This window comes from Pleurodeles waltl, chromosome 4_2, assembly GCF_031143425.1.
Source record: "Pleurodeles waltl isolate 20211129_DDA chromosome 4_2, aPleWal1.hap1.20221129, whole genome shotgun sequence".
Taxonomy (NCBI): domain Eukaryota; kingdom Metazoa; phylum Chordata; class Amphibia; order Caudata; family Salamandridae; genus Pleurodeles; species Pleurodeles waltl.
This window is the reverse complement of record NC_090443.1, coordinates 66,961,726-67,033,814: the sequence shown is the minus strand read 5'-3', so window position 1 is coordinate 67,033,814 and position 72,089 is coordinate 66,961,726. Positions and strand designations below refer to the sequence as shown.

General features: G+C 46.3%; 1 protein-coding gene across 1 annotated transcript; it reads right to left on the bottom strand.

Moving 5' to 3' along the window:
- Nucleotides 1-14,217: 14,217 nt before the first annotated feature.
- On the bottom strand, nucleotides 14,218-54,471 carry LOC138292229 (uncharacterized). The gene is made up of 5 exons (XM_069230672.1): nucleotides 54,261-54,471; nucleotides 18,321-18,426; nucleotides 17,318-17,424; nucleotides 17,021-17,193; nucleotides 14,218-16,055 (listed from the first exon to the last, which is right to left on the bottom strand). Exons 1-5 carry the CDS (start codon nucleotides 54,364-54,366, stop codon nucleotides 15,777-15,779), a joined length of 771 nt encoding a protein of 256 aa, XP_069086773.1. The 5' UTR covers nucleotides 54,367-54,471; the 3' UTR covers nucleotides 14,218-15,776.
- Between the last annotated feature and the right edge of the window lie 17,618 nt (nucleotides 54,472-72,089).

The window sequence follows — 72,089 nt, the reverse complement described above, 5'->3', positions numbered from 1 at the left end:
AAGGCCTCAACACCATTTATTGAAACTGTCTGCCTGTACTTATCCATTTTAAGGGGACAAGCAGCCAGTGTGGCAAGGCTAATGCCACTAGGTGTGACAGAAACTGTCTTGGGACTGACTACCCCAGTTTCTATGATGGACCCATAAGTGAACCCAACTACACCCTTTGCTTGACTGTTGCCAGCAGTCCCACCACTAGTACCACTACTGCTAGGGGCACTAGAGCTTGATGTATTAGTGGTGGTAGGCTCAGGGGGTTTACCTGGACAGGACTTATCCCCTGGCCTATGGCCTCTGTTTTTACACACAAAGCACCAAGGCTTTTTAAATTGTGTAGGTTGAGAAGAAGAGGAAGAATTTGTTTTATCCCCACCCCCTGAAGAGTGTTTAAGATTTGAAGTGGGATCTTTGGTTTTACCCTTGTCCCCATGCTTATCTTGAGATTTTTCACCATCTTTCTTCTTATTGTTCTCCTTGTCACCACCTGTATGAACTTTTCTGTTCACCCTTGTTCTGACCCATTTGTCTGCCTTCTTTCCCAATTCTTGGGGAGAGGTCAGATCAGAGTCCACCAAGTACTGGTGCAACAAATCAGACACACAATTATTAAGAATATGCTCTCTCAGGATCAAGTTATACAGGCTATCATAATCAGTAACTTTACTGCCATGTAACCACCCCTCCAAGGCCTTCACTGAATGGTCAATGAAATCAACCCAGTCTTGTGAAGACTCCTTTTTGGTCTCTCTGAACTTTATCCTGTATTGTTCAGTGGTTAAGCCATAACCATCCAGGAGTGCATTCTTAAGAACTTTGTAATCATTGGCTTCACTTTCTTTCACAGTAAGGAGCCTATCCCTACCTTTTCCACTAAATGATAGCCATTGGATAGCAGCCCACTGCCTTTGAGGGACATCCTGTACAACACAGGCCCTCTCAAGTGCAGCAAACCACTTGTTAATGTCATCCCCCTCCTTATAAGGGAGAACTATCTTGTGCAGATTCCTGGAATCATGCTCTTTTGCAGGATGACTATGGGGAATACTGCTGCTGCCACCATGGGTTTCTAAACCCAACTTCTGTCTTTCCTTCTCTAATTCTAAAGACTGTCTATCCAAATCCAGCTGTTGCTTTTTAAGCTTCAGTCTGGTTTGTTCCACCCTCAACTTATTGAGTTCCCTTTCTAACAATCTGTCATCAGGGTTGGTGGGAGGGACATTTCTAGATACAGAGGTATGATGGGAATGAACAGAAGGAGACCTGTCCCTTACAGAGGGCACCCTAACAGCTTGGCTGACAGTGTAATGTGAGAGCACATCATCTGGATGATGTGACTCCACCTCAGTACCAACTATGCTAGACTGTCTTGTAATGGGAAGGCTAAGAAGTTTCTTTCCTGAACCTTTACCTGGGGGAGTCCCTGGATCAGATTGAGAACCATTAGCTACTTTTTCAACAGATGGGGCACTTTTAGCCTTATCCTGTTCTCTAAGCATATTAAGTAACAGTTCCAAGGAGGGATTCTTCCCTACACTCAAAACTCTCTCTATGCAGAGACTCCTTGCTCCTTTCCAGCTAAGGTGATCATATGCAATCTTAGACAGGTCAACATTTTGGCCTGTGCCAGACATTTTTAGAGAGAGTTAAAGTGATAGAAAAAGTGAAAAAAGTTTGTCAGAGCTTTTAGAAAGACAGAGAAAAAAACTTTAAAAACTTTTTCAAACTTTTTAGAAAGTTAGAAGTACTTTTCAGCACTTAGAAAAGAGTGAAAAGAGGAAATGCTAAACTTTTTGGCTATGTGTATATACACTGACCTTGTTTTCTATATTTTTCTCTTATGAAAAGTACAATGACAAGAGTGGTAAGTAGTCTCAAAGCACTTATCCCACCGCTGCACAACCAATGTAGGAGGCTGGACTGGCTTGTAGTGAGTACCAAGGGGTACTTGCACCTTGCACCAGGCCCAGTTATCCCTTATTAGTGTATAGGGTGTCTAGCAGCTTAGGCTGATAGATAATGGTAGCTTAGCAGAGCAGCTCAGGCTGAACTAGGAGACGTGTGAAGCTACTACAGTACCACTTAGTGTCATATGCACAATATCATAAGAAAACACAATACACAGTTATACTAAAAATAAAGGTACTTTATTTTTATGACAATATGCCAAAGTATCTTAGAGTGTACCCTCAGTGAGAGGATAGGAAATATACACAAGATATATATACACAATAGCAAAAATATGCAGTATAGTCTTAGAAAACAGTGCAAACAATGTATAGTTACAATAGGATGCAATGGGGAAACATAGGGATAGGGGCAACACAAACCATATACTCCAAAAGTGGAATGCGAACCACGAATGGACCCCAAACCTATGTGACCTTGTAGAGGGTCGCTGGGACTATTAGAAAATAGTGAGAGTTAGAAAAATAACCCTCCCCAAGACCCTGAAAAGTGAGTGCAAAGTGCACTAAAGTTCCCCTAAGGACAAAGAAGTCGTGTTAGAGGAATAATGCAGGAAAGACACAAACCAACAATGCAACAACTGTGGATTTCCAATCTAGGGTACCTGTGGAACAAGGGGACCAAGTCCAAAAGTCACAAGCAAGTCGGAGATGGGCAGATGCCCAGGAAATGCCAGCTGCGGGTGCAAAGAAGCTTCTACTGGACAGAAGAAGCTGAGGTTTCTGCAGGAACGAAAAGGGCTAGAGACTTCCCCTTTGGTGGACGGATCCCTCTCGCCGTGGAGAGTCGTGCAGAAGTGTTTTCCCGCCGAAAGAACGCCAACAAGCCTTGCTAGCTGCAAATCGTGCGGTTAGCGTTTTTGGACGCTGCTGTGGCCCTGGAGGGACCAGGAGGTCGCAAATTGGACCAGGGGAGAGAGGGGACGTCGAGCAAGACAAGGAGCCCTCTCAGCAGCAGGTAGCACCCGGAGAAGTGCCAGAAACAGGCACTACGAGGATGCGTGAAACGGTGCTCACCCGAAGTCGCACAAAGAAGTCCCACGTCGCCGGAGAACAACTTAGGAGGTCGTGCAATGCAGGTTAGAGTGCCGTGGACCCAGGCTGGACTGTGCACAAAGGATTTCCGCCGGAAGTGCACGGAGGCCGGAGTAGCTGCAAAAGTCGCGGTTCCCAGCAATGCAGTCTAGCGAGGTGAGGCAAGGACTTACCTCCACCAAACTTGGACTGAAGAGTCACTGGACTGTGGGGGCCACTTGGACAGAGTTGCTGGATTCGAGGGACCTCGCTCGTCGTGCTGAGAGGAGACCCAAGGGACCGGTAATGCAGCTTTTTGGTGCCTGCGGTTGCAGGGGGAAGATTCCGTCGACCCACGGGAGATTTCTTCAGAGCTTCTACTGCAGAGAGGAGGCAGACTACCCCCACAGCATGCACCACCAGGAAAACAGTCGAGAAGGCGGCAGGATCAGAGTTACAGAGTTGCAGTAGTCGTCTTTGCTACTATGTTGCAGGTTTGCAGGCTTCCAGCGCGGTCAGCAGTCGATTCCTTGGCAGAAGGTGAAGAGAGAGATGCAGAGGAACTCGGCTGAGCTCTTGCATTCGTTATCTAAAGTTTCCCCAGAGACAGAGACCCTAAATAGCCAGAAAAGAGGGTTTGGCTACTTAGGAGAGAGGATAGGCTAGCAACACCTGAAGGAGCCTATCACAAGGAGTCTCTGACGTCACCTGGTGGCACTGGCCACTCAGAGCAGTCCAGTGTGCCAGCAGCACCTCTGTTTCCAAGATGGCAGAGGTCTGGAGCACACTGGAGGAGCTCTGGACACCTCCCAGGGGAGGTGCAGGTCAGGGGAGTGGTCATTCCCCTTTCCTTTGTCCAGTTTCGCACCAGAGCAGGGCTAAGGGGTCCCCTGAACCGGTGTAGACTGGCTTATGCAGAATTGGGCACATCTGTGCCCAAGAAAGCATTTCCAGAGGCTGGGGGAGGCTACTCCTCCCCTGCCTTCACACCATTTTCCAAAGGGAGAGGGTGTAACACCCTCTCTCAGAGGAAGTCCTTTGTTCTGCCATCCTGGGACAAGCCTGGCTTGACCCCAGGGGGGCAGAAACCTGTCTGAGGGGTTGGCAGCAGCTGCAGTGAAACCCCAGGAAAGGCAGTTTGGCAGTACCAGGGTCTGTGCTACAGACCACTGGGATCATGGGATTGTGCCAACTATGCCAGGATGGCATAGAGGGGGCAATTCCATGATCATAGACATGTTACATGGCCATATTCGGAGTTACCATTGTGAAGCTACATATAGGTAGTGACCTATATGTAGTGCACGCGTGTAATGGTGTCCCCGCACTCACAAAGTCCGGGGAATTGGCCCTGAACAATGTGGGGGCACCTTGGCTAGTGCCAGGGTGCCCTCACACTAAGTAACTTTGCACCTAACCTTTACCAGGTAAAGGTTAGACATATAGGTGACTTATAAGTTACTTAAGTGCAGTGTAAAATGGCTGTGAAATAACGTGGACGTTATTTCACTCAGGCTGCAGTGGCAGGCCTGTGTAAGAATTGTCAGAGCTCCCTATGGGTGGCAAAAGAAATGCTGCAGCCCATAGGGATCTCCTGGAACCCCCAATACCCTGGGTACCTCAGTACCATATACTAGGGAATTATAAGGGTGTTCCAGTAAGCCAATGTAAATTGGTAAAATTGGTCACTAGCCTGTTAGTGACAATTTGAAAGAGATGAGAGAGCATAACCACTGAGGTTCTGGTTAGCAGAGCCTCAGTGAGACAGTTAGGCACCACACAGGGAACACATACATATAGGCCACAAACTTATGAGCACTGGGGTCCTGACTAGCAGGGTGCCAGTGACACATAACAAACATACTGAAAACATAGGGTTTTCACTATGAGCACTGGGCCCTGGCTAGCAGGATCCCAGTGAGACAGTGAAAACACCCTGACATATACTCACAAACAGGCCAAAAGTGGGGGTAACAAGGCTAGAAAGAGGCTACTTTCTCACACAACCCCCCACCCCAAGCGAAGGACATTAAGGCTAACCTTGGCCAGTTGAGACTTTATTGTCTAAGTGGTGATAAGTAGAGAGTAGCTCTGCAATAGACTGGTTACTCCCTTTATCATCCACTATATGGTTACTTCCCTGTGGGGATGTAAACCACCCTGTTTGAAGTTTTTTAGCTAAGCAACAATGTGAAGATGTATTTTCAGAGTTTCTATCAGTAAGTTTTAGTTTAGAGCAGTGGGAATTGTCCACTGAACCTATTTGTAGTGATGGAAATGCCAGACAGGGATGCTGTCTCAGAAAAGCCATAGCTGGGCAAAAACTTTGTCCATATGGCTGGAAGAGAGAACAGGGATGCTGTTTCTCTTGGGTTGGAGCAGGGCAGGGATGCCGTCCTATCAGCTCCACACTAGGGCAGGGATGCTGTCCTAAGGGTTGTGAGGCAGTGCAGAGTTTCTGCACTAAAGTTTCTCTGGGAGGGTTGGAGGGATGCTCCATGTTAACTAAAATGGTGCTCTTTTTGTCACCAATGTTAGTTATCCCACAGAGAGGTACTTCTACCTCAGGGAGTGCAGCTTTGCCAGCTGATGCTTCCCTTGGAACAGGTGCCACCCCAGGAGAGGTTTCTCCCACCACAGGAATGGTATCCTGAATGGCAGGGTGGTTAGGGGATACTGTGATACCCTTTTTACCTGTTGATGGAGAGGGATCCTGAGTTTTCAGGCCTTCTCTCCTTTGCTTTTTCATTTCAGTAGAAATGAGAGGGAACAATTCCTCTGGGATGCCCAGCATGGCTGCATGGGCATAAAACTCTACATCAGCCCAACCTGAGGCCTCTAGGTCATTACCTAAGAGACAGTCTACAGGTAAGCTAGGTGATACCACCACCTGCTTAGGGCCAGTAACTCCACCCCAACTAAACTGAATTATAGCTAAGGGAAGAAACTTAGTGGAGTTATGGACATCAATAATTTTATACTGTTGTCCAATGATGTGTTGTTCAGGAGGCACTAGGTTTTCAGTCACCAAAGTGATACTGGCACCTGTGTCCCTGTAGGCCAAGGCCTCATCACCATTTATTGAAACTGTCTGCCTGTACTTATCCATTGTAAGGGGACACGCAGCCAGTGTGGCAAGGCCAATGCCACTAGGTGTGACAGAAACTGTCTTGGGACTGACTACCCCAGTTTCTATGATGGACCCATAAGTGAACCCAACTACACCCTTTGCTTGACTGTTGCCAGCAGTCCCACCACTAGTACCACTACTGCTAGGGGCACTAGAGCTTGATGTATTAGTGGTGGTAGGCTCAGGGGGTTTACCTGGACAGGACTTATCCCCTGGCCTATGGCCTCTGTTTTTACACACAAAGCACCAAGGCTTTTTAAATTGTGTAGGTTGAGAAGAAGAGGAAGAATTTGTTTTATCCCCACCCCCTGAAGAGTATTTAAGATTTGAAGTGGGATCTTTGGTTTTACCCTTGTCCCCATGCTTATCTTGAGATTTTTCACCATCTTTCTTCTTATTGTTCTCCTTGTCACCACCTGTATGAACTTTTCTGTTCACCCTTGTTCTGACCCATTTGTCTGCCTTCTTTCCCAATTCTTGGGGAGAGGTCAGATCAGAGTCCACCAAGGACTGGTGCAACAAATCAGACACACAATTATTAAGAATATGCTCTCTCAGGATCAAGTTATACAGGCTATCATAATCAGTAACTTTACTGCCATGTAACCACCCCTCCAAGGCCTTCACTGAATGGTCAATGAAATCAACCCAGTCTTGTGAAGACTCCTTTTTGGTCTCTCTGAACTTTATCCTGTATTGTTCAGTGGTTAAGCCATAACCATCCAGGAGTGCATTCTTAAGAACTTTGTAATCATTGGCTTCACTTTCTTTCACAGTAAGGAGCCTATCCCTACCTTTTCCACTAAATGATAGCCATTGGATAGCAGCCCACTGCCTTTGAGGGACATCCTGTACAACACAGGCCCTCTCAAGTGCAGCAAACCACTTGTTAATGTCATCCCCCTCCTTATAAGGGAGAACTATCTTGTGCAGATTCCTGGAATCATGCTCTTTTGCAGGATGACTATGGGGAATACTGCTGCTGCCACCATGGGTTTCTAAACCCAACTTCTGTCTTTCCTTCTCTAATTCTAAAGACTGTCTATCCAAATCCAGCTGTTGCTTTTTAAGCTTCAGACTGGTTTGTTCCACCCTCAACTTATTGAGTTCCCTTTCTAACAATCTGTCATCAGGGTTGGTGGGAGGGACATTTCTAGATACAGAGGTATGATGGGAATGAACAGAAGGAGACCTGTCCCTTACAGAGGGCACCCTAACAGCTTGGCTGACAGTGTAATGTGAGAGCACATCATCTGGATGATGTGACTCCACCTCAGTACCAACTATGCTAGACTGTCTTGTAATGGGAAGGCTAAGAAGTTTCTTTCCTGAACCTTTACCTGGGGGAGTCCCTGGATCAGATTGAGAACCATTAGCTACTTTTTCAACAGATGGGGCACTTTTAGCCTTATCCTGTTCTCTAAGCATATTAAGTAACAGTTCCAAGGAGGGATTCTTCCCTACACTCAAAACTCTCTCTATGCAGAGACTCCTTGCTCCTTTCCAGCTAAGGTGATCATATGCAATCTTAGACAGGTCAACATTTTGGCCTGTGCCAGACATTTTTAGAGAGAGTTAAAGTGATAGAAAAAGTGAAAAAAGTTTGTCAGAGCTTTTAGAAAGACAGAGAAAAAAACTTTAAAAACTTTTTCAAACTTTTTAGAAAGTTAGAAGTACTTTTCAGCACTTAGAAAAGAGTGAAAAGAGGAAATGCAAAACTTTTTGGCTATGTGTATATACACTGACCTTGTTTTGTATATTTTTCTCTTATGAAAAGTACAATGACAAGAGTGGTAAGTAGTCTCAAAGCACTTATCCCACCGCTGCACAACCAATGTAGGAGGCTGGACTGGCTTGTAGTGAGTACCAAGGGGTACTTGCACCTTGCACCAGGCCCAGTTATCCCTTATTAGTGTATAGGGTGTCTAGCAGCTTAGGCTGATAGATAATGGTAGCTTAGCAGAGCAGCTCAGGCTGAACTAGGAGACGTGTGAAGCTACTACAGTACCACTTAGTGTCATATGCACAATATCATAAGAAAACACAATACACAGTTATACTAAAAATAAAGGTACTTTATTTTTATGACAATATGCCAAAGTATCTTAGAGTGTACCCTCAGTGAGAGGATAGGAAATATACACAAGATATATATACACAATAGCAAAAATATACAGTATAGTCTTAGAAAACAGTGCAAACAATGTATAGTTACAATAGGATGCAATGGGGAAACATAGGGATAGGGGCAACACAAACCATATACTACAAAAGTGGAATGCGAACCACGAATGGACCCCAAACCTATGTGACCTTGTAGAGGGTCGCTGGGACTATTAGAAAATAGTGAGAGTTAGAAAAATAACCCTCCCCAAGACCCTGAAAAGTGAGTGCAAAGTGCACTAAAGTTCCCCTAAGGACAAAGAAGTTGTGTTAGAGGAATAATGCAGGAAAGACACAAACCAACAATGCAACAACTGTGGATTTCCAATCTAGGGTACCTGTGGAACAAGGGGAGCAAGTCCAAAAGTCACAAGCAAGTCGGAGATGGGCAGATGCCCAGGAAATGCCAGCTGCGGGTGCAAAGAAGCTTCTACTGGACAGAAGAAGCTGAGGTTTCTGCAGGAACGAAAAGGGCTAGAGACTTCCCCTTTGGTGGACAGATCCCTCTCGCCGTGGAGAGTCGTGCAGAAGTGTTTTCCCGCCGAAAGAACGCCAACAAGCCTTGCTAGCTGCAAATCGTGCGGTTAGCGTTTTTGGACGCTGCTGTGGCCCTGGAGGGACCAGGAGGTCGCAAATTGGACCAGGGGAGAGAGGGGACGTCGAGCAAGACAAGGAGCCCTCTCAGCAGCAGGTAGCACCCGGAGAAGTGCCAGAAACAGGCACTACGAGGATGCGTGAAACGGTGCTCACCCGAAGTCGCACAAAGAAGTCGCCGGAGAACAACTTAGGAGGTCGTGCAATGCAGGTTAGAGTGCTGTGGACCAAGGCTGGACTGTGCACAAAGGATTTCCGCCGGAAGTGCACGGAGGCCGGAGTAGCTGCAAAAGTCGCGGTTCCCAGCAATGCAGTCTAGCGAGGTGAGGCAAGGACTTACCTCCACCAAACTTGGACTGAAGAGTCACTGGACTGTGGGGGCCACTTGGACAGAGTTGCTGGATTCGAGGGACCTCGCTCGTCGTGCTGAGAGGAGACCCAAGGGACCGGTAATGCAGCTTTTTGGTGCCTGCGGTTGCAGGGGGAAGATTCCGTCGACCCACGGGAGATTTCTTCAGAGCTTCTACTGCAGAGAGGAGGCAGACTACCCCCACAGCATGCACCACCAGGAAAACAGTCGAGAAGGCGGCAGGATCAGCGTTACAGAGTTGCAGTAGTCGTCTTTGCTACTATGTTGCAGGTTTGCAGGCTTCCAGCGCGGTCAGCAGTCGATTCCTTGGCAGAAGGTGAAGAGAGAGATGCAGAGGAACTCGGCTGAGCTCTTGCATTCGTTATCTAAAGTTTCCCCAGAGACAGAGACCCTAAATAGCCAGAAAAGAGGGTTTGGCTACTTAGGAGAGAGGATAGGCTAGCAACACCTGAAGGAGCCTATCACAAGGAGTCTCTGACGTCACCTGGTGGCACTGGCCACTCAGAGCAGTCCAGTGTGCCAGCAGCACCTCTGTTTCCAAGATGGCAGAGGTCTGGAGCACACTGGAGGAGCTCTGGACACCTCCCAGGGGAGGTGCAGGTCAGGGGAGTGGTCATTCCCCTTTCCTTTGTCCAGTTTCGCACCAGAGCAGGGCTAAGGGGTCCCCTGAACCGGTGTAGACTGGCTTATGCAGAATTGGGCACATCTGTGCCCAAGAAAGCATTTCCAGAGGCTGGGGGAGGCTACTCCTCCCCTGCCTTCACACCATTTTCCAAAGGGAGAGGGTGTAACACCCTCTCTCAGAGGAAGTCCTTTGTTCTGCCATCCTGGGACAAGCCTGGCTTGACCCCAGGGGGGCAGAAACCTGTCTGAGGGGTTGGCAGCAGCAGCAGCTGCAGTGAAACCCCAGGAAAGGCAGTTTGGCAGTACCAGGGTCTGTGCTACAGACCACTGGGATCATGGGATTGTGCCAACTATGCCAGGATGGCATAGAAGGGGCAATTCCATGATCATAGACATGTTACATGGCCATATTCGGAGTTACCATTGTGAAGCTACATATAGGTAGTGACCTATATGTAGTGCACGCGTGTAATGGTGTCCCCGCACTCACAAAGTCCGGGGAATTGGCCCTGAACAATGTGGGGGCACCTTGGCTAGTGCCAGGGTGCCCTCACACTAAGTAACTTTGCACCTAACCTTTACCAGGTAAAGGTTAGACATATAGGTGACTTATAAGTTACTTAAGTGCAGTGTAAAATGGCTGTGAAATAACGTGGACGTTATTTCACTCAGGCTGCAGTGGCAGGCCTGTGTAAGAATTGTCAGAGCTCCCTATGGGTGGCAAAAGAAATGCTGCAGCCCATAGGGATCTCCTGGAACCCCAATACCCTGGGTACCTCAGTACCATATACTAGGGAATTATAAGGGTGTTCCAGTAAGCCAATGTAAATTGGTAAAATTGGTCACTAGCCTGTTAGTGACAATTTGAAAGAGATGAGAGAGCATAACCACTGAGGTTCTGGTTAGCAGAGCCTCAGTGAGACAGTTAGGCACCACACAGGGAACACATACATATAGGCCACAAACTTATGAGCACTGGGGTCCTGACTAGCAGGGTCCCAGTGACACATAACAAACATACTGAAAACATAGGGTTTTCACTATGAGCACTGGGCCCTGGCTAGCAGGATCCCAGTGAGACAGTGAAAACACCCTGACATACACTCACAAACAGGCCAAAAGTGGGGGTAACAAGGCTAGAAAGAGGCTACTTTCTCACAATAAAGGTACACAGTTAACTTCACATGAGATGCAGAGTTTCCTGGCGTCCTGTAGGATAAAGCACAGTCGCACCTCATTATATAATCCCCGAAGTAATGGGATTATGGAAAGGGCCAATAAGATGGTCAAAGGTACTGTTCAGATGGCGGTTACCAGTGGACTAGATGTTGACAAGATGGTGAGGGAGAAGGTCTGGGCTTATCGCACGAGTGCTCATGGGGTGACAGACAAGACCACATTTGAAATGATGTGTGAGAGAATGCCTGGAACAAAGTCAGTTCCTGCATGGATGAAGGAGGTGGTAAAGCGAGCTCAGGGCAGTGAGGATAAGGACCAGATTGATGGGGAGAGGACCAACAAACGTATACAGAAAGGTCATTGGGTTAATGTATTGTGTGGGTGGGAAGGGGCATGTCTGTATACGTTCAGAGGTCCAGTCAGGGTGGTGTGTGTGCTTCGGTTTTCTGTTGAATTGGACAATGGAGAAAAATGGAACAGTAAGGCGGGTGGCCTTGTATCAAAGAGGAGGGACAACATGGAATGAGAGACCGGGAGAATGGAAACAGTGCATTCATGCTGATGACGGATGGAGAACTGATTCAGTCATCCCAGAAAAGAGGTGACACAGAAGTGATCGCAAGAGATTGGGGAAATACTGGAGTGCTCACTTTAGGTGGATCTGATGCACCAAACTTGGAAATTAACAGAACAAGGCTCAGAAGAGAAATCCGTCCTGCTGGGTATTTAGGAGATTATATTTATTAACTGTCTTATTGCTAGCCTTATAGGAAAGTATTATGTTTTTATGTTTAATGATTCCTACCCAGTGATTGTAAGGGAGGAGGATTTGTTATGATTTAAAGTTGTTAAGTAACTGGAACTTGGAGTGAGGATTTCTTCCAAGTTCCAGACTCCTGTCATGACTGGGCGTTCCAGGGAAGTCAGTTAGAGTCTGACTGGCTGAGGACCAGCTGCTTGGAGTCGTAGAAGGTTCAAGTTAATAAGGATCAAGTTACTCACGACCTGCAGTGTTGAGTTGTTACAAGATGGTGTCATTTTCTTGACAGTTCCGCAAATAATACACCACTTCACCATGCAGAGGCCGTTATCAAATGCAAAGTGTGTGTCAGTTAGTTACAGTTGTTTATTTTGGTGTGATAAAACAATAACATCACAGTAAACAAGAATGATAATAAATTACAGATGTCAATGTGTTACAATTCATTATATCGGGTCATAACATAAAAATCTGACAAAACCCTTTCTTTGAAAATAACCGACTAACGGCCAAACAAACCAATGGGCGATAACTGTAAGCACAGAAAAGCTGGCCTACATCTTGTGCAACCTTGGAAACTCAGTAGGGGGTCAAGGTGTTTTCACTGAGCTTTAGTGTTAAATATGGTTCCATATATGGAATCTCACTTTACAGTCTACTTATTTTCTGTGAGGTCTCTGTTTGAGTAGCTAAACTGCGCAGTCTTTGGACTTCTTAGCCCAGTCTTTGGACTTGCTGGCCTAAAAGATATACTTTTTGGACGGAGCTAGGGATGGGTGAACACATCTTTTCTTCTCAGGCAACTATAGTTTAAGCATTTAAACTAGGGTTTTCTAAAAACCACATTAAGCTTCATGCATTTCAAAATAACCTTTCCATTTAACTCGGAAGCCGGGTTTGTCCAAATTGATAGTCATAACACTTGTGGGGCAATTTTGATGCAATCTTTTGAATACTTCAAACCAAACTCCTTGTGGCATATAAAGCCTGAAATTCACCGGGAAACGGAAAGGACTGTCCGCCAAAATGCGTTTTCCTCCACCTGCAGGACAGAAGAAGCCCCAGATACCCGCACTATAGCATTCAGTTCACAGGCACTTTCTATAATAAAAACGAATTATATGATTTAATGGTTTGCTGCCATATTTACAAGCAAAATGAATAAAACTGGTGTGGTGACGCTGGCTGTGTCAATACGCTTTTTTTCAGGTGGGTGGGAGGGGAAGAAGCAGCAACAATGACCAAGGTGGGGTGGGGGACAGGTTTAAGCAGCAAAGAGAGGGGAATCAACGACGGGGGAAGAAGAGAGGGAAGGCAAGCAACGACGACGGGAGAGGGGCCGGCCGGCAACAATGAGAGTGTGAGCACGTGGGGCAAACAACGGGAAGGACCCGGTGCATTTTTTTTTCCCTGGAGGGAGGGGGGCAAGCAACAATGACAGCAGAGGGAGAGAGGCAAGCACCAATGATGGGAGGGAAAGCAACGACAACGGGTGAGGCAGTGCAGGCTGCCAATGGGGTGGTGCAATCTGGGAGTGTAGTGGTGCAGCCTGTGCGCTAGGTGGTGCAGGACGTGAGTGGAGTGTGGAAGTCTATGAGTGGGGAGCTGCAGACTACGAGTGGGGTGTTGCTGGAGTCTAAGTGAGATTGTGGAGGCTGTGAGGTTCTGGAGACAGGGAATAAGGAGGTAGTGCAAGCAGCAGTGAGGCGTGCCGCTTCCTTAAAGATAACCTCATCCATGTGCCGGACCCCATTCACTCTGGTGTGCTAACAATCCTAAAAAAATGCTGATATGTCAGAACGACATCAGAAACAACATTTCAGACACTGCGGTGTTCACATTTTTATGACAACTAGAAACAAATCTTGTTATATTGACTCCCGAAGAGACTATGGACCGCGAATTCCCCTGCTCTGCAGGAGAGGTTCACGTACCAGAACAGCGATCGGGGTCATCGGGTAGATTTAATTCCATAGCTGGACATACAGGATGTCAGACATCCACTATCAGGCATGGGAGGTGGGTTGTAAGAAGTGTCTGCAGACAACCTACGCTCTATTCTAGATGTGTTGATAAAAGGTATGTTTGTTTACACTTGAGGTATAGACCTGCATGTACAAATGCATGCGTGATCAGTACCCAATTAGTATAGATGCTCATTTGAAACCCCCTGCTAATCGATATGTGAGCTACAGTCTCATTTGCAATGCTATCCTCCTTTACAGGATAATCATTGCCATGCTTTCAATGGTGGTCTTGTCACACAGCTCTCCCATATTATGAGAATTAACGCCATAGTGCACTGTTTTCATGGTACATGTATTATGAATTCAAAGTTGCTCCAAGCAGTGGAAAGAGGCTATAGCTGCGAATACATCCTATTTATGTTCGAGTTTAAATAAAACACCAGGCAGCCTGCTATTTGTCATCTATTTTTTAATCAAATATTATTCCTCACTAATATTTGTTGTCCTACTACACAAGTTAACTGCGGAAACATGACCAACAAGTGGAAGAAAAAGCATGTGTAAAAGGCATTACTTACAGCCAGAAGGAACAATACACAGAAATGGGTTACACTGCTCACAGTGGAGACTGACATTTCTGGGAGCAGAGGGAAGCCAAGATTTAAAAGATGAGGCGGGCTGTTCCCTCGGTACTGAATGGCAGTCACAATTCCCCCCCTCTCCGCCGAACTCTGTGGCCCAACAAACATGGCTGCTGCTCTTTAGCCAAGGCGACTCATCCTTGTGCACAGCACATACTACAATCATGTTATACTAGCATTACAAACTTTGTCTCTCTACTGAACTTCACTTTGTTTTACTCTTTTATGCGACAGTCTCACACATCAAGGGCAGGTACACAACAACAGCATACACAGAAACACAATGCAGTGACACACTGCAGAGACGTACAAGGACCAGATACACAAAAAACAAGGAAGGTGCGGAAGAGTAGGGAGGTCAGAAACAGACAGGGCAGGTGGAGTGAGGGAGAGGTGGGGGAATCCATGAGTGGATTGGCACTAATTAACTGGAATCAATCTGTGCTTGGTCCATGCTCTACAGAAAGGAATGGAAGTGATGCATGCCGTGCCCTGCCCTGGCCAATTAGGAGGCTGAATAGAAGAGTGACACTGAAGCCAACAAATGGTAAGCAAAGGGCGGGCTTAAAGCCCTTTATTGTAAACAATAGTATCTCAAGAGTACGTACGCTGTCACAGGCTCGACATAATGATCTCTGCTGCGCGCGCATTCTCGAGTGCTGAAGTGTAAAAGGAAACTGGGAAACACAGGTGTAATTTATTGATATGTCTTGTGTGTGGTCTTAGCCACTCCAGTTTGCTTTCAAAGCATGAAAAACATTTTCATGTCCCTTGATGGGCTTCTTTAAAAAAAATATATATATATCTGTGCACTGCCCATAAGAATCACTGTTACATGTAATTATTTTTTCATTCTCAAATTTAGACAAGCCTGTGTAGTGGAGAGGACATTTTCCCAGCTGTGAGGTGGAGAAGAGGGTATTAAAAGCATGTATGTGTACAAAGGATATCAGAACTGCCAAACATAGATGCAGATAACCAACTTTTTTCCAAACTGGAAGTTGAGGTAGTGCCTTGCTCGTAATACAGTGTTACAGGTTGAAAACATTGTCACATGTTGAAACACTTTAAACTAAATTCTCTTGCACTATATGCATCTGTGAATAGGTATTTTGGGGTTTCCACTCTATTGTCACAGTACCAGTTTTTTTAATATGCCTTTTCTTCATAAATTACAGAATTCAACCAGAATTTCCCAAAATATTTCATGATTGTATTTTAAGCTAACATTTTCTATGTAATTCTATTTTAATCACAGGCGAGGTGGATCCCTTCATGGGGCATATGAAAGCACTGGTCTGAGTGCTAAAGACGAGTGCTCCCTCGTATGATTATAAGCACCACGGAAAACTTGCTCAGAGAACCCCTGATCATGAGGAAGGAAAAGGCCAGAGCACAGGGGTCTTCTTTAAGTACTGCTCGTATGCAGGATCTCCCCCCCATTTCTTCAAGGCTTGTCGCTCCAGGATTGGGATGCCACTGACGTAACTCAACAGAAACCAAACGAAAAGTGGTGAGATTATGCTTAAGTACTTAAATCCACTCATAACAGAGGATGCTGAGAGGAAGAGCCCGGTCCACTGTAATATCTCGCCAAGGTAGTTGGGGTGTCGGCTGTATGCCCATAGGCCGCTGTGGATGAATTTGCCCTGTGAAAAAAATTGGAAAAAAACGAGATGAAAATGTTCAAAGTGCTAATTAGTCATTGGTCAAAGGGGAACCAGGTGAAGTCGTAAGTAGAAAGCACTGTACACAGGCTATAAGTAGCGTGCACCTCCTCCAATTGTGCCTGCCACTACAATTAGGCAGTTAATTATCCATGCCTAAATTTTGCTGGGGGAGTGGGGAAATAATTCACTACATATGCTGCAATCATCCAACGTTCCAGGTAACGATTCAGAAGGTACTGCACTGTCAAGCCCACGCTTTCATTACAGTTCTGATTTTTTTTAACCTAAAGTTGTCATCTTTACAGATGTTTCCTCCATGTAAAAGGTCTCTCCATTCTTTAATGCAGGCTAACTAGCTCCTTTTTAGAGACTCAGCTTGTGAGCACTTGACACGGCGCATGCTTGCTGCACACCATCCAGTGTGATTGGACCAAAGAGTGGCAATGCTTGTCACGAAAACTCTAGATCTGTATTAGTGGCATCACCCTGAATACCAATCTACAAAATACACGAAGGGGAGAGATTTCTGAATGGCTTAAGTAATAAGAAGAGCTCCTCAGGACCTGCCTATTGAACAAGGTATTTGCTGTCTGCATCCAGCCCCTTCCCAAACTAGGTACTTTGTATCCAAACAAGTGTTTGTACCCCTTCTAAGAAGCCTACCTGCCGGTTGTGAAAGTGAGTCCAGCAGAGCTGTGCAAATAACTACATATAAAACACAGCTCCAGATACCACTAAACAATAGTTTGTTTTTCCAATATAATAAACACTTTTACAAAAAAAAAATATCAGAAAATCGCAAAACTGACACCAAAGAACAGTGGGTCTTTTAAAAGAGATTATCTTTTATTATAACAGGGCTATTTCATGTAATGCTCTACACAGACCCGTATAATGCATGTTTGATACACAATTATAGAATCCAAGATTATGAATTAACTCACTGTGTTGTCTGGGTCAGCTCTAAAATTCCACTTCTGTTGGTCTGCGATGGCCTGGGTGACAAAACCTACAGCCCAAATAGTCCATCCCAGGTAATCTCTAAGACCTAAGGGCCTATCGTGCTTCTCCAAATTCAGGATCAAGGTTGGAAGAAGAGTCACAAATATCCAGATTCCTGTTGAAAGACCAACCAGATTATTGCAATACATCAAAATAGGGTGTGGATTGTAATAGAAATAGCACTAGAAGAAAAGGTTATTCTTCCTATGGAACAAGGAAGGTGAGCTTGAAACTCTCACCTTGCACTGTCCAGTACACAAAGAAAGTCCCTGGGCTTTCACGAACGTGGTTGAACCTCTTGTCCTGTCCCTCCTTCAGGATCCTCAAGAACAGAAAACCACCCAATCTGAATAAACAGAAACGAAGATCCAATATATGCACACAGGAATTAATGTTGTGAAGCAAACATCCCACTGGAAGTGGGTCAGCCCTGAGCACTCCCATCAACACTAAGCAGACAGTAATATAAACAAGCACTTGCAATGCAACGGGTCTCGCATTTCTCAGTGTTAGAGCTATTAGCAGTTGTAAACTCCCAACCAGACATTTCTTGCCTCATTAAATAGAAAAAAAATAGCACAATCGCACCGCTACAGTTCACTCGTAGAGAAACCTATTGGCCAAAGTTCAATTATCTACGTAACCGGCAAAAGTGCAATTAACTATGTAACAGGAAAAAGTAGTCCACAAACCGGAGGGAAAAAAGTGAGTCTCGTATGTGTTCAGTATTTGGTCGCTGCACTCGAGGAGGGCTTACCACCGGAAAAGGCATGACATATGCATGCCTTCAACTAATGAAAGCAAGCAGATTTTAAAAGGCAAGCCCACGAACCAATGAAAGACACTGACGTGACATGGACGGGCTCCGAGACCTTTTCTAACTACTACAGCGTCTCGCAAGCGATACACATGCGCAAGCGCATGCTAGTGCAGGCTCGACCCTAAAAACAAGCCAGTATGTGGGCCCCTTTTTAAATGTTACACGTACAGAGACAAAATCCTTGTTCAAGAAAGCATTTTTGTTTATTTCACCTAAACGTTGCTCAGTGAAAACAGCAATTTCTAACCTGCTTAAGTTAGAAATGTAATTATTTGAACCCACAAACTAGTTTGTCTCCTTACTCTGATATTCATGAGTCAGGACCCTAATCTGACCCGACCACCTCTTCTATTGCACTGATTGCTGCAAGGCAGTTACCCTTTGTGGCTCACTGGGCACATGACAGAGCAAAGCAGGCATACCTCAGGCCCCATACTGTGACCAGCCCAGTCTGAATCTTCTGACGCAGGTACTTGGTGTTGCCCCACCTAAGGCTCAAGTTCGCCAGTAGCACAAAGGTCCCACTTCCTAAAAAGGTAAAAACATACTGTTAAGAACAACGTGAAAACAGAAGGAAAAATGTGTGAGCAAATGCCTCCCAGCCACTACCATCGGGAACATCCATATGCCCTCGGGGATCACTTCCGTTTTAAGTGCAGCAGGTACAACACAAACTCAAGTGCAGTCTTACGCAAATCTGACCATAGCAACACAGCAGCGGCTTCTGTGACAAATGCAGCCATTGAAGAAGAGCTAAGGTGTTAAACATGTTCCCAGGTATGCATGTTTGTTGATTTTCTCTCCACATTCCACTGGATCGCCAAGCACCAGGCCAGCCCGCCCCTCCCATATGATAGCCTAGTATAAACATGGACACCATATGGCAACAGACTTAAACATTCCTTTCCAACACCATTTTTCCTGAGCTATGTTTGTTCCCGGTCCCCTGGCAATCTTTTCCAGAGCGTGGAAGAAACCAAACCAGCGAAAGTAGCATCTCCCTGTAACCTAGAAGCAGCTCCCAGGAGATATCGTGAACACTACAAATGATTTTGGCAGTCTGTAGAGCCAAGTTGGAGTACGGAACTGCATTTTTTGAAAAATGTGAATAAAAGAAAGGCTTCAGGAGTGCCAGTGTTATGGCCTGCTACAACGGACTTCAGGCACTGTGGCAGCATTTAGCTAACTACCATTAATAATAGAAGAGGTGCCACAGTCAGTATGCTGTGAACTACTGCTTTATTTTCTTTATGTGGATAACTTAAAATTGTTCTTGCTGCTCCAGAAATTTGAGTGTGCATGTGCATATGACATCCGGTAAACTTGATCTCTTTAGGTTGCCTCCTTTCTTTGCGGGGCCCACTAAAGTGTCATTACAAATTACCTTTTTTTGGTTGAAAATTGCGCCTCCCCAACACCCTTCTCATTCCTTCAACTTGTAAATCTAAATGAGCGCTTTTAAATACACGAAACTGGTAGGACTGTGCAGAAGATGGCCTGGATCTCATCTTGAGACTTTCGTTTCTACACACTTATAAGCTGCCCCAACTACCTTCATATCTATAAAGCTAATGCCAATCTCCCTCATGAGAACACCTTCCAATATCCTATGGTTTCCCAGCCTCAAACTTTATTGTAGTCTTCTTTGAAAATATAGAAAATAACTCATGACATAAGCTTTCACGAAGTCTGTACTTGCATGATCTAAAACATTTTTCTACCAATCCCATTCACAGGAAATATTACATCATATAAATTCCACTAAATACATTCAAAACAGAAGCACCAATATATTTAAAACGTTCTGGCCCCACAACAATTCGCTCTAAAACGATCCTCACTACCCACCTGTTAAAGGAGAAGGTAGATCCCTCCAAAAAGATTCTTTTTCAACCTTCAACCCTTCTAATAATGACTAAGCACTTCAACTCCAGCATTCATTAATTCACGTTTCTATCGATTGCAAACGACAGGTTGATTGACACTCCTGTGAATGAGATTCAAACTCCAATCCCTCATCTGTCACCAGATTAACCTCGCTGCATCACCTCAAATCTCCAGAGACCATCATATTTTGACTTGAATTCCCAGCTATTACCTCGTTATTTGGGCGAAGGCTGTCAGAATTCTCAGACTAATATTAAAGTGGCCAGACCTGTGGTTCTTAATGTATATATCAAAACTGGGGATACGCGTTCCTCCTCTGTAATGTCAGTGGAGGTAGAGACTAATCCACATCCTGTAAAACAGTGGTGTGCTGGCAAAGAAAATGTATTGAAGAAGTTAAGATTTCTATTAATCTCGAGCATATTTCTGAATACATTAGCAAAACCAAGAAAGTCAAAAATATCTTTGCCTCAACCAGTTCCTCAGCAGGATGCTAAGGAATCATTTCATTAAACACAGATATAGTCTAACAAACAATTAAGGTGAGCGCTTGTATTTAGCAGCTCACACTCAAGGTCTCGTTTTTAGGGAAAGAGAGGAGGGCTGATAAAGACGCCTTTGTCCAAACACTGCTTTAGTACTAGAGTTTAAATGACATGATTACATCAGAAACGCCTTGTTTAAGGAATACCCTCAATTTGCCTTATAGGTCTAATTATCCAGAGCTGTTCCAAGGACCTGCGGGAAAACTGACGAACTTTTGATTCTACTGCAATAGAACTTTGGCACTGCGCAAGCTAGTGCTGTGAGCTGATGGGTGCCCCAAGTGCACTACTACACACTGCTGAACCGAGCGCTGTCAGTCCCATGTGCTTGAAAGATTGCGTTCCCAACAAGAAGGTGCTGATTGAAGGGTAACCAGAAGACTCCATAGCGATGGTGGACCCTATGGTTATTAGCCAAGTAGCAACCTATTTCAAAACGAACATAGCCAAGAAATATCCAAGAAAGGAAAGGCCCATGTAGAAAACTGAACTACTTCCCGACCATCACATACGCCTTCTAGAGGAACAGATATTGTCCATGTTATCCTGTGTCTACAAAGAGATGAATACACAAAACACATAAGTTATCTGGCTCGGATACACTGGTGTCACATTATTAATATGGAAATAGAGTACTTATAAATGTAATAATGTATGAATAAGCTACAGTCCGGAAGCCAAAGTACCAATATAGATCGTTCAGTAAATAAAAATGCAAAGTAATGGAAACATTTATCCCAAATGTGTGTTAACTAGTACTAATGAAGGTGAAGGCTTTAAAAGAAAAAAATATATATACGCATAACATACTGCTAGGAATAAAACGACGGCTAGTAAACATAATTTGGTAAAAAACATTTCAAACCAAAGAGGAACAAGTATGTTTCAACACAAAAATAGCACACAATCAAAAACCCTATGAATAATTTCAACAACCATTGGAAACATTTTCGAACAACTGAATACACAGCAATCAATCTTGAACCGTCATCTGCAGATAAAAACTGCTTAATCTGTAGAAAAATCAATTTTGTTATACAAGCATCATCAGAAAAATAGTGGATAAACATTGTGGCTTATATAAATGGCTCTAACTTTAGGGAATATAATGAGCAAAAATTAAAACATGCAGTAACTGTCAAAAGCAAATGATTTTATATTTTGTTGAGCGTCGCACTGCACGCACAATGTGTAGTCTAAAATGCCATATCGACATCACATACATAGGAAGCACTCTCCACAGGTTGATGACTAGAGCAATGCAGCCTATGTAGGTAACAAGACCTGCAGCTCAACATTTTGCGTAACATCCCCCTTTTCATTCGGATCGGTCTCCTGTTAAAATAACCCAACTCCTTTTATGCAAACCACGTAGCCCCCCACCCCGCAACTCCTTGTAACAAACAAACACCATTCCAGGCCCCACCACCTAACTACACTGCCCAACCTCCTGATGAACAATCAGCTCAGGGTCCTCTTACTTTTATACTAAACCCGTCTTTTCCACAAGCCCATCACAAGCCCAAGCACACTACACAGATCTTGCTCTACTAGCACCATTCATTTACAGAAGCTACGTCCTCCATACATAATCTCCCAGTGCCAGTTATATCATTACATGAGATTCTTGCACCGCTTTGTAGTTTTAAAGTTGTTGAATCGGTATGTTAATATTTTAATCTGTTTTTAAAATGAATGAGATTTTAGGACTGAGTTTTGACAGTGCGGCTATCAAACAGCCCTATTACTAACAATATACAAAGTGGGTTTGAGGTCTGCCGGCTTCAAGCACTGCCTTTTTTTTTTTTTACAGCAATGGACTGCGGGCCAGATACAACGGGCAGGCACGTTCCAGGGAGAAATTTACTCTCTCAAGGGTAGTCGATGGGTCGGACTGCAGGCTGGATCCGAAGAGGGTCTTGTCAACGGCAGTCGGCTGATGGCCAGGACTTCGGTGGGAGCCTAAACTCAGACGGAAAGTTTAAAGCTCTCAATGGAAGAAAGCTTTGCGATGAAGTCTGTGCACCTTCGTATGGGCCCAGGGAGCTGGTGTTGGTGGGTTGCTGCTCTGGCTTTGTCCTGGTAAAATCCTCTATATTCAGACTTATAAACTTTCCCGGAAGTCAAGATCCCTTCAGCGAGGCAAAGCAGCAAGTTGTTCAACGTCAGCAGCTAAGACTTGGCAGTGGTGGTAACCTCTGGTGCCTTTGAGTCTTTAATTTTCCATTTTGCAGTTTTTTGAAAGGTTTAGTATTCTCTTCCACCAATTAAAGGTCTAGGATATGTTTGGGTGGGTCACCTATTTGAGGTTAAGACACATTCCAGCAGAGGACAGTTGCAGGATCCACAGCAGTTCCAGTTGGAACGTGTCAGCAGGAAAAGCACTAAAGTTGCAGAAGATGGTCTCTTGAAGCTTGCTATGTCCCTATAGCTCACAGAGGAACCTAGGAGTTACTTCTGGGGTCCTGGGTTCAAGGTAAGCAGTTCAAGCCTTCCTTCAGGCTTCAAACAGCACAGCAGTCCTTCAGAGACTTTCAGGTTCAGGACTGTACTGATTTCAGGTTCTGTGTTTGACACTTTTATGCCAAGTGCCTAACTGTTGGTGAGGGACAACTAGTTGTCTACCCTTCAAAACTAGTTCTAGTCAGTTCACCCCTCTATCCTGGGTTTGGATCCAGATTAGTTAGTTAAACAAAAGGCAGGGGCAGACCTGGTGTCCGGCACCTTTGTGTGTGTTGGGGCAGGCCCCTTTGAAGTGTCATCAGGCAAGGGCACATGTCCTCCTCAGCCATTCTGTCAGGAAGACCTACTACCCTGTACAACCACTCTCTGGTCCAATACACATTTCCCAACAGGGAGCCATCACCGGTCCAAGGCAGCTGGTCACTTACAGAAAGGCCCCAGAAACTTTAGGCAGGGAAATGCAATCTTTCTTAAAGTGGCATTTCCAAAATGATAGAGTCAATTGTTTTTTACCGCCAGGACATGTAAATCGTCATGTATACATGTCCTACTTTTTTAACTACCAAGCACCCTGCTCTAGAAACATTTAGGACTCACTTTAAAGGTGAATTAGAAGTATTAACAATCATTGCCAAAGCCAATAGGTCTCACCTAAGCAAGAGCTATTGGCTTTGCCAATGTGTTTTAGTCATGTTGTACACAGCATGGCTGCTGTTCAGCACGGCTAAAAGTTAGTGCTGCTGAATGTTGTAGAGCGTAATGGCGAATTGAGTGGCATACAATGCAATAGGATAGAGTGGCATAGATTAGAGTGGTGCATAGTAGAGAACAGTGGTGCAGACTGCAGTGGCAGCAGTACAGTTGCACAGAGTAGACTTAAGTGGCATAAAGTGCAGTGACGTACAGTGCAGAGTTGAGTGGATTAGAGTGGTGTGACATACACTGGTGCAGAGTAGAGCTGCACAGAGTGGTGTAGAGTGTAGTGCCATGGAATGCAGTGGCACTCAGTGGAGTACAGTAGAGCAGAGTAGAGTGGCAGAGAGTTTAGTGGCGTAGAGTGTCAGTGCAGCGGTGTAAAGTGGCATAGAGTACAGTGATGCGGAGTAGAGTGCAGCGGCATACAGTGCAGTGACAAAGTGCAACCGTGGGGAGTGCTTTGGCACAGAGTGCAGTGGTTAAGAGGAGACTGGGGTAGAGTGCAGCGCCACAGAGTGGAATGCCTTGTAGTAGATTGTTTCAAAGTAGAGTGAAGTGGTGTAGAGTGGTGTGGTGCAGGGTAGGATGCAGTTGCGTAGAGTGGCATAGAGCCTAATGGCAGAGTAAAGTGATGTAGAGTTCAGTGGCATGGGGTGCAGTGTAGATTAGAGTGGTGTACAATGGACTGGCGTAGAATGCAAGGGCATAGAGTTGAGTGTTTCAGAGTAAAGTGCACTGGCGTAGAGTGTACTGGCATATAGTGCAGTGGCGCAGAGTGGAGTTGTGCAGAGTAAATTGGTGTGGCCTAGACTGGAGTGGTGTAGAGTGCAATGGTGAAGAGTGCAGTGGTGTAAAGTGGCAAAGGGCACATTGGCCTAGAGTAGAGTGGTACAGGTTGAAGTAGAGAGGCATAGCGTGAAGTGATATAGAGTGCTGTGGCATGGTGCAGAATGCAGTGGAGTGGTGCACAGTACAGTGTAAGTGGTGTAGAGTGGAGTGGTCTAGAACAGAGTGGCATAACATGGACTATTCATACTGTGGTAGCACACTGTCATTGCAGACAACATATTTTCAATTGAAATGACCATTACATTTGCACAGACATACAGTTTTACTTATAAAACTATACAGTGCACAGACGAAAATATGTGGTTATTGCATCACATAGTGTAATGATTGTTTTGATCATATTGAAGTATTTGTTTCAAACACACTTTAGAAATAATAAAAAAATATGTTCCGTTGTGTTCCCAATTCTGATATATTCTGAATACTTCATTTCATTTAAATGTTGTGCGCTAAAAAAACAAAACTCCTTCCTACCCCCAGAATCTAGAAAGATTGTCACAAAAACCCTCTCACTTTGAAGTCAGAGGAAGAAAACAAACAAGCGCCCTCGGCTGGCAGTGCCTGACATTTGATCTCGGTTTTTTAATGCACAGCAAATGTGGCAAGATAAGAACAAGATTTACAGGCCTGTTTACAGACGGGAAGTGCTCAGAAGGATTCTGTAAACATGCCGTTGGCAAGGGAAGATATGAACTCAAGCTCAACGGCCTAAAAGAAATAAGGGTCAGCAAATTGAAAGCAAGAAATTCTGCATTACAAACCACAGAGCAAACGGTAAGCAACTGCCAGAATGCATTTCTAGGTCAGCTTTCTAAATATCCCCAAAACGTCTTTAGCAAACCAAAACGTGCATTACAAGCTGCAATGGTAGGCCAGAGGCATGTTTTTCAGTGCTAACTTGGAGGGTGGCACATGGAGTGCTGGGGCCCACCTGTAGTATTTAATTTACAGGTCCCTGTGTATACAGTACTGTGTACTAGGGACTTGTAAGTAAATGTAATGTACCTATTAGGTGTATACCAATTTTTCATGCTTAAGGGAAGAGCAGAAGCATTTTACTATTAGTTAGCATGGGAAAAAAGCACATAGTCCTATGGCCAACAAAAGACGGGGTCAGCAACAGAAGACCAAAAAAAAACAATTTGGGATGACCCTGTAGAAAGGCCATGTTCCCAGATGTATGTTTATTTAAAATTGCAGGACCCCTTTCTGGTGGTGGTGCATCCACTCCCAAGCTGCCTACAAATGATTATTTGGCAAGTGTGGTAAGGGTGTAGTATGTTGTTGCCGGTGCATTTTGTAGCACATCACTGAAGAAACACGCAAATGAACTGTGATTATTCGGCAAGTGTGGTAAGGGTGTAGTATGTTGTTGCCGGTGAATTTTGTAGCACATCATTGTAAATAGGCTACTAAAGCATGGTGTGGTAATGAACTGTCATTTTCCATTGAAATGCTCCCAAAATGTGAACACACACAGTTTTATTGATTAGACTATAGGCAAACAAACTATAATGTGTGAAAATTGGGTTTCAGCAAATATTTGTCTTTCGTGCATCACTGAGTAGTGTCTAGATTTGTTTTGATCCTATGAAAATCTTTATTTTCATAACACTTCAGAATTACAAAGAAGGAGCGGACAATATTTGTGCTTTCCTAAATCCATATATTTTTTTAAATGTGTACAGTTCACTTACAGCTTTTTACATTGTTTTGTTAGAAAAAATGATATCCTGCAGCCTTTCAAACCAGCTTGTTGCAGAGTTCAATTTATTAAACCCTCTCACATTGCACTCAGAGAAACAAAAGTAAACGCAAATCCTCAAGTTAAAAGAATAAACAGCAATTTGTCAAAAGACATAACCGGACATTTGACCTCTGTCTTTGAGCAAGTGTGACAAGATAAAACCAAAATTTAAAGGCATTTTATTGCTTATTCACCCTCGGAACTCCAGCATGGCTATTTTGGGGGTGCTGCAGCATCCCCACATCCCTATATCCAGTACCTATGGTTTCATTCAACGACCACCCCCTTTAAATCAAAACTTTTAAGAGCTGTAACTTGAGGTTTTCAAGTATTTTACCTTGTCATACTGCCTTTGAGCTCCAATCCTTGTATCACCTAAGCTTTAACTGCTCTCCATTGATGCGGTTGGCAAGACAAGTTCACAAAATTATTAACTATTATTCCAATACAATGAAGTAGTCCACTAAAACATGAATGGTAAACAACAGTATCCACCATGGATACTCCCCATTAACCCACCTATTGCCCGGAAGACCCAAAGAAAGAGCTCAGTCTACTTCTGCAGTTTTCTCATTACATTAATATATTGGGTGAAACTTGGAAACAGGCTCAATACAGCTAGTGCATACAGATTTAAAGGACAAAAGACACCTCGTCAGAACTTCTTACAAGATGGGCAGTTCACTGGGAAGGGCAGACATCACCACTACAGGTAGTCCAGTGAATACATTTTAGGAGTGGAACTCTGAGTCTTGTCATCTAATCTCAGGTTTACCACTTAACCTAAATATGGTGGAAAGAAGCACGGTATTCTAGTTCTGGTCAGAACCCACGACACAGTGAAATTTCCCTGCGAAGGTTAGTCCAGTAGCCTTGTCATTACAACTACTGCCACATCAGTAGTGGTATTGTGAACTAATTTGGAACTATGGAACAAGAAGATGTGATTTTTAACACAGGTCACCCCTTTTAGCCAAACTATCTGCACTTGAATAATCACGTTTAGGTATTTCCGGGCACTTATGTTTTGCTAAGTTTGGGAGTACTTAATAATAATCTAAAAGGACAGAGGGGACTAGGTCGGTAGATGACACTTAGGCCCTCATTACAACATTGGAGGTAAAAGCCGCTTAGCGCCGTGCAGAAGACCGCCAACACACCGCCGCGGCAGCGGAATTCCGCCACAGCTATTATGACCCACATGTCGGAATCCGACAAAATTCAGACACCCACACAAGTCAGCCACACCAAAGGTCAGTGATAAACTGGCAAAAAAAAAACCTCCACCGCCACGCCAGCAGAAAAACGCCCACACTATCACAACACACGAATCCACGCAGCGGTCTTTCAACCGCGGTATCCCATTGGCGGTACACACCGTCGCACTCAAAATACACACACATATACAAAACACCGCCACATTGGACAATTCGAAATACACACACCTGATACACATACACACACCACTCCCACACACCCAATACACTATAAAACACACACCCACATCACCCACAAACCCCTACGACCACTATTACAGAGAGAAGGCCAGAGAGAGACACCACCATCCACAAACTAGCATCCACAGGCACACAACACCATCACTCACACAACTTCCACGCACAAAACACCACACACCACTACATATCACCACACTTATCACCACACACACCGCCCCACACATCACCTACACCACCCCATGGCACGGCAAAGACACCCTAGGTTCTCGGAGGAGGAGCTCAGGGTCATGGTGGAGGAAATCATCCGGGTAGAGCCACAGCTATTTGGATCACAGGTGCAGCACACCTCAATTGCAAGGAAGATGGAGCCAGGGGTGTGGAATTTATTAAAATATCTACTTGTCCAGGGGACAGGTTGCTTATCAAATCTACTTGTCCTGTAAAAAGATCTGCTTGTCCCTTTGGTGCCATGTAGTGTGGCGACAAATTATGGCAGCAATCTCATTATGTAAGAGCTCTGATAATAGCCTCTCTGATTATGCCAGGGCTACTACCATAATAGGGCTTGAATACTTGCAGTTTCAATCCCTACTGTAGCAATTTCCTTATTTTGCCACCTTTCTGCAGATCTGCATACTGGGGCTGGAGGAAGCAGTAAGCAATAGTTCCAGGGCTGGAATGCCTTTGAGTCTGCAAACCTACTAACCTGCATGTTTTAAAGATTTTCACCAGCTTCTCTCTAATATTTTCCCATAATAAGAAAGGTTGGACATTTACTCCTGACAATGGCAGAATTAGAACTTCTTCCAGGGTTGGGAAGAAAGTGGCCGGAGGGAAAATGAACTTGCAGATGCTCAATAGATTTTCACATGAGCAAATCTACACATGCGTATTTACCCATGCTAAAATACAGTTCACAAATATTTGATAGGGGTACGACATATACCATGGGTACACTTTTGTGACTTTCTTTAAGAATTTGGGGCCACATGTAGGTAGGTTCAGATTTGCGACCCGCAAATTGCGAGTCGCAAATCCGAATGTAGGATGGTGTCCCTGACACCATCTGTGATTCGCAAGGGCTTCGCAAATGCCCACCTAGTGAATAATCATGAGGTGGGTCGCAATTTGCGACCCCCTTGCGAATAGCGGCCCTCACAGGGATGGTGGCCTGCTGGAGACAGCAGACCACCATGTCTGTGACTGCTTCCTTAAAGGAAAACGAGATGCATTACAAAAACGAAAAATGAAACGTTTTTGTTTCATTTTTTCAGAGCAAGCAGTGGTCCGCAGGACCACTGCCTGCTCTGAAAAAATGTTTACAGTGACATTCACAATGGGGAAGGGGTCCCATGGGGACCCCTTCCCTTTTGTGAAAGTGTTAGCACCCATTTGAAATGGGTGCAAACTGCGATTGGTTTGCGCCCGCATTCGCAGTCACAAAACAATCCTACATTGCACTGCGAGTCGCAATTAGGAAGGGAACACCCCTTCCTAATTGCGACTCGCAAACCCGTTTTGCGATTCGGTAACCAGGTTACTGAATCGCAAAACTGGGTTTGTGCATCGCAATGTGCTTTTTGCACGTCGCAAACAGCGAAAGTCGCTGTTTGTGACATGCAAAAAGCTACCTACATGTGGGTCTTGGTCCCTAATTAGGTCTGGTGTTAACAAAGACATTTTGTTTAATAAATACTTCTATTCCTCTCTCTTTTGGCTGGCTTTACTGTGAGTGATTGCATTCTGCTCTTCCACAAGGAGCATATTGGCACACAAAGTAGTTTTGTTCAGTGTCAGGAACTACAGTGGCAATCAGTGACGTAACGAAACTGGAGGGTGCCCCTTTGCAAAGAACATGGAGGAGCCCCCTCTCCAGACTCACTCAGGGCAGGTGCTGTGCTAAAGGGGCACCCTGGAGGGCGGCTGCGGGGCCTTTGTTATGCCACTGGTGGCAACATGTGCTTTTAGAGTTCAAATATATATATTTTTTTTGGCAGTGTTTGTTACAATGTTGAGGGCCTGGTAGCTCCCACAACAATAAAGTGTTACAAAAGCCATGTCAAAACAAGACACGCATTGATGAAACTAAAAGACTTATAAAAATATGTCAGATCAGTTGGCTTTGTCAGTGTTTGTTTATTTTCATGCTTGCCATATTCGTGTTGAAAATGGTTACACTGATTTTCCATTAGAAATATTTTTGGGAAATACTAGCATGCATCAACACATTTTACTAAATGACACTTCATTTGCATCTAATCAGAGAGCATTCTGGGAGCATTATACTTAGCCTCATAGCCTAAAGTTTTCAAACATGTGTATACACAGCTGTTTTTTTTTGTACTGGAACCAACGTCAGTAGTGAAGTGTGACCTTAAAACATTTATTTACAGCACTCACCCTAATAATCAAGGCTTTCAAATAATGAACCATAAATACAAGTTCGAACAGCATTATCTTTTGGAAACACATTACCTCAACTGCAGAGAGTTCCACTCTCTGTAAACAGGCAGCCAAAGGGTTTGTGCTGCAGAGGGTTGGGCCTACTTGTCCCAAGGACAAAGTAAACATAAAAACTTGTTGCCCTTGACCCCAAACAAGATGCAATAGGAATTCCACATCCCTGTGGAGCTATGGCGACGACAGGGTCAATGCAGTGGGACAACACCCAAGAAATCGGGAGGACATCAGGAAGAGGTGGAACGACCTACGGGGAAGGTGCGTTCCGTGGTCTCAAGACACCACCAGGCGGTTCAGCAGACTGGCGGCGGACCCCCACCTCCTCCCCCACAACTAACAACATGGGAGGAGCAGGTCTTGACCATTATGCATCCTGAGGGCCTCGCAGGAGTCGGTGGAGGAATGGACTCTGGTAAGTCAAACCTTTAACTACCATATCCCCCACCCTCCCTCATCACTCCAACTCCTCACAAATGTACCAATATCACAAACCACCCATCCCAACACCAAGCCCTGCATGGAACACCAACGCATGGACACCCATCACTAAAGCATGCCCACTGCACATACCCATACACCCCCCTAAACCATCATCACACAAGCCCCCACACAGGAATGCCAGCACTGGGGTACACGGTCACCCACCCATTGCACACCATGACACACACAGATGCAATAATCATGCCTTTCCACCCCTGCAGGACCACTACCCAACGTCACTAGACAGGAGGGTCCAAACATCTCCACTCCACCCACAGAAGAGGCCCACAGTGATGACAGCACCTCTGTCCACCTGGATCTAGATGACCAGCCCGGACCATCGGGGGCCTCGGGACAGTCGGTTCCCCTCACACAGGCCACCACAGACCTTCCCCCCACTGGAAACACCAGCACAGCACCCACCCAGCGGGCCCATACCTCCGTCCACAGGACACGTCAATCAGCTGTGAGTCCACCACTACAGGGAACCCAGGATAACCCACCACCCCAACAACAACAGGGACCTGGGGGCAGTGGCAGTGGGCACACGGTCCAGGGGATGGAGGCCCAGGAACACAGGGGAACTGGGAGGGCTGCTGTGCGACAGGGGGCGGACAGGCCAAGGGAACCCACTCTCCACGAGGCCCTCTCCTCCATCATGGGAAGCATACCACCACTCCCAGGAGACGATGGCAACGGTACTGGCCAAGTTTCAGGAGACCCAGCGCATGCAGGAGGAACAGTATTTGGGGTTCAGGGAGGAACTCAGAACCATCAGCTCCACCCTGGGCACCATCGTAGGGGTGCTGAAGGAAGTACTCAACACCAGGAGGGACACTGTGGCACTACAAGGGGGCCCTGACACTAGCATGGACGATGAACTGCCCACCACCTCCGCCGGCGCTAGTGGACAGGAGGCACCGCCACAGGACCACCACACAAGCACCCCACCCCCTGCAGAGGGAGAACCACCCCACAAACAGTCCCTGAGATCCAGGAACAAGACAGAGCACGATGCAAAGACCCCCACCAAGAAATGAGACCACCCTGATTGTCATCCCACTGTCCCACTTTGTCACCCTGTCCATATTGAAACTGCCACAGCTCCACTTCCTATGCCCATATGGGCAATGCACCTGTGAGACTAATAGACTGGACTCTGCCATGGACACTCCTTCGCCATCACTCCTCACCATTTAACTTCCCCCTCCAATATTTTGTATTTAAATAAACACACCTAAAGCACCAAAAGATCTGGAGTCTGTCTGTGATTTCGAAATAGTGTATTTGCAATTACAGTGACAAAATGTTCATGAAATAGTAATGTCAACATACCGATGTCACACAGCTCTAGTCCCTGAGGAATCTAAGCAGATGACACACGTTGGGACCCACACCTGTGAAACCGCAAGGGAAAGTGACAACTCAGTGACCATACCCTGGGTGAAATCGACAGACAGGATAGAGGTAGAAGTGTAAAAGTACATGTAGTAGGCAGGAATGTATTCTCACCTGTGTTTCAATGGAAATATTGCTGGATGACTGAGTCCCTGTTCTGCATGTCTTCTTCCTCCTCATCACGGTCCACAGGCTCCACAGGCTCCACAGCTTTCACAACAACGCCACCTGGACCATCCTCCTGCAGAAAAGGCACCTGTTGTCGCAAAGCCAAGTTGTGAAGCATACAGCAGGCCACGATGATCTGGCACACCTTCTTTGGTGAGTAGAATAGGGATCCACCTGTCATATGCAGGCACCTGAACCTGGTCTTCAGGAGGCCGAATGTCCGCTCGATTACCCTCCTAGTTCGCCCATGTGCCTCATTGTAGCGTTCCTCTGCCCTTGTCCTGGGATTCCTCACTGGGGTCAGTAGCCATGACAGGTTGGGGTAACCAGAGTTACCTAATAGCCACACACGGTGCCTCTGGAGTTGACCCATCACATAAGGGATGCTGCTATTCCGCATGATGTAGGCGTCATGCACTGAGCCAGGGAACATGGCATTCACATGGGAGATGTACTGGTCTGCCAAACATACCATCTGTACATTCATGGAACGATAACTCTTCCTGTTCCTGTACACCTGTTCACTCCTGTGGGGGGGGGGGGGGGACCAAAGTCACATGGGTTCCATCAATGGCACCTATGATGTTGGGGATATGTCTCAGAGGTATTTACCCGCAGTCTACACAGAACACCATTCATACACAAAATGTGGCCTGTATGTGTGTTGAGAGTAGGCCTAGGTATGTGTGACGCAGGTGTTAATTAGGCCATGTGGGCCCCTGAAATGGCGGCTGCCTGACCTCTAAAGTGGGACAATGGGATGTGAGGTAACTGCGCTGGCGTTGTACACCGTTGCGGTAGGCAGTCGAAGACCGCGGCGCAATGCTGCATTGGTTAACATTGGACCCTATGGGTCCCAGGAGCCAATGACGATTTGTACGCCGGCGGTGATGGTACACACCGCCGCGGACGTGACCGCCATTTTCTATCTGTTGAATCACTCGATACCTGATCTTCGACAGGAGAGGACCTACACTGCAAGTGCTGCTGTGACCTCGGTCTGGAAGAGACAATGGCTCGTGCGTCTGGGGAAAGGGCCCCTGCCTTCACATCGTGGGAGTTGGAGAAGCTCGTCGATGGGGTCCTCCCCCAGTACACGCTACTCTACGGTCCTCCAGACCAACAGGTAAGTACACAGGGAGCATGTTGTATGGGCTATGCCTGTGTGGAGAGGGCTGGCTGTAAGAAGGAAGGGGGAAGATTTCTGCGTGCATGAAAGACGGTGGGTGCATGTACCACATGGCAAGGGTAGGGATGGGGGCCAATCACTTTGACGGCACAGTTGGTAATGACTTCTCTTCTTCCCCTGTACATTTCATGTAGGTCAGCGCCCACCAGAAGAAGGATATTTGGCGTGCCATCGCCAAGGACGTCCGGATCTTGGGGGTCTACCACAGATGGAGCACCCACTGCCGGAAAAGATGGGAGGACATTTGCCGCTGGAGCAAGAAGACGGCGAGGCTCAGCTAGGGATGGCCTCCCAACGTGGGAGGGGTGCCCGTCGAACCATGACCCCCTGGCGGTGGCCTACCCAGAGTTGGATGGGCGCTTGAGGGCATCACAGCAGACACAAGGGGGTGAGTACATTCTCATTCAGCTGACTTTGCGCGCAGTGGAGGGGTCTGGGTGGGGAGGAGGGCTGTGGGTTTCCCTAGGCCAGGGCGAGTTCTGTAGGCTAGGCCCCTTCGTAAGGCATGGCCCTGTGGCCCCCCACACCACCTCTGTAGAGTGCCAAGTACAGCTATTCATGCCCCTGTGTCATCTATGTGTGCATATGTCGTCCATAACCTTGTAGGGCATTTCCCAGGAATTGCACTGTAGAGCCCAACAGCGTGACGCAGTGCAGGGGTCTTCTGTGTCTGTCTTGTCAGCCAACGGTAGCGGTAAGCCATGCACTCAACCTGTCTTTCTTCTGTCCCCCCCCCCCCTTTTTTTGCGGTCTCCCTGTTCTTGTGTGCATTAGCATTATCAGGTGGAGGAGCAGTGGCACCGGAGCACGAGGGAGCTGCATCCCACATGGCCATGAAGGGCCACACTACGGACTCTGAATACACCAGTGGGACGGAGGGCGAGGGGAGCACCACGGCGGTGACAGGAGCTGAAACCAGCGACACAGACTCGTCCTCCGATGGGAGCTCCCTTATGGTGGCGGCAACATCTGTGCCCCCCACTTCTATAGGTACAGCCGCCACCCCCCCTACCAGCACCGCCCTCCCAGCAGCCCCTCAGCCTTTGCCCCGTGCCCGCTCACCCAGGAGGGTGGGCATCACCTTCGCCCCATGCACCTCAGCCCCTGCCACCTCTGCTGCCCTCAGTGAGGAGGCCATTGACCTCCTCATGTCCCTCACTGTTGGGCAGTCTACCATTTTGAATGCCATCCAGGGTGTAGAAACGGAGTTGCAACAAACCAATGCATTCCTGGAGGGCATTCATTCTGGTCAGGCTGCCCTTCACCGAACCTTTCAAACTCTGGCCTCAGCACTGATGTCAGCCATTGTCCCTGTGTCCAGCCTCCCCCCTCCAACTTCCTCCACCCAGACCAATCCCCTGTACCTCTGCCTATCCCAAGCACACCATCAGACCAGCCTGCACACCCCTCACCACACAAGGGAAGCTCAGGCAAACATAAGCACCACACATCCCACAGGCACTCACGCAAGCATCACACACATGCAGACACACCAACATCCACTGCCTCCACTGTGTCCCCCTCCTCCTCGTCTCCCTCCTCCCTCCCAGTCTCGTCTACACTCACACCTGCATGCACTACCTCTACATGCCACTACGTCCCGCACCAGCACACCCACCACCACACCCCGCTCACGTGCAGTCACCACCCCCACTACCATTCACACGTCCCCCGTGTCCTCTCCCAGTGTGTCTGTGACGCCCCCTCCGAAGATACACAAACGCAGGCACACACCCACCCAACATACATCCACCTCACAACAGCCTCCAGCGCATGCACCTGCACCCAAAGCCACAAAACTTACACCTCCTACAACCACCACCTCTTCCTCCACTCCCAAACCCCCTCCAGCTACCCGTCCCAGTGTCTCCAAACAACTTTTCCTGTCCACCCTTAACCTATTTCCCATCACCCCCCCCCGTCCAACTCATAGGTCCTGAACTAGCACCTCAGCCACAAAATCTCCGGGACCAGTGGTGCCAGTTGTCACAGGTATGTGGAGTGCACCGGCCACCAGGACAGCCAGTGTGTCACGGAGCCACAGCACAGCCAGTCCCCCCCGTGAAGCACCAGAAGTTGGCCAGTGCCCGGCGGGAGAGGGGGAAGACTCCAGCCACCCAAGCCGCTCCTAGGGGTCCCGGTGGGAGTGTGGACTCAGCTGTGACTCCTCCCAAGCTGGGAAAGGCCCAGAAGAAACCCGGCAAGTCTGGGAGGAGCAGCACGGCGGAGAAGACTGCCATCATCCCCGTTGGGCAGGAGGGCCCCGCCAGCCCCATCGTCGCTGCCCAGGAGGCCACCGCCAACCCCATTGTCGCTGCCCAGGAGGCCACCGCCAGTCCCATCGTCGCTGCCCAGGAGGACACCGTCAGCCCCATCGTCGCTGCCCAGGAGGACACTGCCAGCCACAGCCCGGCTGCCCAGGAGGGCCCCGTCAGCCACAGCCCAGCTGCCCAGGAGGGCCCCGCCCGCCACAGCCCAGCTGACCAATGAAGGACCGCCAGCCCCAGCCCAGCTGGGCAGTGAAGGACCGCCAACTCAAGCACCGCTGAACAGGGCAAGCACCGCCAAGTCAAGCACCGCTGAACAGGGCAAGGACCGCCAAGCACCACTGAACAGGGCAAGGACCGCCAAGCACCACTGAACAGGGCAAGGACCGCTGAACAAGGCAAGCACCGCCAAGTCAAGCACCGCTGAACAGGGCACGCACCGCTGAACAAGGCAAGGACCGCCAAGACAAGCACCGCTGAACAAGGCAAGGACCGCCAAGTCAAGCACCGCTGAACAGGGCAAGGACCACCAAGTCAAGCACCGCTGAACAGGGCAAGGACCGCCAAGTCAAGCACCGCTGAACAGGGCAAGCACCGCTGAACAGGGAAAGCACCGCTAGCCCATGAGCGGCAGGGGCACTGACGCAACAGGGACCGTCACGGGGTGAGTGATGCACTCTGGGCACCAGTCCCCCTCCAGAACCAGTGGAGGCATGCATCCACTACCTCTGTCCTGCACAGGATGAAGCAGTGGAGAACAGCATCCACTACCTCTGTCCTGCACAGGATGAAACACTCTGGGCACCAAGCCCTCTCCAGAACCAGTGGAGACTGCATTCCACTTGAGAGACTGTGGCTTTGCACTCCCCAGGATGCAACAGTGGGCAAACCACCCACCGTAGAGACTTGAGAGACTGTGGCTTTGCACTCCCCAGGATGCAGCAGGGGGCAAACCACCCACCGTAGAGACTTGAGAGACTGTGGCTTTGCACTCCCCAGGATGCAGCAGTGGGCAAACCACCCACTGTAGAGACTTGAGAGACTGTGGCTTTGCACTCCCCAGGATACATGAATGGGCATGGAGGCCCCTCGTGGATCTGGCGTCGTGCACTCATCCGGCTGAGGTGCCCCCCCCCTTCCCTTCCCCCTGAGGTGCCTGTTGTATTTCTATCTGATGCACCTGCAGTGTTCTCTCTGTTTTGATCTAGTATTGTGTGTGGGCCTCGCCCATACATTTTGGGCCCAGTAGTCCACGGACTATAAATGGTGCAATACTTGGACTACTAATCTTGGTGTATATTTTGTTAATAGTGTATATATGTATATTTTTGCTTCCTGAATTTTGATATATTACAATGGTTACACTCATTTCCTTTTGTCTTTGCATTCTTCCAGAGGGTTTGGGGGGTGTAACTGTAATGTATAGATATGCATTGATGTGTGTGTTGTAGTGGGTGAGGGTGGGGGTGGGTGTGTTGCGTGTGTGTGTCCCTGTTTTTTGCCTCCCATGTGTCGTAGGTGCAGTACTCACCGTGGTCTTCGCCGCCGGCGTTGGTGCTCCTGGTACAGGAGCAGGTAGACTATCGCAGGGAGAATATGGAGTTCCGGCTCCATGGTGTCCTCCTTCCTCCTGGAGTGTGTAGAGGTGAGTGTTTTTCCTTCGAAATTCCTGTTTCTGCCGTGTTTTTATCCGCAGTGAATCCGCCCCGGAAAAGGTGGCGGATTGGCTTGTCATAATAGTGTGGGCGGTACATTGTCCTCCGCCTGTCTGTTGGCGGTGACCGCCGAGCTATTTGTTTGTACCGCCGTGGCGGTCTGAGTGTTAAAGTGGCTGTCTTTGTTGGCGGTTTCCGGCACGGTCATAATTGCAAAAATTTTACCGCCGGCCTGTTGCCGGTCTTACCGCCGCCCAGGGTTGTAATGACCACCTTAGTTTCATGGCCTATTAACCAAAATGTATTATGGTGGTACACATATTTCCTTTCCAGCAAGCTGTACAGGGATGCAGTCTTTGGGCTCCTATTTTACCCACATGTTTGATCTTAGGCAAATCTTACTCTCTTTTTGCCCAAACAAGATAATACGTGAGCACTGTGAATCACGCCGATTTGAAGCGGCACACAACCACGGCATATTTCTGGGACAGGCAGCATAGCTTTCATTCATATATCAAGGGCTGTTGAATCACCAATGTCCACATTCCCTACTAACATCTCTGAAGGCAAATGAGTTCCTGAAGCCAGGTTATACAGAACTCCCCCTGTGCTGCGGGGTCTCCCCTCCAGTCATATACTAAAATGCTTGTTGCAGACAGGAATCTCTTAACTGCTCACACACGGCTGATAGTAGAAAACACTTCACCCTGTTAGGCAGCTTGTAGTCTTCTACTGGGAATCTCTTATCCTTCAGAGCCTGTCCTGCTCGTCCTGAAAGTGGAACAAATATGGCACATTTGGCATCCTGCACCAGCTTGCATCAGGGCAAACCACCAAAATGTGGGACAAACATGCAGAAAATTAGACCGCTGGCTCATTGATTATAATAAAAAACACGAAGAAGGTTGAAATATTGGGCAGGTTCACTCCTGGGAACTTTTACCCAGTTGGTTACGTAGTGGCCATGTGTTTCCCCCACCCATAGGCTAGCACTGGGCATAAATGTGGAACCCAGGGTACCCTCTTCAGATCGGTTCTGGACCTGTGGGAAACTAGAAGGAGGACTGAACCTGCAGTCTGATCTGAGGAGAGCCTTGAAGGCTATACCTACTCTCCCTCTTGTACCCAAGGCAAAGAAGTGGATTCCAAGAGTTTTAAGGCTGACCTCTTGTTTATGCCACAGTGACACAACAAGCTTCAAGAGGCCTTTGCATGCATTCCCAGCTGGCCCCTTGTAACTGGATGTGCCCTGGACCCTGCTGATGCCCCGTGTTGGTGTGAGTCTTGACCCTGAAGTCATGAACCCTTGATGGATGTCAATGTGTACGCAGCCTCACAAACTCTGAAAGTTAGGACTTAGAAACTTTTTGCCAACTTTTTGTTCCAAGAACCGACGGGAGGCCCATGCTGCCAAGGTGATCCGACAGAAGTGCATTACCGCTGCACCCAAGATTCAGGTGGCTCCCGCTACATCCTTCTCCACAGTAGCAAATCCAATTCAGCGGGCACTCGCACAGAACATATCCAACCTCGTGGAGCCCTCTTCAGCAACAGCTTGCAGCCTTGCTCCCCTGTAAGAATCCGAGCTCCAAAAAAACTGACTAAATCTGAAGGCGAAAGTGCAAAAAGTATCTGGCTAGCAAGGGAACTTCTCCAACAGCAAAATTCAAGTTTTTCCCAATCAGCTTTCCCACCAAAAGTCAATGGTTTCACTAAGACATCACCAGGTGGTTATGACGAGTAGCCCTCTTCAGCCACAACCTATTGCCTTGCCCCAATTTCCAGAAACTAAGTCCAAAGGTAAAACTCTTCACTGGGACAAACCTGGTCCTCGTATCCATGCTCTTTTGTGGTGGGCCTGAAATCTTACCCTTGCACCGTTTAAGTGCAGATGATGAGGCTGGTACTTTTTTAAACCTAAACTTTAAAAATAATTAACTTTGGTTCTACTCATCAGATTTATGTTGTTTTGGTGTCATTTTATGTATTAAAATCTAGTCTTTTTTTCTAAATTGGTTTGAAGCTTTTTTTCCATGTGTTGGGTTTTGACATTGTTACTGTTTGGGTTCTGCATGAATATTTTACAGACTGCCCCAAAGTTTAGCCTGCAGCTCTGTGCCATACCTACCAGGGGTTTAACTCAGGTTTATTTAGTCCCTTTAGTGGTTTATCATTATATGGATTGTGGTTAACATTTGAGATGGGTACTCGCCAGACTTTTTTTTTGTTTTTTTACATACAGCATAAACAAAAAAGATGTGATGATGTGGAGGCCACATAGTTGTGTGTGTGCACCCATGTGCCATGACACACCTCAATTTTTAAAAAAATGTACTGATCTTATATGGATTATGATAATGAAGTACAGCAAAGGTGCTTACATTTCTAAAGTGGAATTTCCAGCAGCAACTTGCTTACAAGCCTTCCAGACACAAAATAAATAAATAGTACCGGGATGTGGGTTTGGAGGGAAAAGAAGGAGTGGGTTTTGGTGGTGGGAAGTATTGGAAAAGAAGCCCACGAGGGAGGAAGAAACAAGGAGGGCAAGGGGAGACGCCCATGAGAGAGAGAATTCAGAGGAAAGTTTGGAGTGCAGTAAAGCAAGTATGGGAACTGTGATCCCAAGTTTAATGGAGCAGACTCAGTGAGCATGGAGCCGGGGTCAGAGAAAGCAAAGTGAATATTTAAGTCATTATTTTAAACTTGCACAGCACACTGCATAAGATAGGCTGCCAAAAGAGTTGTAAAAAAGAATTAGGTTTCAGATAAAAAAAGTGCACCCAAAATATAAATTTTGGAAACATGCAGACTGCACCTGGTACAAATGTTTTTTTAAACCTCCATGAAAAGCACACCCTCTACAGCTCAGCAGGTAACACCCATACAATACTGCATAAAAATAAAATTAAAAAAAGAATACACCTTTGTCATCATAGAGCTTCAAGCGACTCCATCAATAGCCAATATATTTGCAGATTAACCAATTTCACACATTTACATTTCTTTCAGGTAGTAGGCACCCTGGCAAGAAGGCTTGTGTCCTGATTAGCTATCTGCTCATCTTCTTCACAGCAAAGAAGACTCCTACCTTCCCACGTCAGCTAAGACATCCCAACTGTTTTAACAAAAAGGAAGGGAACTGTTTTTGTTGAATTAAAAATGTACAAAGCACATTGTGCCCCTCAGATCCTACCAACTTCAGCCTCTAGGTGAGAGCAAAAAAAGAGGGCCTGGGGGAAGAAGAACATCATGCAAAGAAAGCAAAACAGAGCAGGGGGTGCAGAAGTGGGAGAAAGAGCAATTAACACATAGCTCGAGGGGGAAAAGAAATGTTCAAGGAAGACTGCTGGAAAATACATTCAGTGTCATGGATTACTCAAGCAAATGGAAAAAAAGGTAGTGGAAGGAAACAAGTAAAGAGGGTATGGTCCAGAGAAAAAATAAACACAAGGTGGACAAAGCAAGTAATCTTCTAAGAATCAACTAAATGAGAGTGCTATAAAGCCAACTAATTGTAAGCAGGGCACAAGCCAAGGGTACATGTGGCGTCTACCCACTCTTTTCACAGGGTGGATGCCCTCTACCTTGTCAAGAGGTTTGGCCCCACAGAAATATGGTAAACTTGAACTGATGTAATTTTCCAGACACTGGGACACATTCAGCAGCACCTGTACGTTGTCTGCTTTCATTCCAAGCTGCAAAGTACAGGTAGCAATGTATACACAGGGAGCAGGCTTAATAGATTCCAGCTGGGCCCATAACAAAGGGTGAAATTCAGGGGCCATTAGGCTTCCTTTTCTTGCAGCATCCTGACTGTGTGCTGTTGGGAGCCTCACACCTTAATTTAATGGAGGAGAAACAAAGGCACACAGCTTATCACTTCACATGTACTTAGGAGAGGCATGCTTTTGACTTTATACAGTCCCTGTGTATAGAGATGTGTATGCACTTTAAGAATGACATATCTGTTGCGTCTGTCCCAGTATTTTACACATATAGGCCCTCATCATAACATTGGTGGTAAAAACCACCTACCGCTGCGGCTACGGCCGTCAAAATACCGTCGCTGCGGCTACCAGCCGTCCGCCATATTATTACAGTAGCCGGAATTCCGCCAGAAGGATGGCGGAATTCCTGCTGCGGCAATGGCGGTGGATGGTGGTAAGGTGGCGCTGTTGCCGGCAGCAGCGCCACGCCAGTAGACCTTCGCCGACCGTAGCATGACACATGATACAGCCTAGCTGTGTTCTGCTGGCGGACGCTGCTGCCGGAAGCAGCGCCCCATACCGTTTCCTGCCAGAGGACGCCCTGAAATAAGGTAAGTTGGGTGCTCCGACAGGGGAAGGCTGTGGGGAGGGGGGGTTGTTGTGTGTGTACGTTTGTGTGTGCATGAATGCGGATGTGTATTGCGTGTTTTATGTGTGTGCGTGTGTGAGTGCATGTGTGCTTGTAAGTATGTCAGTGTGTTTGGATGTTTGTGTGAATGGATGTATGCATGCGTGGGTGCATGTGCGTATGAGTGTGTGTATGAGTGTGTACGATGGTGCGTGAAGGTGTGTGTATGTTGGGGGGTGGGTCTGGAGTGGGATGGGGTGTGGGGGGAAACCTGGGGAGAGGGCAGGGAAGACCCCTATCAGCGACAAGGAAGGAATTCCCTGTCACTGACAGTGCCTACCGCCATGGTTTTCGTGGTGGTAAGAAAGCCACGAAAACCGTGGAAATAGGTGGGGTCAAAATCCCATGGGTGGGCTAGTGACAGCTGCCTGGCTGGAGACTGAAGTCTCCAGCCCGGCGGCTGCTACCCCCGTGGCAGATGGGGTGTTACATTGGCGGTTTGGTCATATTATGGGGAAAAATACCGACAGCCTGTTGAAAGCACTTTTCTCCATTATACCGCCATCCACCACGGTTGTAATGAGGGCCATAGTAATTTAAATACCACTTTTTTGTTTTCTTTCTTTTATATTACTACTCATCCCAGTGCAGGGTGTCAGAGCGCTTTACATCACACGTACGCATTATACACTGACAGGTGTGTAAATCAATGTGCAGGATGTGTTACATAAGACAGTGAGGGTTACAAGGTGTAGGAACCACGTCCTACATAGATCAGTGTACTATATTATAAGGATTACAATTTATGAACTTCAAGTAACAAAAAGGATCTGTGTTAAAAGCAGTAACCCACTTACCCACCTACATAAAATAAAAATCTGACATATGCATGCAACATGATGTGCTCTGCAGGAGACATGTCAACTGTCTATGCTACTTTGATTCAAAACACAGATCTCTACAGAAAAAAACATTAACTTCCACAGTTATCTTACCATTATTATTTTATGGCAAGACCGGAGGCTCATATTATGCATTTTTTGTTGTTGTTTAATAAATAGCAGCAGTCAAGAATAAACAACAACTTCCAGAAGGCCAAAGGAAAACGGGCCAATGGGAGACAAACAGTAGTTTAAGCAGTCCACCAATCACAGGTCATCACACCCCTAAATACGTATCTTGACTGTGAACAGCCCTCTTTTCTTGCTGCTCGCAGTCAAGATAAGTATTTTACATTTAGGCTCCATTATATTGTCATTAATTATTTATACTGTGAATGTGTTCTTTATTTAAGTTTTACGGCTTTTACCGCGTTACACAGCCTTTTATTGCCCTTTCTCCTGTGTGTCAGCGTGTAGCTGCATTCTTTCGGTTTTGCCTGGCTCTACTCGCGTGCTGTTTTATAATGCAAGCATTCTAAACTGCCGTTTCTGAGCAGCGCAACTTCATATTCTGTCAGCGCGACTCAAACTGCAGTTTCACATCCTGTCATCGGTGTTTTCAGCCTTCGGACATATTTTCCTCACGTCAACACGGCTCCGGTTTCCTTTTCTGGACAGGTTTTCCCTCAGGGCATATTTTCTCCACCCATAGGCGGAGCTTAGTTGTTTCCTTACCTCAGTTAAAGGGATATTAACCATTTCAGTGCCTATTATAATTCTTTGTTGTTATTCATTATTTAGTCCAATTTTTTCTATGGAAATGGAGAGCTCTTTCAACAAAAATGGCTTGGAGGAGGAGGAACAAATTAATGATCAGCTTAGTGGTTTTATTCAGAGTTCTGTAGAGCAAGCTGTATCATCCTCTATAAATAGTCAAAAAATTTGAGAATTCAATGTTAAATTTGTTTTCTAAGACGGTTCTGGCCCATTCTGCGGGGGAAAGCAGAAAACGCCCTATTTCAAAAAATCTATAAAAAAAGGCGTTGAGTAGTGAGGTTTCCTCACAAAAGGCAGAGGACGAGGTTCCTCATAAGGCTCCTATAAAAGGAGGGTTCTAAGGTTTTCCTCTCTCAACTGTCACTTAAGTGCACTAAAAAATCCAAAAACATTACTGCGCCTATTGTGATTTCCAGTATTTTAGATACTAATAATGATGGTACAGATTCTGTCTCTGACACAAATTTTTCAGATGATGATTATTCTGTTTTCTCTCCTCCTCCAAAGAAAACAAAAATGATGGCGCATGAGGCTACCCAGCCTCTAGTAGTTGCTGATGTGGAAGGGGTTCCTATGTTCAACCAAACAGATATACATCACCCCAATTCAACAGAGTGGTTCCCTGCGGACCACGTGGGTGATTATGTGGCATCTAGACTACGCACTTCATTAGATAAACAAACTAGAGCCAGGCTCTGTTCCGAATACCCTCGTCCTTCTTTGGCATCCAAGATTACAACCACTCCAGCTATTGATCCTTCCCTTATCACCTTTTTTACAAAGTTCGGTAAGGATCCACGCAAAGGCGTGGATAAAGCCTGGTCTACTTGCCAGGACAAACTGTTGGACGTGGTGGGTCCTCTCACCCGTATTTTTGATTTGGCCGAATCTGCCTGCCTCAATGACTGTCCCATTGATCCAGTGGATTTATCCCTTTGGATGCAAAGATCCTTTTGTCTTTTAGGCAATGCCAACACGGCAATCACTCATGAGTGCAGGAAAGGCCTCCTCCTCAAACTGGATTCAAAGTTGGTCAATCTGGCTGGATCGGACCCAGGGATCAAGGCGGAAGGACTACTTTTTGGTGATAATTTTATCAAAGAATTAAGCAAATATGTTTCTACTTTTGCTTCATTGGACAAGGCTCAGCAATCGCTAAAAAAGATGTTTCACAATCTGGTTTTTGCCAGGGCCGGCAGAGGCAGGAGCCGCTTTGCCGGCCGCTCGTACAATCAACAAGGTTCCCGCGGTGCCTTCAATGCCTCCTATCAGGAGTACAGACCACAGTTCTATCCCCAAAGAGGACGTGGTTTCCGCAACAGAGGCAGCCGAGCTTCCAGACTTCAAACCCAGACCGGTAAGTCTTTGTTCTGGCCCTCCTATTGTAGGGGGCCGTCTTTTGTTGTCCCTTCCAAAGTGGCAGTTGTTAACGTCAGATCCATCGGTTATAAACACTGTTCAAGGTTACAACATAGAGCTCTATACAAAACCTTTTCAGACTTTTTTTCCCTCAACCTCCCAAGTTTTCCCAGGAAATGTCTCTGGTGATTTCAGCAAAAATACAGGCTTTATTACAAAAACATGCCATCCTTCCCTGCCACCCAGATCCCTCAGGTTTCTTTAGTTTGATCTTTCTCATCCAGAAAAAGAACAAAAAGATGCACCCAGTCATCAATCTAAAACATTTCAACCAATTTGTGGTTTATTGTCACTTCAAAATGGAGACTATTCTCCATCTCAGGGATTCTCTTCTTCAGGGCGATTGGATGGTTCGTTTGGATGTCCAGGATGCCTATCTGTCAATTCCTATGCACCCAGATTCCAGAAAATACCTACAATTCGAATGGATGAATCAATTCTATCATTTTTCTTCCCTTCCTTTCAGCCTTTCTTCAGCACCCTGGTGTTTCACGAAACTCATGAGGCCGGTAGTGGCTTCCCTCAGAGCACCGGGTATTCGACTGATCATTTATCTAGACGATATACTCATTATGAACCAGGAGAATACTGTTCTTCAATCTGATCTTCTCCTAACCTCCTCTCTTCTCACCGATCTTAGTTTCTTAATCAACAACAAAAAGTCTTCTCTTGTTCCTGTCCAACGCATAGAGTTTCTAGGATTCCTCATAGATTCAGTGTCGGCTACTCTTCTTCTTCCCTCCGCAAAAGGTAAAGTCTATAAAGTCAGAAATTATCCACATCCTACGCAAATCCTTTCTGTCCCTCAGATCTCTGGCAAGGATCGTAGGCCTTCTCTCCGCTTCCACCCAGGCTATCTTTCCAGGTCCTCTTCACTACAGAGCCCTCCAAAGACTCAAAATATGTCATCTTCAAAGGGGCCTCACTTTTTCAGACAATTTCGTTTTAGATCACGATTCACGCGCATAACTCCAATGGTGGATAAACCATTTAGACACCTGGAATGGCAGGACCATCTTTGCGTCAGCCCCAGATCTTGTATTAGAATCCGATCCAAGCCTCTCAGGATGGGGAGCCCCATGTGGTACAATCTCGACTGGGGGTACATGGTCTCTTCAGGAGTCACAGTTGCACATCAACTGTTTAGAGATGCTTGCCGGCTCCTTTGCCGTCAAAAGTCTGGCAAGAGATCAAGTACGTTGTTCAGTCCTTCTCAGAATGGACATTTCTGCGGTCAGGTATATAAACCTTATGGGAGGTACAAGATCCAAACCTTTAGCGGAATTAGCGAAAGGGTTTTGGGGGTTTTGTGTTCAAAGAAAAATATCAGTCCAGGCGGAATACATTCCTGGCAATCTCAATACGGTAGCGGACTGGCATTCTCGTTTCCTCCAAGACTCCAGCGATCGGAAGCTTCATCCCGAAAGTTTCCAGGCTATTTCTCGCAAATGGGGTCCATTCCAAATAGACCTTTTTGCATCACGTCTAAACACTCAGTTGCCGCAATTCTACAGTTGGCGACCAGATCCGTTTGCTCTAGCCTTCGATGCTTTTTCCCAGGATTGGTCAGCATCCCTAAACTACGCTTTTCCTCCTTTCATTATGATAAACAGGCTCATAGCGCACATCAGACGACAACGAGCTGTGGTAGTTCTTGTAGCTCCTTTCTGGCAATCCCAGGTATGGTTTCCTTCTCTTCTGGAATTAGCAATAGAACCTCCCTTTCTTCTTCCCTCCTTTCCGGAATTTCTTTCCAACCCTTTCGGTCGGTCTCACAGCTTGATTCTAGACAACCTTCTTTCCCTTTCAGTGTGGAAACTGTCGGGGATTCCCATCCAATCCCTTTGATTTCGGCAGAAGTTTCAAGCCTCATTGAACATTCCTGGGCATCAGGCACAACAAAAATGTCCTACAGCTCAGCCTTATCCTTATGGCGCAGCTGGTGCATGGAACAAAATATCAATTCCCTTTCAGGAGATGTAACTTTCATAGTTAATTTCCTTGCAGCCAAAGCTAGTAAAGGTAAGTCATACTGTACGATTAATTTGTACAGATTGGCGATCTCCTCCTCTCACCCTTACATCAATGGGAAGCCTGCGGGGGAGCACCCTCTAGTTTGTCGACTTTTGAAGGGAGTAAAGTTTTCTAGTCCTCCTTTACCCAAATACAGTGTTTTATGGGATGTCAATGTTGTGTTTAACCTGTTTTTATCCTGGCCGGACAACCATATGCTTCCTTTGAAAATATTGTCTGAAAAACTGGCCATGTTACTATGTTTGGTTTCTTTTAAACGTCTTTCAGATGTTAGAGCTTTGGATATTACTGCTCGTTATTTTACCCCTTCTGGGGTTTTATTTAATGTTCATAGACGTACTAAAACTAATTTGTCTTCCTTTTTTCCCAGACCACCCTAAACTCTGTGTGGGTCAATGTTTAAAAATATATGAACAACAAACAGCTGATTTGAGATCTTCTGCTACTTCCCAACTCCTGATTTTCATAAAAAAACGCTTTAAACCAGTTTCTTCTCCAACTTTGGCCCGTTGGGTTAAATTGATTATGTCCTTAGCTGGCATTGACACTTCTGCTTTTGGCACCCATTCCGCAAGAGGGGCTATGGCTTCCAAAGCTTTTTGGGCTGGTTCCCGTTTAGAAGATATTCTCAAATCAGCTGATTGGTCTAACGATAATGTGTTTAAGGTGTTTTATTGCAAACCAGTACATCATGTTGCCTTAGATGTTATTAGTAAGCTTTAAACTTGCATAATATGAGCCTCTGGTCTTGCCATAAGATGTAGATTTTCCTAGTAATTTATGACGGAAAGTCTTAATTTTATTTAAGACATGGAGGCGAGTATTATCCCACCTCAACAATTAATTCTAGGATTGTTTACTCCCTCCCTTCCAGCATCAACTACTTCTGCACAACCTTCATCATGATCATCATTCTCCATAGGATCATCAGTGCCCAACTTCGTTGGCTTCACTGCTTCATCTACATCGTCTGTATTCAGATGTCATCCTTTCTTCTTCCGAAGTCCAATTACTGAATTTTTGCCAAGACGTTTTACCTTTGGTTATGGCCTTTTGCATTGTTTGTTCTATTGTACCTTTGTTTTATACTATTTGACTCTCACACAAGAAAAGAGGGCTGTTCACAGTCAAGATCCGTATTTAGGGGTGTGATGACCTGTGATTGGTGGACTGCTTAAACTACTGTTTGTCTCCCATTGGCCCGTTTTCCTTTGGCCTTCTGGGAGTTGTTGTTTATTCCTGACCGCTGCTATTTATTAAACAAGAAAAGAAAATGCATAATACTCACCTCCGTGTCTTTAATAAAATTAAAACTTTCCGTCATAAATTACTATGAAAATCTACATTATTCCGTGAGAATTAGCAGGCAGCACTAAGTTCTCTGCAGCAGGCCTCTTAACCCCATAAGATATTTTAAAATGCAGACTTTGTAACCAAATAAGCTTAACAGATTTACTGCCTTGTTTCTCTTTGTTGCCAATTTCTCTGTGGCAGGGTTTTAAAAAATAAACGTGCAAGTTGAGGCTTGGATTTTGCATACAGATTTTTCGCACAACCCAGATGCAAATTTTCATTTGTTAAACATTGTAATGTGCTTCAATGTACTAGTGATAGACCTGCTAAACATGTGTGAAGTCTTAGGATTCTATCACAGGACCGGAGGCGAGGATTATGCAGATCTTTCTTCACTCTTTATTCAACAGCAAGTTCAAAGTTAAACAAAACATGAACAAAAAAACTACAAGTTCCATGAGCCCGCCGCCATGGTAACGAGTATCCAATGAGGTGCACTCCTTCACGTCTGTATAAATAGCCCGAGACACGTCACACTTCCTCTTTCTTCACTGCTACGTGTCAGATAAGTGCCTTTTCTGCCTCCGGTTGGGAGTTTGTTTCTTGACTTGGCGCGCTGCCGCTCAATTGTTTTGCGGGGCTTTCTGTTTGTATAGCAACTTCGTCGCTATGAGCGGTCCGGAACGGACGGGCCGCTCGAGCGTTTCATTTCCTTTCGGCCCTCGGCGTGTTTAATACACGTCGGGCCCACCAGAGGGAGCGCGCGCTGTGTTCTTTGTTATCGGAGAGCGTGCCTCTCTCAGCGCGCGGCTCGCGCTTCGCGTTTGCTTTTTTCTTTTTCTTCCCAGAATTGAGGGTTTCTCCTCTATTACATGCTTGGCACCCTGGTGCATTTTTTCTCTTCCCTACCTTGACACCCGTTTGGGTAAGAATTACCCCATTAGGGAAGGCATTACTTCTTGACTTACTATCAGTGACAGAGAGGGTAGGGATTTTACCCTATATATTGTATATTTTTTTGTTGGGTGTACACTCTGTCATAGTCCTCATTATGCATTCCTCCCAAGAGAATGAACCTTTTACCAACATGTCCCCAGGTGAGGGTCCCTCTCACCGTACCCTTCCCCCCGGAGTGGACACTTTGTTTTCCCAGGCTATTTCTCACGCTTTAGCCCCTCTTAGGGATACTGTAGCTAAACTTACTGAACAGGTGTCCAGAGGTACGGGCATGTTTGGTGTGACGGGAGCGGAGGGTGATTCCTCTACCCTTTCGACCCCCAGGAAAATGCGCAAGCGCGACGCGGGGCACCTGGGGGATGGTGTATTTTCACCCAATCCCAAGAGTGCGCGCGCGCATAAGCGCGTACCCTCCCGGGAGGACCGTTTGCCCGGAGTACTGGGTGACAAGCTTCACCACCTATGGAACCCTGATCTGGGATCCCCCAAAGGCTTCATGGGAGGTTCAGATGAGGACTCATCATCTTTAGATGACGACTCGGGTCGCCCTTGGCGTCCGGGTGCTACCCTACCAGATCCTTCGGATCACGCCGATTCTGACTCTGATATGTTTGAGCCGGAGGGTATCTACCATCCGCGTTCCTCGGAGTGGCGTCCAGACCACAAGGTGGCTGAATATGTCGCCAGTAAAATTAGGCAACCTCTGGACAAAGAGGTGCGCGCTCGTCTACGGGCGGAGTGCCCACGCCCGTCTTTATCGGATAAGGTCGCTTTCACGCCAGTTATTGACCCAAAAATGTGTACGTTTTTTTCCAAGTACACCAAGGATCCCAAAAAAGGGATTGATCGCTCCTGGAGGGCATGCCAGGATAAACTTCTTGATGTGTTAGGTCCCCTCACACAGATTATTCAATTGGCGGAGCGGGCCAAGCAAGCAAACACTCCCCTTCAGACGGACATCATAGCGGGATGGGCTCAGAGAGCTGTTTGTCTTCTGGGCAACGCGAACTGTGCCATCTCTGCAGAAAGACGCAGGTCTTTATTGATCAAAATCGACCCCAAGTTAGGGGAACTGTCTAACTCGGAGGCAGGGGCTGTTGCCCAAGGCAATTTATTTGGCGATCCCTTTGTGAAAGAGTTGGGAAAATTTGTGGCTACGTTTTCAGCTTTGGATAAAGCGCAATCTTCGATTAAGAAGGTTTTCCCCAACAAGGTTTTTGGCGGGGCCGGGCGAGGCAGGGGTCGCTCTTCCGGCCGTCCTTTCCAGCAAGGCCCCAGCTCCTTCCGCAACAACGGTTGGAGGGACGGCAGACAAGGAACCTTCTTCCCCAACAGAGGCAGGGGAAGAAGCAGAGGGTCCAGAAATGCGCGAGGAGCATATAATGCCCCAGGAGGTCCCTCGGGTGAGGCTTATCCCTTTTTCCCCAACAAATTTTGGCGGGAGATTGAGGTTTTTCAGGGACAATTGGAGGCGCATTACCTCCGACGCATGGTTTCTACAAACTGTCTCAGGTTTTCAAATAGAATTCTGGGGTACCCCATTTCAGGAGAAACTGCCTCAGCCCATCGGGTTCTCGGCAGAAGACTCAGAACTCATAGATTTAGAGGTTCAGGCCCTTCTTCACAAAGATGCCATTTCCTTCACTTCCCTTCACCCCACAGGCTTCGTAAGCAACATCTTCTTGGTGGAAAAGAAGGACAAAGGGTTTCGTCCCGTTATCAATCTTCGTGCTTTCAACGAATGGGTGGTTTACAGACATTTCAAAATGGAGGGTATTCACATGCTCCGCGACCTCCTCTTACAAGGGGACTGGATGGTTCGTCTAGATCTCAAGGACGCGTACCTCACGGTCCCTATTTTTCCACCCCATCGCAGATTCCTGCAGTTCTTATGGAACAACCAGGTGTTCGAATTCACCACACTCCCCTTCGGCCTGTCGTCGGCGCCGTGGTGCTTCACAAAACTTCTCAAACCAGTAGTGGAAACACTGAGGTTACAAGGCATTCGCCTCATAATTTATCTGGACGACATCCTTTTGATGGATCAGTCCAGGTCTCAGTTGATATACAATCTGAACACAACTATTGCGCTTTTCCAGGACCTTGGTTTTGTGATCAACCAACAGAAGTCGCAACTTACTCCGACTCAATCGTTAGTCTTCCTAGGGTTTCTAGTGGATTCCCGATCGGCGTCTCTCAGTCTCCCGGCGACGAAGATTTCCAAGATAAAGAAGGAACTGAGAAAGGTCCTGCAACGAGACCAGATCTCTCTACGCCAGTTAGCCAGAGTGGTAGGCCTGCTTTCGTCTTCGATTCAAGCCATTTTTCCGGGTCCCCTACACTACAGAGCCCTGCAACGCTTGAAAGCGTTTCACCTTCGCCGAGGGGTGACGTACTCCGAGTTGATCTCCCTGTCTCAAGAGGCAAGGACGGAGTTGTGTTGGTGGCTGGACCACATGGAGGCATGGAATGGCAGGGCCATCTTTGGAGCAGCCCCGGATCTGGTGATCGAGTCAGACGCCAGTCACCAGGGATGGGGGGCTCGTTGCGGGGACATCTCGTTGGGGGGACGCTGGACCCCGCAGGAACTAACCATGCATATCAACTGCCTGGAGCTCCTGGCGGGTTCTTTTGCGATCAAGTCTCTCACGAGAGACAAGGTCTCATGCGTAGTTCTACTACGGATGGACAACGTATCGGCAGTGCAATACATAAATCGTTTAGGGGGAACAAGATCAAGAGCCCTAGCGGGGCTAGCAATAGATTTTTGGCATTTTTGCCTTCAACACCAAATCTCAGTCACAGCAGAGTATCTTCCGGGAACCCAGAATGTGTGGGCAGACTGGAATTCTCGGTTTCTCCGGGATCCCAGCGATTGGCGACTACATCGCTCGGTTTTTCAGGCGATCATGGATCATTGGGGTCCCTGTTCAGTGGATCTCTTTGCGTCTCGTTGGAATGCCCAGCTTCCCCTATACTTCAGCTGGCGTCCGGATCCGGGAGCGATGGCAGTAGATGCGTTTCTCCAACATTGGGGTACTCTTCAGGGTTATGCTTTTCCCCCGTTTCTTCTTATCCCGCGGGTTGCTGCTCAAGTTCGCCGCCAAGAGGCGACGGTGATTCTAATAACCCCCTGGTGGAGGTCACAGGCATGGTTCCCGACTCTGCTGGAACTCTCGTGCGAGTGTCCTCTTCGCCTCCCGGATTTTCCCTCGATACTCCTGGATCCGTCGGGGTTCTGCCACCCTCTAATCCTTCAAGGTCATCTTCCCCTCATAGCTTGGAAGATTTCCGGCATCGTTGGCAAAACAACCGGCTTTCGCAGGAAGCTAATAACTTCATCGCACAGGCCTGGGCCCCTGGTACATGCAAACGATATAGATCAGCATGGAATAGGTGGTCTAGTTGGTGTGTGGGCAAACACTGCGATCCCATGGGGGCCAGTATTGCCGACATCATCAATTTCCTGGCGGAATTAGCTGCATCCGGCTTAGCGTATCGCACCATCAATTCTTTTCGCTCGGCCATCTCTGCGGGCCATCCTCCCCTGAATAATCTCCCGATTGGGGGGCATCCCTGGGTTTGTAAACTTCTTAAGGGTATTAGACTCTCCAGACCTCCACAACCTAGATATTCGGAGCTCTGGGATGTGAACTTGGTTCTTAATCTCTTATCCTCTTGGCGGGACAACCAATATTTGTCGATGAAGGAATTGTCGGCAAAATTAGCCATGCTTCTCTGCCTCATTTCCTGTAAGCGTGTGTCAGATATCAGAGCACTGGATGTTTCCGCTCGAGTCTTTACTCCAGAAGGAGTCACGTTTACTATTGCAAGGAGAACAAAGAATAATACCAGGTCGGTGTCCTATCCCGTTTTTCCTGATTCCCCGAGGCTATGTGTGGTTAGATGTCTCAAAGTCTATGAGGAAGTGACCAGTTCTTGTAGACCTCCAGGTGAGACTCAATTGTTGATTTCTATTAAGAAGCCGTTTAGGGCGGTTTCTTCTCCCTCCATTGCCAGATGGATTCGGTGGATTCTCTCTGAGGCAGGTATAGATATTCGAGTTTTTGGGGCTCATTCTACTCGGGGAGCTATGGCTTCCAAAGCCATACAAGTGGGGGGCAGATTGGAGGACATCATGCATGCTGCTGATTGGTCTTCAGAGTCTACTTTTAAGAAGTTTTACTTTAAACCAATTCACGACGCAGCCGCACTGGTGGTAAGTAAGCTTTGAACTTGCATAATCCTCGCCTCCGGTCCTGTGATAGAATACGAAATTTCCTAGCTATCGTGAAGGAAAGTTTCAATTCTATTAAGGACACGGAGGCGAGGATTATCCCACCCACATACATTTCGCGGATATGTTCCCTCCCGATTACATCTATCTGCGTAGCAAGGTAGTATACTTGCGTTTATGCCTTTGTTTATTGGTTATTCTGCTCATATTTTAATTTTTCAGGTAACACTTGATTCAGATGTATTTTCATTTATATGTGTTTTAAAGTTCATAACTTTGTTGCCTTTGGTAGGTTTCCTGTGTTCTATCGGATTTGCATCTAATTATACCTATTTTTTAGGTTCCGAAACTACGACCAATTGACTCTACCAGGATTCCTTCCGCAGTGAAGTCGAGGAAGTGTGACGTGTCTCGGGCTATTTATACCGACGTGAAGGAGTGCACCTCATTGGATACTCGTTACCATGGCGGCGGGCTCATGGAACTTGTAGTTTTTTTGTTCATGTTTTGTTTAACTTTGAACTTGCTGTTGAATAAAGAGTGAAGAAAGATCTGCATAATCCTCGCCTCCGTGTCCTTAATAGAATTGAAACTTTCCTTCACGATAGCTAGGAAATTTCGTATTTTATGCCAGTTCTTCTGATGTCTCTTTCTGTGAGTGATGTCACACACTGATGTTATGCGCATGATTTTACTTGCATACTTTAACTTGGTTAGTCCCCCCCACTTATTTTTTTAGGACTTGTGCCCTGCCCTTCTTGCAAGCAAAGGATGAAATTATATCCACTGTAAAATCTTGGTAAGCAGGCAACAGGTATTTTGCCACCAGACAGCGAAGGTTTATTTGTCTCAGCACTGAGGTGCAGGGAGGGGGAGGTAGGGGCTGGCCTGAACAGTTTACGGATTAACTCCAATACTACTTCTTATAGGTCAAGGGTCAGACTGAAAGCATTGACAATAGTCTTCCGCCTTTCAGAAGCCGATTTAAAAAGTATGTTGGGTAATGATAACACAAATTTTTCGCAGAAGTTGAAACTGCGAAATGCGCAATAACTGTGCTAAATAAGTTATCTACATTTCACTTCAACCACGCGTTATATAAACACTAAAACTCCGCCCCTATTCTTACAAATCACGCCCTCTCCTTATACAACTTCCAAATGCTCACCTGTCAGGTCGTAGAATTTCTCTGTTTTGAGCAGCGCCGAGATGCCCCACATTCCCCATTGCACCGCAAGATCAATTGCTGCTCCCAGGGCAAGTTCCTGCAGCATCGCGCACCGAGAAAGCTAAAAAAAATAATTAAATGAAATCGCCGAGCAGACCTCGCACCCAGCCCGTCAACTTTAGAGCTCCGCCTCCTAAGTCCACTCCCACCAATGCCGCAATTCTGACGTTTGACGTGTGGCTTGTTCCGCCGACCTGTGACGTATTTTTGATGTCTGCTGCCGATGTGTATTTTGAAAACAATGGGCCTCTATTTTTACATAACTGTTTATTTGAATTCCATTTTTTCTGGCTTAATGACAGGCATCTTGTATGCAAAGTAAATGTACTGCGAATCATAAAAAGTGGATTCATTTATATAAAATGATTTGAATAAGATTATCTAAATACTATTCGAAGATAATTAAATGTGTGCACTTTTCCAGTTTTAGTGGTTTTCTAAAGTAAAAATATTGTCGGTTTCAAAATGGCGGTTTTATTAGCGGGTCACACGATAACGCGTGTTCCCCAAATAAGCCATTAACATAGTGCAGCTGGGGCGAACTTATCTCTTCCTAGAATGGGCGTGCGCGATAGGCGCTGCTCGGCTGGCCTCAGGTAGACTCTAAAACTAGCGCATGCAAACTCCGTGAGTGGTAGCGCGTGTCAGCGAACTGATGACGGCTCTCCTCAGTCATCTAGACGGGACAAAGAAAATGGGTCAAAAAGACGCCCTATGAAGTGTCTGATGTAAAACAACGACGGCGCATTTGTAAGAAATTGAGAAAAATGCAAAGGAGGAAGCATATACTTTTAGTTGCGCGTGGACACGGTCTGTTATTTAAAGAAATAAATATATATAGAAATGATATAAAGAAACTTTGGCAAATGATAACATTAGGCTAAATGGCGTGCCTGCTTGCTCCCTCCGAGAGAGCTGAAAAAAACGAAAGCGGGCGCGTGTGAAAGTGAGGTTGACGCCTGTGTTCTGAGCTAAAAAAAAAAAAAAAAAAAGTTGGAAAAAAAATATTCTGCCGCTTATCTTCCTGATGCGTGACCTTTTTGGGGTGCCAGAAATTTCCTGGTGAGGGGGCTGACTTTATATTCTAAGAGCAATACATTTTATGACAAGACCAGAGGTTCCTATTGTGCATTTCTTTTCTTATTTTATTGAACAGCAGCTGCAGAAAAGAACTACAATTCCCACGAGGCAATGAAAAGGTGGCCAATGGGAAGCAAACTGTAGTCCAAGTAACCCACCAATCACCAACAGAATAGCCCTATAAAACCTATCTTGACTGAGAACAGTCATCTTTTCTAGCTGCTCACAGTCAAGATAAGTATTTACTTTCTTTATACTTCATATGATAGACTGTATGTTTGTTATCTATTATTAGTGTTTATTCGCTTCTTTGCTGTTTATTGTAAGCGCGTTATCACACCACGCTGCATGCCCTGAATCCAGTCGGCTTGTAGCCGCATTGCTGTTGTTTTGGCCATTAACTCTTCAGAGCGACCTCCATTTTATACGGCGATCGCACTGAAGTAAAGGATTTTGTTTCTCTGCTGCCTCACCTCACCTTCAAGTCGCGTTTATTCCTTTCTCCGTCGTTGGCTCCGATTTTGAGGTCCCGGATAAGGAGCCGTATTCAATCCTCGACTCGTTTCCTGGTGCCTTTGCCCGCCCAGAGGCGGGGTTAGTTTCTCCAGCCCGCCTGTGAGGAAAAAGTTAACCCCTTATGCTCCTCTACCTTTTCCAGCTAGTTTTACCTGTAATTCTGTTTATTATGGATAGCTCCCCATTTTCCCATGCTGCCACAGAGGAGGAGGAAATGATTAAAGAAAATCTCAATGATTTTATCCAGTCTTCAGTGGAACAAGCAGTCTCTGCTTCTATGGATAAATTATCTAAGACATTACACAATTCAGTTGTACAATTAATGTCTAAGACGATGCTGGCCCACTCTGCGTGGGAAGGCAGAGAGCGTCTAGGAATAAAAAAAAAAATAAGACGATGCTTTTGAACAGTGAGGATTCCTCACACAAGGCGGAGGACGCAGTTCCTCAAAGGCTTCCCTTAAGGGAGTGGATACTTTCAAAAACATTGTCGAAAAAATGCGCTACCAAAACAAAACACATTACACCTATTGTAATTAAACATTTTTTAGACTCTGATGATGATGAGGCGCATGATAATTACCCGGACTCGGATCTTTCTGATAAAGACAATAGAGACTCCGTCTCTTCTTCCCCTCCTCCTAAGAAAGCAAAAACTCAAATTCTTTCGAGTTCCAAGACAGCTAGAGTTTTTGACTGTGAGGGTGAACCCATGTTCGATCCCAATGATATTCAGCACCCGCTCTCTACTGAGTGGTTGCCTGCGGATCATGTGGCAGAATACCTCACTTCCAAATTACGCTCTCCCCATGACAAACAGGTCAGGTCAAAGCTCAGGTCGGAGAATCCACGTCCCTCTCTTCCTTCAAAGATCACAACTACTCCCGTTATAGACGCCTCCCTCATTACCTTTGTAGGAGGCTGGACTGGCTTGTAGTGAGTACCAAGGGGTACTTACACCTTGCACCAGGCCCAGGTATCCCTTATTAGTGTATAGGGTGTCTAGCAGCTTAGGCTGATAGATAATGGTAGCTTAGCAGAGCAGGTTAGGCTGAACTAGGAGACGAGTGAAGCTCCTACAGTACCACTAGTGTCATATGTCACTAGTGTCATATGCACAATATCATAAGAAAACACAATACACAGATATACTAAAAATAAAGGTACTTTATTATTATGACAATATGCCAAAAGTATCTCAGTGAGTACCCTCAGTATGAGCATAGCAAATATACACAAGATATATATACACAATACCAAAAATATGTAGTATAGTATTAGAAAACAGTGCAAACAATGTATAGTTACAATAGGATGCAATGGGGACACATAGGGATAGGGGCAACACAAACCATATACTCCAAAAGTGGAATGCGAACCACGAATGGACCCCAAACCTATGTGAACTTGTAGAGGGTCGCTGGGACTGTAAGAAAACAGTGAGGGTTAGAAAAATAGCCCACCCCAAGACCCTGAAAAGTGAGTGCAAAGTGCACTAAAGTTCCCCAAAGAGCACAGAAGTCGTGATGGGGAATTCTGCAGGAAAGACCAAAACCAGCAATGCAACAACAATGGATTTCCAGATGAGGGTACCTGTGGAACAAGGGGACCAAGTCCAAAAGTCACGACCAAGTCGAGAGTGGGCAGATGCCCAGGAAATGCCAGCTGTGGGTGCAAAGAAGATGCTACTAGGCAGTAGAAGCTGAGGATTCTGCAGGAACGACAAGGGCTAGAAACTTCCCCTTTGGAGGATGGATGTCCCACGCCTTGGAGAGTCGTGCAGAAGTGTTTTCCTGAAGAAAGACTGCAAACAAGCCTTGCTAGCAGCAAATCGTGCATTTAGGGTTTTTGGATGCTGCTGTGGCCCAGGAGGGACCAGGATGTCGCCAATTGCGTCAGGGGACAGAGGGGGCGCCCAGCAAGACAAGGAGCCCTCTCAGAAGCAGGCAGCACCCGCAGAAGTGCCGGAACATGCACTACAAAGTGGATTGAAACGGTGCTCACCCGAAGTTGCACAAAGGAGTCCCACGCCGCCGGAGGACAACTCAGGAGGTCGTGCAATGCAGGTTAGAGTGCCGTGGACCCAGGCTTGGCTGTGCACAAAGGATTCCCTCGGAAAGTGCACAGGAGCCGGAGTAGCTGCAAAAGACGCGGTTCCCAGCAATGCAGTCTGGCGTGGGGAGGCAAGGACTTACCTCCACCAAACTTGGACTGAAGAGTCACTGGACTGTGGGAGTCACTTGGACAGAGTTGCTGGATTCAAGGGACCTCGCTCGTCGTGCTGAGAGGATACCCAGAGGACCGGTGATGCAGTTCTTTGGTGCCTGTGGTTGCAGGGGGACGATTCCGTCGACCCACAGGAGATTTCTTCGGAGCTTCTAGTGCAGAGAGGAGGCAGACTACCCCCACAGCATGCACCACCAGGAAAGCAGTCGAGAAGGCGGTAGGATCAGCGTTACAGAGTTGCAGTAGTCGTCTTCGCTACTTTGTTGCAGTTTTGCAGGCTTCCAGCACGGTCAGCAGTCAGTTCCTTGGCAGAAGGTGAAGAGAGAGATGCAGAGGAACTCTGATGAGCTCTTGCATTCGTTATCTAAGGAAATCCCCAAACCAGAGACCCTAAATAGCCAGAAAAGAGGGTTTGGCTACTTAGGAGAGAAGATAGGCTAGCAACACCTGAAGGAGCCTATCAGAAGGAGTCTCTGACGTCACCTGCTGGCCCTGGCCACTCAGAGCAGTCCAGTGTGCCAGCAGCACCTCTGTTTCCAAGATGGCAGAGGTCTGGAGCACACTGGAGGAGCGCTGGGCACCTCCCAGGGGAGGTGCAGGTCAGGGAAGTGGTCACTCCCCTTTCCTTTGTCCAGTTTCGCGTCAGAGCAGGGCTGAGGGGTCCCTGAACCGGTGTAGACTGGCTTATGCAGAAATGGGCACCATGTGTGCCCATGAAAGCATTTCCAGAGGCTGGGGGAGGCTACTCCTCCCCTGCCTTAACACCATTATCCAAAGCGAGAGGGTGTAACACCCTCTCTCTGAGGAAGTCCTTTGTTCTGCCTTCCTGGGCCAAGCCTGGCTGGACCCCAGGAGGGCAGAAACCTGTCTGAGGGGTTGGCAGCAGCAGCAGCTGCAGTAAAACCCCTGAAAAGGCAGTTTGGCAGTACCCAGGTGTGTGCTAGAGACCCGTGGGATCCTGGGATTGTGCCAACAATGCCAGGATGGCATAGAGGGGGCAATTCCATGATCTTAGACATGTTACATGGCCATATTCGGAGTTACCATTGTGAAGCTACACATAGGTAGTGACCTATATGTAGTGCACACGTGTAATGGTGTCCCCGCACTCACAAAGTCCGGGGAATTGGCCCTGAACAATGTGGGGGCACCTTGGCTAGTGCCAGGGTGCCCACACACTAAGTAACTTAGCACCCAACCTTTACCAGGTAAAGGTTAGACATATAGGTGACATAAGTTACTTAAGTGCAGTGTAAAATGGCTGTGAAATAACGTGGACGTTATTTCACTCAGGCTGCAGTGGCAGGCCTGTGTAAGAATTGTCAGAGCTCCCTATTGGTGGCAAAAGAAATGCTGCAGCCCATAGCGATCTCCTGGAACCCCAATACCCTGGGTACCTTAGTACCATATACTAGGGAATTATAAGGGTGTTCCAGTATGCCAATGTAAATTGGTAAAATTGGTCACTAGCCTGTTAGTGACAATTTGAAAGAAATGAGAGAGCATAACCACTGAGGTTCTGATTAGCAGAGCCTCAGTGAGACAGTTAGTCATAACACAGGTAACACATACAGGGCACACTTATGAGCACTGGGGCCCTGGCTGGCAGGGTCCCAGTGACGCATACAACTAAAACAACATATATACAGTGAAATATGGGGGTAACATGCCAGGCAAGATGGTACTTTCCTACAACCTTCTTTTCCAAATTTGGAAAGGACCCTCGAAAGGGGGTTGACAAAGCCTGGTCTACCTGCCACGATAAGCTTTTATATATGGTGGGCCTCCTAGCCCGTATTTTTGACATGGCGGAAGCAGCCCACTTGGACAATGCTATCCTGGATCCTGTTGAGTTGTCATTGTGGGTACAAAGAACTGTTTGTTTATTGGGGAATGCTAATTGTGCCATAACCCATGAACGTAGGAAAGGTCTGTTACTCAACTTGGACCCTAAGCTTGTCAGTTTGGCAACCTCAGATCCGGGAGTCAAGGTGGAGGGTTGCCTATTTGGAGAATCATTTATTAAAGAACTTAGTAACTACGTGGCAATGTTCGCCTCTCTGGACAAAGCCCAACAATCTTTAAAAAAGGTATTTTCCAGTTGGGTTTTCTCCAGGGCCGGCAGAGGCAGGAACCGCTTTGCCGGCCAATCATACAGCAACCAAGGTTCCCGTGGTACCTTCGCCAACACTTACCAGGAGTTCAAACCTCAGCTTTACCCTCAGAAGAACCGAGGATTCAGGAGCAGAGGCGGCCGAGGCTCCCGTTTCTCTTCCCAACCCGGTAAGTCATCCCTTTTCTATTCCGGTGGAAGGTTGCCTTGTTTTTTTCCTTCCAAAGTGGCAGTCTCTCACAGCAGATCCCTGGGTTTTGAACACAGTTCAGGGCTATACTATAGAACTTTATTCAGAGCCTTTTCAGGTTCTCCTCCCTCATCCGCCCCAATTCTCGTTGGAAATGGAAAACATGATTTTGTGGAAGTTCAATCTCTTCTCCAAAAGCGTGCAATTGTCCCTTGTTCTCTCGATCCTTCGGGGTTTGTCAGTTCAGTTTTTCTAGTTCAGAAGAAAAACAAGAAGATGCGTCCGGTGATCAACCTAAAATCGCTCAACCAATTTGTAGTCTACCGTCATTTCAAGATGGAAACCATCCTTCACCTCAGGGATTCGCTTCTTCAAGGCGATTGGATGGTGCGTTTAGATCTCCAGGATGCTTATCTCACCGTACCTATGCATCCAGATTCAAGAAAGTTTTTGCAGTTCCAATGGCACGGTCAAATGTATCACTTTTCATCCCTTCCGTTCGGTCTTTCTTCCACCCCTTGGTGTTTCACAAAACTCATGAAACCCATGGTAGCCTCTCTCAGAGCTCAGGGGGACAGATTAATTATCTACCTAGACGACATTCTTCTTATGAACCAAAATCATTCAACCCTTCTCCATCACATTCATCTAACCTCTTCGCTTCTATCCGATCTAGGTTTTATCATCAATGATGAGAAATCTTCCATGACTCCAGTCCACAGAATAGAGTTCTTAGGTTTCCTGTGGATTCCGTGTCCGCCGTTCTTCTTCTCCCATCGGCAAAAATAAAGTCTATCAAATCGGAAATTCTTCAGACCTTACGCAGTTCTTGCCTTTCCATCAGATCTCTAGCAAGAATCGTAGGCCTCCTATCCTCTTCAATTCAAGCTATCTTCCCAGGCCCTTTACATTATAGAGCTCTCCAAAGCCTAAAGATTCGTCATCTTCAAAGAGGGTTAGCTTATTCGGATTCCGTGATCTTAGATCAAGATTCGCGCACAAAATTGCAGTGGTGGATAGACCATTTAGATGCTTGGAACGGCAGGACTATCTTTGCGTCAGCCCCCGATCTTGTATTAGAATCAGATGCAAGTCTGCAGGGTTGGGGAGCCCGGTGTGGTCCAATCTCGACTGGGGGCACATGGTCTCTAGAGGAGTCCAAATTGCACATAAATTGTTTAGAGATGCTTGCCGGGTCCTTTGCGATCAGAAGCCTTGCAAAAGACAGGGTTTGTTGTTCAGTTCTGCTCAGAATGGACAATATTTCGGCGGTTCGTTACATAAACCGCTTAGAAGGGAACAAAGTCAAAGCCTTTAGCGGAATTAGCGAAAGGGTTTTGGGAGTTTTGCCTTCAAAACAAAATCTCAGTCCAAGCAGAATACTTACCAGGCAGTTTCAATACGGTGTCAGATTGGCATTCTCGTCATTTTCGAGACTCAAGCGACTGGAAACTTCATTGCGACGTGTTCCAGTCCATCTTCCGCAGGTGGGGACCTTTTCGCGTAGATCTCTTTGCTTCCCGCCTCAATGCACAACTTCCGCAGTTCTTCAGCTGGTGCCCGGATCCCGCGGCGTTAGCCTTCAATGCTTTTTCTCAGGATTGGTCAGCTTACCTCAACTACGCTTTCCCTCCTTTCATGTGGATTCCGCGTTTGCTGGCGCAGGCTCGTCATCAACAGGCGACATTAGTCCTAGTTGCTCCCTTTTGGCAGTCACAAGTATGGTTCCCTACTCTTCTGGAACTATCAATCGAACCTCAGTTTCTTGTCCCTTCTTTCCCAGAGCTTCTTTCCAGTCCCCTCGGTCTTCCTCATCCCCTCGTCCGAGACAATCTCCTAAACCTGTCAGTATGGAAAATCTCAGGGAATCCCTCTCTTTCCTTTCTATTTCGGCAGAAGCTTCAAACCTCATCAATCTTTCCTGGGCTCCTGGAACAAAAAAAGTGTATAAATCAGCTTGGTCTCTCTGGAGTAGCTGGTGTCTGGGAAAACATATTGATCCCGTTACAGCAGATGTAACCTTTGTAGTCAATTTTCTTGCAGCAGAGGCTAGAAAAGGCAAAACTTATCGTACTATTAACTCATATAGGTCTTCTATATCTTCTTCACACATTTTCAGCAACAGGAAACTAATCGGAGAACATCCTTTGGTGTGTCAACTATTAAAGGGAGTAAAATGTTCTAATCCTCCTAAACCTAAATACAGTTCTTTATGGGATGTAAATGTTGTCTTTAGTTTGTTTTTGTCTTGGCCGGACAATGAGTCCCTACCTCTAAAAAGATTATCAGCCAAGTTAGCCATGTTGTTGTGCCTTGTTTCGTTTAAACGTCTTTCTGATGTTAGAGCTCTAGACATTACAGCACAGTCTTTTACTCCAACAGGTGTTTTATTCAATGTTCACAGACGTACAAAGACTGGTCTTTTCTCAGTTTTCTATCCTTATTTTCCAGACCACCCCAAATTATGTGTTGGCCAGTGTTTAAAAGTTTATGAACATCAGACAGCCGATTTGAGGACTCCTTCCTCGTCACAACTCCTGATTTCTTTTAGGAAGCCTTACAATCCTGTATCCTCTCCTAGTTTAGCTCGTTGGGTCAGATGGATTATGACCCTCGAGGGGTATTGATACGTCTGCTTTTGGGGCTCATTCCGCTAGAGGAGCTATGGCTTCCAAAGCTTTTTGGGCTGGCTCCCAGCTGGAGGACATTCTCAGATCGGCTGACTGGTCTAATGATAATGTATTCAGAATGTTTTATTGCAAGCCTGTTCACCATGCTTGTATAGATGTTATTGATTTGCTTTGAAATAGCATAATAGGAGCTTCCGGTCTTAATTTTATTAAAGATACGGAGGCGAGTATTATCCCGCCTCTACAAATTCTAATGCTTATTATTTTTTGTTCCCTCCCAGCAACTTCTTCAGCGACTCCACGATCTTCCTCTTAAGGATCTCAACGTTCTACACCTCGTTTCTGGTGCCACTCCTTCTACGGCGTCCGTTTCCAACTTTCAAGATTCCAGGATCCAATATCTTCCACATTCCATATCTGGACTGTTAATTGTGGTTCAAGAACTTTTGTCGGTGTTCATTGCGTTATGTATTTGTTGTTCTATTATTCCACTGTTTTGCTCGCATAAGAAAAGAGGGCTGTTCTCAGTCAAGATATGTATTATAGGGCTATTATGTTGGTGATTGGTGGGTTACTTTGACTACAGCTTGGTTCCCATTGGCCACCTTTTCATTGCCTCATGGGAATTGTAGTTCTTGACTGAAGCTGCTGTTTAATAAAATAAGAAAAGAAATGCATAATACTTGCCTCCGTGTCTTTAATAAAATTAAGACTTTCCTTCATAAACTTACTAGGAAAATCTACATTGTATTCTATGTCAGGACCGCAGGCTTTGGATTATGCTTTCTCTTTCTTTACTGAGAAAATACAGCAGCCAATCAACATTAACAAAAAACTACATATCCCAACAATCCTGGTAGTCCATAGTGCCCAATCCCAGGCATGTACTTCATATAAAATGTCTGTCCCTTTAGTCCTTCCTCTTTCTTTGCTGCTTGCAGCCAAGAGCTGAGTGTTCTTTCATTTCTTATTGTGAATAATAACCTTTGATTTTTTGCTTCGGCCGTGGAGCGGGAGCAGGGACTGAGCGATGCTTGTTTGGCGAATTCCCCTCTTTTCTCCACACTCCTTCGCACTTGCATATCGGCCGGCTTCCCTTTCCCAAAATAACCTGGACTAACCGCGTTGAGTGATGACAATAGTTCTTTTGGTCGGATGGAAGCGGAGCGGCTGTGCTGGGTGCTCCGTTTCTTCCTCCCCTGTGTTGCGTGTGTGTTGCTGTCCTCCAGTGGAGGACAGCCGAGCGCTGCCATCAGAGGACGTTTGTCCTCTCTCTATTTCCATATGCGCATGTGCGCGCAAGGCATTCTCCGACTTTATTCAGTTTGGAGATTCTGTGTCAGGACCGGAGGCTTCGGATTATGCTTTTTCTCTCTCTTTACTGTCAACACACAGCAGCCAATAGAAACACAGTAAAATAAAAACTAAATTTCCCATAGTCACAGAGCCTCCATATGACCCCCCAATCAGGGCCATCCATCCTTTATATATCACACAGTCATTAAAGTCCATCCTCTTTCTTTTCTGCTTCATGCAGAGATAGGTAATACCAATCTTGTATCTTATATCTCTTGAACATTATTGAAGTTGCTGTTGTTGCTTTATCAGGTGTGGCGATTGCCTTCAGGCGCCTTTTTCTTGTTTAGTTCCGACGACGTGCACTGCATTGCTGTAGCAACGGTCCTTCCGACCATGTCGATCGAAGCCAGTGAGGAGTGTTAGGGGAAGCGCGGCCTTGGCAGAGCAGTCCTCTTTCTGCCGGCCGATCGCGCATGCGCACAACACGTGTTTTTTTAGTTTGTGAGTGCGCGATCGGCAGTGAAAGGATGTCTTGCAGCTCCAGCGCTCCCCGTCGTACGCCCGTGGGAGGGTTGCAATAATTACTGACAGACCATTGCTCTAGGGGAAAGTGGTTCTGAGCTCCTCTGTTCACCTTTTCCTTTCTACTGGCGAGGGTCTACTTGACCCTTTTGGCACCTGGGTCTTCCCCCCATATAACTGACGCAGTGTGTACTGCGACCTCTAATATTGTTACTCACACTGCAAATATGGCCCAATATAATGAGGATGATTACTATGGGAAATATACTCTAGCACATGGAGGAACGCCTGGTGGAGGCCCTTGATTCTCATGTGCAAGACTCAGTAAATAAAGCTTTGGTAAAGGCCTTGCATCCTTTTGCGCAGCCTATATTTAATTTTGGTCTCAGGCACTTTGGCGCAGGCTCGGGGAACCCCACTCCAGTTGAGGTCAATGTAAACAAGCCTGTCCGGTCAGATTTTGACCCTTTGCAGCACACCATTAATTCGGTGTTAAATGACTACTAATATAGTGCCTTCCTTAGTCAAGGGGCTGATCCAAGTTCGCATTCAGCGCGCAGTTCCACTGATGAGACTTCAGTTTCAGAATCAGAGGAGAATTCTCCTTCTGAAAAGCACAAGGGCAAGCGCAAATGCAAAGTGCACCATTCCGAAAACTCAGATCCTTTTCCCCCTATTTGACCCAGATAATATAGTGCATCCCAGGTCCTCAGAATGGACTCCTTGTCATGAGGTGGCTTCTTATGTGTAATCCTGTCTCAGAAAAGGTTTTGAAAAGGACACTCGCAGTAAGCTATGTTCGGAGTGTCCGCGCCCAGCTCTAGAGGGGAAAGTAGCGGAGAACCCTGAATTGGACCCGCACATGTTGACTTTCCTTAGGAAATATTGTAAGGACCTGACAAAAGGTATTGACAGGGCCTGGCGTGGATGCCAGGACAAGCTTCTGGATATTTCCAGTCCACTCACTAAGATTCTTGACTTAGCAGTCCAGGCCAAAGAGTCGCAAGAACCCATTGACCCAAACATTTTGTTGGAATGGGCCCAAAGGGCCATTTGCCTTTTGGGGAACTCTAACTGCTCTATATCCACTGAACGCAGGCAATCAAAGGCCTTTTGTTTGGCGACAGGTTCGTCAAACATCTTGCTAAAGATGTTGCTACCTTTTCGGCCTTGGATAAGGCCCAAACCTCAGTCAAAAAGATATTCAACATTGTCCTTTTTTTCACCGGGCTGGGCACTTCAGAGGTCGATGGTCTGGCCGTTTTGCAACCCAGACCTCTGGTCCATATCAGAGAGTCGAGGAGACTCAAATTTCCAATCTAACTCTAACTTCTACCCAGCCAGAGGTCGAGGATATATGGGCTGCAATCCTAGAGGACTCCACAAAGGAGGATATTACAATCAAAATTCCTCTCAAACAGGTAACAATCGTATCTTCTGGGGATGTTGTTCTGGGGGGAAGAGTGAGTCTATTTGCTCAAAATTGGTCTTTGATTACGCAAGATGCTTGGGTACTGGACCCAATCTCAGGTTATCATCTAGAGTTTTATTCAAACCCCCAGGAAGCCGAGATCCCTCCTCCTCTCAGTTTTTCCCATCAAGAGACAGTTTTTATAGTTCAAGAAATAGAGGCCCTTCTTCAAAAAGGCGCGATTGTCACATCTCACCCTCTCCCAAGAGGTTTTATCAATACGATCTTTCTAGTTGAAAAGAAGGGAGGGGGTCCCCGTTTGGTAATCAATCTGTGACACTTCAACTCATGGATTGTTTACCGACATTTCAAGATGGAGGGCATCCATCTTCTCAGAGATCTCTTATTGGAACGGGACTGGATGGTCCGTTTTGACCTCATGGATGCGTATCCGACCATTCCTATTTTTGCCCCCATCGCAGGTTCCTTCAGTTCTTTTGGAAAAACCAATGTTACGAGTTTTCCGCCCTTCCTTTCAGTCTTTCTTCTTCCCCCGGGTGCTTTGCCACAGTCATGCGCCCGGTGATGCAATGGCTACGGGAAAAGGGCATACGTCGGATAGTTTATTTATACAACATCCTCATTATGGCTCAGGAGGAGCGTCAAGCTCGCCTCCATCTTTCCTGGACAATGCAACTCCTTCATCACCTAGGGTTCATTATCAACGTAGAAAAATCCCAGCTAGTACTGGTGCAAAATATAGACTTCCTAGGCTTCAAGGTAGACTCTGTCTTGACTCAACTGAAACTCCCTTTAACCAAGAAACTAGCTATAAAGAAAAAGTTGAAGAAAGCATTGTCTACTCATTCGATTTCCTTGAGGGTACTGGCCCGATTTGTGGGCATCCTAGCATTGTCCGTTCAGGACATTTTCCTGGGTCCACTACACTATCGAGCTCTCCAGAGGTTGAAAATTCTTCACCTTCGCAGAGGTCTGACTTATTCCGAACTGATTGTTCTTTCTCAAGGAGCCCGAACGGACCTTCAATGGTGGCTGACTCATATGGACGCTTGGAATGGCAAGGTGATTTTTGACTCGGTTCCGGAAGTGATCATAGAATCAGATGCCAGCAGATGGGGCTGGTGAGCCAGATGTGGTCTGATGGAGACAGGGGACGGTGGTCCACAGAGGAACTTGAACTGCACATCAATTGCTTGGAACTTCTGGTGGGCTCCTTTGTAGTGAAGACTTTGTCCCCTTTCAAATCGAAATGTTGTATCCTTCTGAAGATGGACAAAATTTCTGCAGTAAGGTACATCAGCAAGTTGAGGGGAACACGGTCTCGGATTGTTGGCGGAAACTGCAAAGGACTTCTGGCATTTTTGTCTAGAGCATCAGATTTCCATAAAGGTGGAATATATCCCGGGGAAAGTGAATGTGGTCGCGGACTGAAATTCCAGACATCTGAGGGATGCCAGCGATTGGCGTCTTCACCCCAGAATATTTTGATTTCTAAATCAGCTTTGGGGTCTGTGCTCGATAGACCTGTTTGAGTCCTGAATGGATACACATCTTCCACACTTCTACAGGAGACCGACCCGAGCGCTCTCTGCTCAGATGCCTTTCTCCAAGTTTGGACGAGAGGATTGCATTATGCCTTTCCCCCGTTCTCCATGATTCACCGAGTTCTCTCCCAGGTAATTCGTCAGAGAGCAGAATTAGTTCTGATAACCCCATGCTGGAAAGCTCAGTCGTGGTTTCCGGTGGTGTTGACGCTATGTTGTGCTGCTCCAGTTTGAATCCTCCCTTCAGAAGATCTCTTATTGGACCCAATGGGGAGTCCACATCCTCTGATTTTGGAGGAACAGTTGTTGCTCATGGCTTGGAGGATATCAGGGGATCATCTCAGGGCACAAGAATTTAGGAAGACACTAGATTTTTCCTCTCTCAGTCCTTGGCACCTAGAACACATAAACGATATGCCTCCGCCTGGAAGAGATGGTTGGATTGGTGCAGTCAGAGGGGTGTGGATCCCTTGGGGGCCTCAGTGCAGATGATAGCAAATTTCTTGTCTCATATAGTGGCACAAGTTTGAGCATACAGAATGGTGAATAATTTTAGGTCAGCTATTTCAGCTAAACACCCTCACATTGATGGTAAACCAGTGGGTGAACACCCGTTAGCCTGCAAATTACTGCGTGGTGTTCGTATGCTCCTCTACCAAAATATTCAGCTCTTTGGAATGTCAATATTGTTTTGAAGTTTTTGGTGGGTGCGCTGGTCAATGAAGGTCTTTCAAGGAAACAATTGTCAGCAAAATTTGCCATGCTACTTTGTCTAATATCATGCAGGAGAGTCTCTGACGTAAAAGCCTTAGACATTGCAGGTAGAGTTTTTACTCCTACGGCAGTCTCTATTCACATTTCTAAGCGTACAAAATCAAACTAAAAATGTATTAGTTATCCGGTGTTTAGAGATAACTGTAAATTATGAGTGGTAAATTGCTTAAAGATATATGAGGATGTTACTCGAGAAATGCAAAGGGATCAAGCTGGGCAATTATTGATTTCTTTGCAAGAGTCTTTTGGTTCTGTTCCTTCCACGACTCTTGCGAGATGGGTCAGATGGTTGTTGCAAGAGGCAGGCATTGATACCTCTATTTTTGGGGCTCATTCTGTTTGTGGGGCTATGGCCTCCAAGGCTTTCAATTCAGGTTCTAGGTTGGAAGATGACAGCAGCTGACTTCTCATCAGATTCTACTTTAGAATTGTTCTATCATAAACCAATTGTTGATGTGGCTTCTGGAATGATTGCTCAGCTTTAAACTAGCATAATTTGAAGCCTACGGTCCTGACATAGAATGAACAATTTTCTAGCTTTTGCGACAAGAATTTTCAATTCTATTAAGGACATGGAGGCGAGGATTATCATGCCCTGGGTATCTATAATGTGTTACAAAGTATGGTCACTAATATCAGATTGAAATGTTTGTTGTCCCACCTGATATTTGATAACATGGAGTAGTAGTTTAAGATGTTACCGCTTTATTATCTTTTTCTAGATGAGAAACCTACTTGATGGACACGTTTGGGAAATCTTCTTCAGATCTGGAGGAGGGCGAATCGATTCCTTTGCATCGGTTGTGCAGTGTTCCAGCTTCCTTGTTGGGAAGACATCATTTGGTTTGGGATTTCAGCATTCTTGACGATTGGTTCGTTATTCTGTTCTCCTTGGCATAGACGTGCAAAGAAAGAGGACGGACTTTAATGACTGTGTGGTATATAAGGGATGGCCTGCCCTGCTTGAGGGGGGTCATATCGAGGCTCTGTGACTATGGGAAATGCAGTTTTTATTTTACTGTGTTTCTATTGGCTGCTGTGTGTTGACAGTAAAGAGAGAGAAAAGCATAATCCTCACCTCCATGTCCTTAATTGAAAATTCTTGTTGCGAAAGCTAGAAAATTGTTGATTCCCTTGTGAGCAACGTGACTCATGGAACTTTGTGTTTCCCCATTTAAATACCCGACGGGGCGCATGAACAGTGCACAGGTTTGCCCTACGAAAAAAATTGAGGAGTGCTCCCTCCACACTGATTTGTCCTCTTTTTGAGAATTACCTCTCATAACTATCAGGAGTTTCTCCTGCTTTTGGACCTGCTGGGATTATTTTTCCACCTCTTCTGAACTCCTTCATCTCCTCTTGCCTGCTGACATAGCATACTATGCTGATGAGGAAGAATATTTGGAAGAATATTTTCAGGAAGAGGCAGAAGTGGCCTGTGAACACCAAATGGAGGAGAGATTGGTCCAGGCCTTTGGTCACCATGTGCAAGATTCTGTTAACCAGGCCTTGATTAAGGCTTTGAAGCCTTTTACTAAACCTCTGAGGAAGTTTGTACAGAGAGAATTGATAGGGTATTCCCCCTCTGAGGCGCTGACTAGAGAAAGTTAGATTTCTGATGTGGACTTTGCCCCAAGAGCCACAATTGGGACCTTTTCCTCCGCAGAAATCTTGTAACAAATGGCTTCTTAAGTCCTCAAGAATCATGAATACAGCCCTGGAGTTTCTTCAGACCCTCCTGGCCCCTTTTTGGCTTCCGCGCCTCCTCGCATGGAGGTTTTTCACTCCTCTGATTTGCAGTCTTTGGACTCGGTCCAAAGGTTAGGCGATGCCAAATTGTCTTGAAAACATAAGCGTAAAACTTATTATACTGCACCCGACACTGTAATCCAAAAGAACCTTTTTTTTGCTCCTGAAAATATAATTCACCTGAGATCTACAGAATGGGTTCCCTCGGTTGAGGTAGCACATGATGTGCAAGAACGTTTATGTAAGAGTTTTGACAAGGACGTGCATAATACTTTACGTTTGGAATGTCCTTGGCCCTCATTGCTGGGCAAGGTGGCGGACTCCCCGGAACTGGACTCTAGTATTGTCACGTTCCTCAAGAAGTATGCAAAAGACCCCAAGAAAGGTCTGGACAGAACCTGGAGGGGTTGCCAGGCCAAGCTCCTCGATATCTCGGGGCCCCTCACGAAGATCCTGGAACTGGCGGTGCAGGCCAAGGAATCCGGTACTCCGTTGGACCCGGAGGCCTCTCTACAGTGGGCACAGAGGGCTATATGCCTTTTAGGGAACGCAAACTGTGGCATATCCACGGAACAGAGAAAATCCTTTCTGATGAGGATAGAACCTAAATTGGCCGAGTTGCCTCCTTCCGAGCCTGGAACCCTGGCAAATGGTCTGCCCTTTGGGGACACATTTGTGAAGGATTTGGGCAAATACACACTACCTTCTCAGCACTTGACAAAGCTCAGAACTCCATGAGAAAGATGTTTAGCGGGGGCCTTTTTACCTGGGCCAGACGCTAAAGAGGCCGAGTGCCAGGCCAAGGTTTTTATCAGGCCTCAGCAAGCTATTCCCACTGAAGATGCAGCTCTTATCAAGCCAACTCAGGATTCAACCCTGCTCGAAACCGTAGAGGCTGTGGTCGCACCCATAGAGGTGGTGCCAGAGGTGGCTTCAGTTCCACAGATGTCAATGCATCAGGTGAGAGTAATCCCCTTTTCAGAAGTTGTTCGGGGGGGAGGGTACAATGGCATTTAGCTGCCTGGGAAAGGATTTCACAGGACCCCTGGGTTTGCAAACTGTTGGAGGTTACAGGATGGAGTTTTACTCCAGTCCCAAGCAAGATGTTGCCCCTCTTCCGCTTCGTTTTATCCTGTCAGAGAGCAATTTCATAGACAACGAAGTAATTTATTTGCCTTGCAAGCAAGCGGTAGTCAGGACAGTTCCCCATCTGTCAGGTTTTGTCAGTACAATCTTTTTGGTACAGAAAAAAGGCAGGGGTTATCGCCTAGTCCTAAATCTAAAGACATTCAATTCCTGGATAGTGTACTGCCATTTCAAGATGGAGGTTGTCCACCTTCTAAGAGACCTTTTGCACGAAAAGGATTGGCTTGTTCGGCTAGACCTCAAAGAGGCCTGTCTAACAGTGCCAATTTACACTCCCCCATTGTCATTTTCTTGACCATTGGTACAAGTTCACAGTCCTTCCTTTCTGACTGTCCTCGGCCCCTTGGTGTTTCATCAAACTACTGAGACTGGTGGTGCAATTTTTTTGAGAAAGAGGCGTTTGCCTTGTCATTTATCTCGGCGACGTCTTAATTATGGCTCAAACCAAAGACCTGGTTTTAGGGCATCTCTCGTGAACTGTTCAGCTTTTACACAATCTGGGGATTCTAATAAATTCCGACAAATCGGTAATGACTCCATCTCAATGTA

What these genes read in the sequence shown, in the direction of transcription:
- LOC138292229 (XM_069230672.1), bottom strand. Translation starts at nt 54,366, where the DNA reads ATGCTGCAGGAACTTGCCCTGGGAGCAGCAATTGATCTTGCGGTGCAA. An exon ending in TGTGTACTGGACAGTGCAAG is followed by an intron (nt 17,194 to 17,317) that starts GTGAGAGTTTCA and finishes GTCTTTCAACAG; the next exon opens with GAATCTGGATATTTGTGACT. An exon ending in GAGCTGACCCAGACAACACA is followed by an intron (nt 16,056 to 17,020) that starts GTGAGTTAATTC and finishes TTTTTTTCACAG; the next exon opens with GGCAAATTCATCCACAGCGG.